Source organism: Medicago truncatula, chromosome 4, assembly GCF_003473485.1.
Source record: "Medicago truncatula cultivar Jemalong A17 chromosome 4, MtrunA17r5.0-ANR, whole genome shotgun sequence".
Lineage (NCBI taxonomy): Eukaryota > Viridiplantae > Streptophyta > Magnoliopsida > Fabales > Fabaceae > Medicago > Medicago truncatula.
The window spans coordinates 28,621,115-28,693,203 of record NC_053045.1 but is presented as its reverse complement, the minus strand read 5'-3'; the positions used below and the strand labels follow the sequence as shown (position 1 = coordinate 28,693,203).

General features: G+C 33.6%; 2 protein-coding genes and 1 non-coding gene across 3 annotated transcripts; 1 reads left to right on the top strand and 2 right to left on the bottom strand.

Annotated features, from left to right (window-relative positions):
* Nucleotides 1-11,436: 11,436 nt before the first annotated feature.
* LOC120580374 (small nucleolar RNA R71) lies at nucleotides 11,437-11,543 on the top strand. Its single transcript, XR_005646098.1, has one exon. It is a non-coding gene; the product is annotated as a small nucleolar RNA R71 (small nucleolar RNA).
* Nucleotides 11,544-24,647: 13,104 nt separating this feature from the next.
* Nucleotides 24,648-27,014, bottom strand: LOC25492345 (recQ-mediated genome instability protein 2). The gene is made up of 4 exons (XM_013600442.3): nucleotides 26,817-27,014; nucleotides 26,624-26,735; nucleotides 26,294-26,358; nucleotides 24,648-25,001 (listed from the first exon to the last, which is right to left on the bottom strand). Exons 1-4 carry the CDS (start codon nucleotides 26,934-26,936, stop codon nucleotides 24,888-24,890), a joined length of 411 nt encoding a protein of 136 aa, XP_013455896.1. The 5' UTR covers nucleotides 26,937-27,014; the 3' UTR covers nucleotides 24,648-24,887.
* Nucleotides 27,015-36,710: 9,696 nt separating this feature from the next.
* LOC25492343 (GDSL esterase/lipase At5g22810) lies at nucleotides 36,711-38,830 on the bottom strand. Its single transcript, XM_013600440.2, has 5 exons — nucleotides 38,587-38,830; nucleotides 38,212-38,342; nucleotides 37,841-38,074; nucleotides 37,029-37,284; nucleotides 36,711-36,922 (listed from the first exon to the last, which is right to left on the bottom strand). The coding sequence occupies exons 1-5, from the start codon at nucleotides 38,828-38,830 to the stop codon at nucleotides 36,711-36,713; spliced, it is 1,077 nt and encodes a 358-aa protein (XP_013455894.2).
* Nucleotides 38,831-72,089: the final 33,259 nt, after the last annotated feature.

Genomic DNA, 72,089 nt, shown 5'->3' with positions numbered 1-72,089 from the left:
GTCAGTCAAAAGTACCCTTTCTGTCAAATAAGTGAGTTTGCCGTTAGTGAGTGCACACGTGGAGGATCCGACGTGGCTCCATCGTGGCAAGTATATATGGCTCGAAATTTTTCAGAGATCCCAAAATTAGGGTTCATCCACTCTTTGTTCTTCCTCTCCTCTCTCTCTCTCTCTCTCTCTCTCTCTCTCTCTCTCTCTCTCTCTTCGAAATCATCATCATCCTTCGACATCCTCCTTCAATCTTCTTCTCTCGCCATTCAAAATCATCCTTATATTACTTCGAAATCGCCAGTTTTGTCCATCATTCTTTGACATCTAGTCAATTTCGAATCTGAAAAAATGTCCAAAGAAATGGGTCAATCAGCTGGGTCTGTTGGTTCTAGTCTCAGAAAGAGAGCAATCACGGAATGCAGGTGTGGAGAAGAATCAGTTGTTCGAACTGTCACAGATAGCTACAATCCAAACTGTGGGAAAAAGTTTTGGGGTTGCAGAAACTACAAAAATCAATTTGACAAGGGTTGTAGTTTCTTCAAGTTAGTTGATGAAGAGTTCACTGATGATAGGGATTTGAAAATTGCAAAGTTGGAGAAAAAGAATACAAAGTTGAAGAATGAATTGGGGAAGACAAGATTTTGGTTGAAGATGTCTCTGATTGTTGGTTTATTTTGGTTTGGTGTTTGCTTAGTGTTAGGAACAATATTGTTATGCAGAAATAGTGGCAACTGGAGTCATGTTTATTTGAAATAGGAAGATTGTTAGGCATGTAGTTTGAGATTGAAAGTTATGATCACTTATGTATTTTGATGTTGTAATATGAACTACATGAAATGAATGAAAGAAGTTGATTTGCCTTTACATGGTTGTTGTGTATTTTCATATGTTGAAATGTATGCTTTGTGTTGAAATGTTGCTGTCCGATTGATATAAAGTAAAGAAACTTGAAATTAAACAATTGAGAATGAAGGACTTGTAATATATCACAAACTAAGGTTTCATTCCATAATACCATATCGGACACTTTTGTTTGTCATTACATCAAAATAAGGTTAATAGGCAACACAACATAACACCAAAATAAAACCTAAATTGTTTCTTGCACTTAGGCAATACAACACAAAATATGCACTTAGGCATAATAGGTTAACAATATAACATCATAACAGTCACTTAATTGCACAACAACAATAAAACAAACTATTTATGGCTTGAAGCAGAACCCTTTGCTCTAGCTGAGACTTTCTTCTTTTTGATACTTGCATCTGGTTGTGTTGATGAAACAGGTTCCTTACCCTTCCTTCTCATGGCCTTTGTCTGGTTTGTTGTTCCTGAGCCTCTTGAAGTTCTTGCAGGTACAGTTGATGATGGAACAGATGCTGGTGGTGGTGGAGGAGGCTGCACAGAGGCTGCTGCATGAGCAGCTGGGTTTGATGAGCCTTCAGATGCTGTTGGAGGAGGCTACACAGTTGATGTTGCAAGAGCAGATGATGCTGGTAGTGGTGGAAGCTTGCAAGTGGACTTGTTATGTCCACTTTGTTTGCATCTGCTGCATTTCATACCCCATCTAGCCCTCTTCATTTGATTATGATCAAGTAATTCATTTGGATCCCTGGTCCTTTTCTTCTTTGGCCTGCTAGGTTGTCTTTTAATTGGTGGTGGCTGAAGATCTGCATATTCAGTTCTTTCCCATAAACATTGTCCATTTGCTGGGTAGATCACACTGTTGTAGCAAGCTGCATACATTTCCTTCTTGTAACAATCAGGAACATAGTCATCTATGTTCATGTCTTGGGACTTCATGCAGGAGATGGCATGACAACATGGCAATCCTGTCAATAGCCATCTCCTACAGACACATTCCCTCCTAAGTAGATTGACATGATACGTCTCTTTTGATTGACAAGATATGTGTCTGACTTCATAATCATGCTCAGTTGATCTCCTAGACAATGCAACAGAAAATATCATACCATATTCCATAATTTCAGCATAATGTGAAAATAATATACAAATTTGTAAAATGATGACATACCTAACCAGCCAGTTATTGGTGTATGCAGATTCTCTTTCAATTCTTTTCTTAATGTTGGGAAGCACCACACCCTCATACCTAGCAATCTTTTGTCTATTTGTTTCCCACCTCTCCATCAAGTATACTCTAATTTCCTCAAACATTGTCACCACTGGTTTTGCCCTAGCTATAACAATGGTAGAATTGAAGGCTTCTGACATGTTATTCACCAGAGTGTCACATAGTGGTCCACTAGTGAACTTAGACTTGCTCCAATGTCTTGCAGGGATTTTCATAAGATATTCATAAGCTCCTTCACTTATCTCTTTTATCTCTGCCATTGCATCATTGAATGCATTATCATAACTGGCTTTTGCTGCCTTCCACATCAATTCCTTCAACTTCTTTCCAGGATATTTCTTCCTAAAGTTGTTGTAAAGATGCCTCACACAGAATCTTTGGTCAACTCCAAGAAGTAGTTCATCCATAGCTGGTAAAAGTCCCTACAATGTATATATCCTCAAGTTAAATACAATGTAAAATAAATAAAAGAAATTTGATTCAACATAAATTATAACTTGAATTTACCTTTTGTTGATCACTTATAGAAGTGTAAGTCAAGCACAATCTAGGACCACCTAGATCAGCAATGAGTAGTTCCAAAAACCATTTCCATGATTCTTTTGTTTCCCCTTCAACCACAGCAAATGCTATTGGAAGCATTTGATCATTGGGGTCCCTTCCAATTGTAGCTTACCACCCAACCATGCTGAATTCATCATCCTGACCTTAAATGCTCTAGTGCAGCTATGTTTTCCCTTTATCCTCCTCAATTGCCATGTTTCTTCATTTGGTATCTTTACACAATATAGCTCCCAATTACAAGGTAATTTACATATAACCATCACCCTTGTCTTATCACTCTTCCTAAACTTTATAGGCCTGCCATCATGTACTGAATAAGTTCTAACACCTTCCTGAAAATCCTTCTTAGAAACAAAGTATGTACCTACCTCCCACACATAGTCTCTCATGTTCTCAGGAAGCTTGAAAGTGGGAAACTTAACTCTATTACCTCCATTTTCTTCTTCATCTTCAGACTGACTATCTAACACATCACTATTATACTCCTCCTCATCACTCAATCCCCTATCCCTCACAATGCTAGACTGACCAATTTCTTCCCCACCAATTTCATTTCTGTTAACTTCCCCAGCCAAGATCTCATCCTCAAACACAGGTTCAGTTGCCCTTTTTCTCTGTTTCTTTGGTCTTCCCCTTTTAATCTTTGCCTGACTACCACTTGTTGCTCCTTGAGTCACTTCACCTTCAGTTTGTGTGGCCTGAGTCACTTCATCTTCAACTTCATCATGAACAAGTTCTTCTGCTTCACCTAAGTTGTCTGCATCCCCAATCTCTTCATCTGGGTCATCAAAAGAAATGTCCAAAGCACTGTCCTCCCTTTCCTCTCCTTCCCAGATCTCCCCAACTTCATCCCCTAAGTTAATTTGCTCGAGACCATCCCACAAATCTTCCTCTATACCTGTGTTGGCTCCCTCCTCACCAATACTCTCAACAGCAGATGGCCCTTCACAATTTATGGCATTATTTATTCCCCCACCAACCTCAGTGGGGCCCACCTCATTTGTTTCATTCACTTTTGTAGTACCCTTATGAATTATATTATTCTCCTCAATTACCACACCATTGGTCCCACCAGCAGCCCCACCATCCATGTCACCTCCTACTTCACTCTCCATAGTTACCACATTACCCTCATCTCCCTTATTTTCTTCATTTTCCACCATAACATCATCACATCTCTCTTTATCACAAAAAACCTCAGAACTTCCCTCTCTATCAACCATAATCTCAGCACTTCCCTCTTTCTCCACCATAATCTCAGCACTTCCCTCTTTCTCCACCATATACTCAACACTTCCCTGATCTTCCACCATAGCCTCTCCCATTGCCATCTCACCATTAATACCTACTGGGTATTCAATCATAGGTAAATTCAGCCCTGCACCTCCCACATTTTGCCCTTCCTCCACTATTTCCTCCAACACAACACCAACATTTGGTACAGGGAAGTCATTTGCTTCATCTAAAGGATTCAGATTATGAATTTCTGGGGCACCTACACTGTGTATTACATAAAGGTGAACCCTACCATTCATTTCTGCTATAGCTTGCATCCTTCTATAACCCTTGTCACTCTTCAGCCTAATCAACTCATACAACATATAAGGGTCATAGTACCAAAGTTGACTAATCATGGGGTAACCTAGTCTCTTAATTGTTGCTATCAAAGAAAAGTAGCTCCAATAGTCTGGTTCACATTCTAACACAGTATGGGTGCCTTCATAGCCAGCATGGTGAAATTCATTAAAACCCCCCCCATGGTGTATAACCAGCGCAAATCTACCTTCCATCTGTTAGAAATAGCAAAATATCAACTTTACAAAATCCCAGCTAAACATTAAAACGACATTCAAACATGTTTAACAAAAACCCTAAAACCATATAAATATTTGATTAAATAAATGATTTTTATTCAAAACCAAACCCTAAACCAGAAAACAAACCCAGAAACCACCATCAAATCCCAGAAATCGAAACCCTAAACCGGAAATATGAAAAACCCTAACTATGCATTATAAACGACGGCGAAAACTTACCTCGTCGATCGGACCATCAAAATCGTCGTCCTCTGCAGCCATTTTCGTCTTCAACTTTCGCAAAAACCCTTCAATCCTTCAAGTGCTTCAATGGATCGTTCAAGTGCTCTCTCTCTCTCTAAAACCCTTTCAGTTTCTAAAACAGCTTGCGATTCTCTCTCTAAATCCAAGCTTACAACTTATATACGTGCCACGTCGGATCCTCCACGTGTGCACTCACTAACGGCAAACTCACTTATTTGACAGAAAGGGTACTTTTGACTGACGGACCAAAACCAAGAGGACTCAACTGTGAGTTTTACAACTTATGGGACCAAAATGTAAACTCATAATTATTTAGAGGACCAAAGGTCCAATTAAGCCAAAAAAAAAAAATATATATATATAACATGATCAATATTTTGATGGATGTCTTAGTTGCTTTGTTTTTCAAATGCATTGTGGTATTTGACATATTATGAGGATGTCGAGTCAACAACACACACACACACACACACACACACACATATATATATATATATATAAAATACCTAATCTAAATTTTAGTTACATTACATAAAAGAAATTTACGAAACATAAAGATTGCTAAAAAATTATCGAAAATTAAATTCTCATAAATATATTAAATTATTTTTCTTCAACATACTAATTTGAATGAGTTTATTAGTAGTTATCTTAATTTATTGGGAACGAATCTAAGACCTCCTTCTTCAAACTGCTACAACGTCCCTTAGCTCACCAACCGAGCTGCCTACACGGGACACCATTTTGAAAGGGACATTGTTGCTGTGGAGTTTTTATCGTTCTTTGTTAATTTTTGAGTTTATGGTATATTTAACTTCGGTTAGTGTTCATTGTATATATAAACATTGACATATATGTAGTAAAAATTGGAGTTAGTTATTTGAACAATATTCTTTACGAGGAGTTATCTCTCATCCTGTTATGGATGAGGTAGACTTCTAGGCGTGAAGGAGTAATCGTAATGTGCATTTCTTGGGAGTTTCTGCACATCACTATGGCAAGTCATGGTTATATCTCAAATCGTCTCTTCTTAGTGATTTGGAAGGGTCATATATGATCTGTAATTGTTTTGAAATGTTTCTCACAATGATTCATTGACAAAATGCCAATGTTTCCACCATGAAATGAGTATGATTAATACTTGTAATTTTGCAGCTGAATCTTCTACTAATGCATCAAGAGCTTGTGGCATGACTTCCAGTGACGAAGCTAACAATATTTTTATGAGATGGTTATATATAAAGAAAAATAAAATATTTTTTAAAAATTAATAGTAAATTTAACCAATAAGAAAAAAAAATCGCAATAACTACTACACATATAAAATATATTTTATAAAATACACTTACAACAACCATAACAGATTATAAAGAGTTATAATTTACTAATTACTTATTTTTTAGCTAAAAAACAAAGTGTTAATAAAACATTTGATTTTACAATAATAAATGGTTTATAAAGTACCGTTAAATCTCTTTGGGCCAATAGTGATAAAAAAAAAGGGAGTAAGTGATAGATTGTGGTCGTTGTTACATTTTCATTGTTAATCAAAGAAATATTTCTTTTGTGTTCACTCTCCGGTTCCTAGAGGAAGATATAAGATAATCCGGAGTTTGAAAAGTTAGTAAAGTCAAACAAAAAAATTATTCTATCTAAAATTAAATTTGGGGTAGCCAAACATATATTATTAGGGGTAGCTTAATACAAAAATATACCTACTCATTCAATAATTTTTTCTCTCTTTGGGATAGCCATTGCTAGGGGCGGATTTCTATTGAGACCCCTAGGTGCCATGGCACCCCCTAATAATATCTTTATTTTTATTTTTTATTTTTTTTTATTTTTATATAGAAAACTACTATGGTATCCCTGAGACACCTTTAGTTCACACTTGTTTTGTCTGAGTCTCTCTCTCGGTACCCCCTCTCCTCTCCCTCCTCACATATCAAAACGCGATTCTCACCTCTCACGGTCTCCCCACTGTTCACCTTCGGCGACGCGACTGATGAGATAAAACCGCAAGTGCACGGTCTTATCGAAGTAGTAAAATAAGAGTATCGTTCCGACAGGGAGTTATGAATTCAATTATCTTTTAACAATGATTAGAATTAAAGTATAGGAAGTAGAAAGTTGTATTTTTATATATTTAAAAGAAAATAATAATAAAAGATAAAAGCCTTGGGATTATTGGTTCATCCTAACGACAAGTCCTTCTCAAACCAAACTATTAAACTTATAACTTTATGTTAGACCTAATTTCTCAAGACAGTTTCTCTTTTGTTCCTCTAGCAACCAAGCCTATTTCACTGACTTGATTACTATTAGATTTTGGTTCCTCTAACAACCAAGCCTATTTCGCTGACTTGATTGTTATTAGTTCCCTTGAAGATCGAAACTATATGTCTCAAAGATTGCAAAGCCTATTTCGCTGACTTTGCAATCCTTGTCTAAATTCACTTGTTCGAATATCAAAGCTCCACTTTCGTTTTATGAATTGATATTTGAGATGATGGATAAACAATTATCAAACCCTCCACTTTCGTTTCCACAGTTTGATAATGGTTGATCCATGTTAAAGCGGTGAATTTAGATAAGGAATTAGGGTTACATAAGATTAAGGTTTAAAGCTCGGTTTGATTAGGATTATGTCATTAGACTTATCCAACAATCCCAAGACAAGAGAAGTCTACTCACTGACGTTCATCGTAGACAAGGAGAAGAAGAGAGAAAGCATAAAAGTAAATAACAATAAAGTAAATGAACTTTTATTAGAAAACAATTGTCACATATTGCATTCCAAGAAAAGATGAATATTTGTGATGGCTAGCTACTCTATTTATAGTACACATTCGACTTAAAATCTAAGCAAGTATATTCCAAGAATATTTCACGATAGATTGTGCACCAAAATAGAATAGCTCAGAATCCAAGCAAAAGCAGCAAAAGGTGTTCTGGAGGGTGGCACGGCCGTGCCAATCCTAGCACGGGCCGTGCCAAGCTTCTGACTTTGGGGGAGATATATTTTGTCTCCAAATCTTCGTATTTTCGTACCGAATCAACTCCAAATCCCTTTCTTTTGCTCCAAGACTCAATCAATCAAATATTCGTTCCTAAAATATAACAATATGCAATTGTAGTAAAATAGTTCAAGAAAGGAAATAATATTAATATAAAATAAACCTAAATCTAAATAAAACTAAACTAAATAACATATTAAAATAGATAATAAATGACTCATCAAACTCCCCCACACTTAAATCTTTGCTTGTCCTCAAGCAAAAGGCATAAACATGGTAGCACAAACAATTATATCAAATGACAATTCAATTAAAGCACATGTCTCCTCAAGGGCTTAAATCCCAAATGTACACTAATCACAAACTCAAGCATTTCTTGTAATTTTTATTCAACCCAACGATCAAGTTTCAAGTGAGTGTGTGTGTGAAGTCCAACCCTTTTCTTGCTCCTGTATAAGATAGGCATTATGAGGAAACATGGTCTAATCCTAGCACTAAACCAACCAAGAAAGATTCCTTCTATAATTCATATAAGAGAGATGGGAGTATTTGAGAATTTTTGTTCTTTGCCATTTGCACATTTTAAGTTCTTTATTTAAGGAACAACATCTTCACGTAGGAGGTCGGAGGGCCTACCCCCTTCCCCAATCTAGATTCAATGGTATCCCTTAAAACATCATCTTCACGTAGGAAGTCGGAGGGCCTACCCCCTTCCCCAATCTAGATTCAATGATGCGTTTTAAAGTTTTTCCTCAAGATAACAATCATCTTCACGTAGGAAGTCGGAGGGCCTACCTCCTTCCCCAATCTAGATTCAATGATGAGATCTTGGAATTTATTTGGCTTTTTGGCTTTTTATCAACTCCCTTATACTAACTTATACTACTGGCACTTTGAGAATCTTTAAAGGTTAATGCACCACTAAGATTAAAACGCGTTTCCTTAAAATACCTATTCATACATTTACTCAAGGGAAGCAACTTTGTGTTTTTCTCATTGGAGAATTTTATTCACTTTAAAACAAGATGTGGGTATATCAAGAAGACTTAAAATACAAGAGTTTGCTTTCATGTACAAGAATCAACCAAATAAGAGGAGACAATGAAAATTTTGTGTCATGATATTTTCGATAAAAATTAGCTACTTAACCATGCCTTTTACAATAGAACTATACAAAAGAATAAAGTTCAAGGGAGTTTGGAAACACTACGACTACTGACACTTTATTAGGCTCCCCCACACTTAGGAGAAGCATTGTCCTCAATGATTTAAAAGAAGAAGAAGAAAAAGAAGAAGATGATGAAGAAAGAAGAGAAGTAGAGTAAGAGTAGAGGAAGAGGAAAGCTCACAATTTTATTGAAGTCTAGAAGGTGGACCTTGGAGGTGAAGGTGTTGCATCATGTATCGGAACATTGGATTGTGTTATTCATTTATTTGATTGCCCCTTAGGACATCGTTTCTTAGCCCGATCATTTCAACACCTTGTCATTGTTGCTCGGTGAATATTCTTTGAACTTTGGTTTGCATCCATGCCCACCGTTCATCATTATAGTTTCCACCGGCTTTTTGTTCATGGTGCGAGTTTGCACTTACCGACGCTTCATCATCACCACCATCATCACCACCATCATCACCATCATTGTGTACCTGTGGGTTAGTGCCAACATAAACAAAGTTTTCTACCACCTCCGGATTAGTAATGTCCGAATTAGGTAGAATAATCAAGCAATTAGCATTATTGACTCTCCACTCATATAGGTAATTGTGAGAAGGGCCATGGATTCTAAAAAAAACATGGTAGTGAGGGTTTCTAAGTCTAGATAGTAGTTTCCCTCAATCCTATTTATCCCTTTGTTCACATTTACTGCCATTTTTTAACAATGAAAGTGATGATTACACTTACCACTATGTCATCTTTACATCCGGTTTCTTTTTAGCAATTGAAAAAGGATAATAAATCAAATAATAGCAAATGTTAACATGGTGGTTATAAAGCATAGCCCACAACAAAAATATCTCAACATTCCTCATCATTCCTACCTCTTTTCTACCCCATATGGTGCAAGCAATAACCGTGTAAAGGTACCTAAGCACAGGGTTGTGAATTTATTCAACAGCCTAATCAAATGCTCATCTATTTCTAGTCTATCCAAAGCATTAACATCTGGGTACCTGCAAGGAGAGATAGTTCTAGAGTTTAGAGAATTATACCTATTTCTTTGCTCGGAATCCTTGAATTGGATCCCATAATTGCGGGCTGTTGATTGCTTCTTGCTTGCACCTCTTCCGGAGGTTTCAATATCCTCACCTTTTGTTTTTGATGCCATTGACCTTAGCTTAGTTTGGGTGTGGGTGGATGATTGTTGGTGAAGTTTGGAGAGAATTATAGATGTTATTTGATATGGATACGGAAAAAAAATAAAAAAAATAAAAAAATAATTTTTTTTTTTTTGCTAATGGGTTGGCACGGGCCGTGCCAACATTCTGGAAAAAGAGGGAAGATTTTTTTTTTTTTTTTTTTTTGTCAATGGCTTCAAATTTCTTTCTCTTTTTCACATCATAGTTGGACAAATACCTACAAAGCAAAACAAAACAAAATAAAAGCAATAAAACTCATGGGTTGCCTCCCATGAAGCGCTCTTTTAGAGTCATTAGCTTGACGATTAGAAGGTTTCTCTACCCAATACCCAATCTTTCCCAAAGGGATAGTGGCATCAACCTGAGATTCTCTCCCAAATCACACATAGTTTTTTCAATGGTTTCACTCTCAATCACACAAGGGGTGGAAAAACTCTCAATCACTATGAGGTTAGGCTTAACAAGCCTTTGTGGGACATGGATTTTGAGTTTGTAAGGTGGTGAAACGATTGGCTTATCACTCTCTCCTATGACTTTCTCACCTTGTTGCTTTTCACTCTCTATCTCACCCTCAATTGTCTTAGTTTTCATAATGGGGTCCTCTAACTGCTTACCGTCCCTAAGTTGAATAGCATTTATAAGGCATTTGGGGTTGGCTTCAGTTTGACTTTGAAAGACATCGGGGGTTTGAGAGGAAGTAGCTACTTTTTGGGCTACTTGAGAGATTTGAGTTTCTAGTATTCTAATGTGAGTAGCAATGGAGTCCACTTTAGATGTAAGCTTAACAAAAGAGTCATTCAAAGATCCAGTTTGATTTTTAAGTTCTTGAAATTGCTTGGATTGCTCCATAGCATGTTTTTCTAGTAAAATTTCCAAACTGGATTTCTGAGAGACTCTTTCGTTGTTTGCACAAATGGGTGGTGTTGTTTGTTGTCCAAAGGTATAAAATTTTTGCTCGGGACTTTTAGCAACACTACCTAGTTGGCATTCAACATCAGTATGGTCAAATGTTCCACAAAATTCACAAGGTGGTGAGACAAGAGCAGGTGTGACGACACTTACAGTTAATTTATCAAATTTTTGAAGAAGTGTGTCCACCTTAGCAGATAGATGATCAAGGGTAGAAACTTGGCACATACCTGCCTCTTTTCTAGAGGGTGGAGGAGTACCTTCAGTGATAACTCTCTCACTTGTCCACTGATAGTGGTTTTGTGCCATGTTCTCGATCAAATCATATGCTCCTGTGTAAGTTTTATTCATCAAAGCTCCACCTGCAGCTGCATCAACATAAATTTTTGTGGTATACAAGAGACCATTATAAAAAGTGTGTATAATAAGCCAATTATCAAAACCATGATGGGGGCAAAGCCTAAGCATTTCTTTGAAACGCTCCCACGCATCGTAAAGAGATTCACCATCTTTTTGAGTGAATTGTGTGATTTGACTCCTCAATTGAGCAGTTTTACTATGGGGAAAGAATTGGGAAAGAAATGCCTTCCTCATTTGGTTCCATGAAGTGATAGAACCAATTTGCAATGAATGAAACCAAGCACTAGCTCTATCCCTCAAAGAGAAAGGAAAGAGGTGCAGCCTTACGGCCTCTTGGTTTGCCTTCAAAGTTCCACTGAGTCTTAAAAAAGTTGAAACATGAAAATTCGGATCCTCAGTGGGTGATCCGAAAAATTGATTTTGCTGCACCAGGTAAATAAGTGCAGGCTTTATTTTAAATTTAATATCCTCAACCGTTGGGTACACAATAGCATCGTACGGCTCATCTGAAGATGTGATTGCATACTCTTTGAGAGCACGTTTCTCAGCCATATCGTTATTACTGTGTGTTTCTTTGAGTCATCCCTGAAATCAAAGCGGTTAAAGATAGAAAATAAAAAATAATAAAAAAAATAAAAATATAATAAAATGAAATAAAATAAAATAAAATAAGGAGAAAGGGAGGGAGAGAGATTTTATATATAAATATATATTTTTATTTTTTTTATTTTTATATATTTTTTATATTTTTTTTATAGAGAGAGAGAGAGATAGAATATTTTATTTATATATATATATATATATATATATATATATATATATATATATAAAAAATAAAAAGATAAGAAAAGGAAATAAAAAATATATAAAAAAATAAAAAGGTAAGAAATATATATATATTATTATTATATATTTTTTTAGACTAACCACTATTAAAAAGTTAATCAAATTACAATAACTCCCCGGCAGCGGCGCCAAAAACTTGATGAGATAAAACCGCAAGTGCACGGTCTTATCGAAGTAGTAAAATAAGAGTATCGTTCCGACAGGGAGTTATGAATTCAATTATCTTTTAACAATGATTAGAATTAAAGTATAGGAAGTAGAAAGTTGTATTTTTATATATTTAAAAGAAAATAATAATAAAAGATAAAAGCCTTGGGATTATTGATTCATCCTAACGACAAGTCCTTCTCAAACCAAACTATTAAACTTATAACTTTATGTTAGACCTAATTTCTCAAGACAGTTTCTCTTTTGTTCCTCTAGCAACCAAGCCTATTTCGCTGACTTGATTACTATTAGATTTTGGTTCCTCTAACAACCAAGCCTATTTCGCTGACTTGATTGTTATTAGTTCCCTTGAAGATCGAAACTATATGTCTCAAAGATTGCAAAGCCTATTTCGCTGACTTTGCAATCCTTGTCTAAATTCACTTGTTCGAATATCAAAGCTCCACTTTCGTTTTATGAATTGATATTTGAGATGATGGATAAACAATTATCAAACCCTCCACTTTCGTTTCCACAGTTTGATAATGGTTGATCCATGTTAAAGCGGTGAATTTAGATAAGGAATTAGGGTTACATAAGATTAAGGTTTAAAGCTTGGTTTGATTAGGATTATGTCATTAGACTTATCCAACAATCCCAAGACAAGAGAAGTCTACTCACTGACGTTCATCGTAGACAAGGAGAAGAAGAGAGAAAGCATAAAAGTAAATAACAATAAAGTAAATGAACTTTTATTAGAAAACAATTGTCACATATTGCATTCCAAGAAAAGATGAATATTTGTGATGGCTAGCTACTCTATTTATAGTACACATTCGACTTAAAATCTAAGCAAGTATATTCCAAGAATATTCCACGATAGATTGTGCACCAAAATAGAATAGCTCAGAATCCAAGCAAAAGCAGCAAAAGGTGTTCTGGAGGGTGGCACGGCCGTGCCAATCCTAGCACGGGCCGTGCCAAGCTTCTGACTTTGGAGGAGATATATTTTGTCTCCAAATCTTCGTATTTTCGTACCGAATCAACTCCAAATCCCTTTCTTTTGCTCCAAGACTCAATCAATCAAATATTCGTTCCTAAAATATAACAATATGCAATTGTAGTAAAATAGTTCAAGAAAGGAAATAATATTAATATAAAATAAAACTAAACTAAATAACATATTAAAATAGATAATAAATGACCTATCAGCGACGGACGACGGCAACATAAGTGCATCACGGCAGCGATGTGGAGGCAGCAACAGCACAGTGCTCCTCTGAACTCTCATAGATGTCACTTCAGTTTGTTGTTTTCTTGATTTTCAGTTCAAGTTTGTTCTTCTCCCTGTCATTCTATATTTCATTCCTTTGATTTTGATTCCTTTCATTTCAGTTTGTTCTCTTAAAAGTTATAATTTCATTCCTTTGATTTGATTCCTTTCACTTCAGTTTGCTTGAACCCTAGAAATACAAAATTGGGGGAAACAAGATCCTTAATTTTCTATGTTGTTTGATTCAATTCTATTCTATTCCTATGTTGCTAATTCAATTCAATTCAATTTTTAGAACTTAGAACATAGTGGCTTAATTCATATTTTGAACAAGACATGATTATGTACTGATTATTACTCTTTGTTTTGTGTTCTTTGATAATGTGTTTTTTTTAATTACTTGCTCAAGTCATTGTTCATATTCACCATTTCTAGTTTAATTTTGTTACTTGTAATTTATGTGTGAATTGAGCATTTTGAAGGAGTATGGACAAAGTCAAACATAAGAAACTTGAAGCATTTTATAAAAGAATTTCCTGTCCTTGAGGAAGATGCAAATTGTATAGCTTCAACATCAAATCTTGAACAGAACCCTTCCGGTGATCAAACAGTTCAACCAGACGATCAGCCTTGTGTAACACCCCGTTTTCCCAACATAAAAATTTGTTAACATAAATCAGAGTAAACATCACAAACGGGATATCACATTTCACATAATCTAAAAATAGTTAAATAACAATTTAACTTCCAACAAAATATCTCAATCATCGCAGCGGAGTTAATTCAATAATCTTAAATTATCTTGGCACGTAGGCCCCATCATAATATCTCAAATAAATTCAGTTAACATCATAAAACATCATAAATGAACACGTAAAGGAAATGAAGCATGCATATCATAGACCCCATCCCGTTACGTATCAAAGCAACCTAGGACTCAGTGAGGCAAGGCCACTCACGACAGCACAACAGCAACCTACGCTCGATCACCTGCAAGTTACTCATACGAAGAGCAACATTTCCAAGGAGAAGGGGTGAGATTTCACAAATCAATAATATTAATCAATATAATTCAACAATCATAATTAACAACTTAAACATCTTCAACATAAGCATCTTAAAACATCATAGCATCATTGATAATAAAATATCAAGTAATCACTTCATTCAATCATCATAAATAACATAACAACTTAACATCTTTCATCATTTGACTCGACAATGCGACAATGCAACTTAGACCTCTTATATGTATGTGGTACCAATTCAGGGCATGAGCCCCCAACATTTTATTATTAATATACTTTCAGGGCATAAGCCCCCAACATTATTTTGAGCTAATGCTCCATCGTGGTGAGTACAAAGCTCCAGGACATGAGCCCCCAACAAATGTATGCTAATGCATGGACTCAATCATCTTAAAACATCTTAATCATCATCTCATATACATCCAATAATTTGGAGTTCAACATCATCTTAATCATCTTGTATAGACTCATGCAACTTAGTTAAATAACAATAGCAGCATAATCAGATCACAACAACAGCATAACTTCATAATATCAATTCATTTCAACAACATCTTGATCATTCAATAATATTTCAAGTAATGCAATTAATCATTAAATCACATTATAATGAACTTAACAGTTCATAACAGCTTCACAGATTGCAGTTAACATCGTATATAGGTCACATTACTACCTAAGGGTCCATCCCTAATCAATTCATGTGACACAGATCGCAACATTCTCATTTGCACTCAGTTCTGGAAGTGCTCGCGAGGCGAGAGCATCTGCTCGCCATGGCGAGTACAAGCCAGATTTCCAACTAAAGTTGTTCTAAGCTAAGCCAGGTTCAATCTCATTCTAGGTTGTCATTTAATCTTTAATACACATCTTAAGGTACTCAAAAACATCTAAGGTTCAACTCAAAGGTCAAAAATACAGAATTCGACATGCTCTCTGGTCATGCTCGCTATGGCGAGTAGGGTTATTCGCTGTGGCGAGCTACGACTTGTAACTCGCGAGGCGAAGGGAAATGGCTCACGTGGCGAGCGATGAACTTCATCACTCGCGAGGCGAGGATCATCGTTCGCGAGGGCGAGCGATGAACATAGGCTCGGGCAGAATGCAGTTTTTCACGAAAATTCAACATCTCGCATGGTTTAAAGCCTAATTTCGATTCCAGAATTCATCTTATTCATAATCTAAGGTCAAAGGACGTCTTAAGCATCAATCTAACAACCTAACATCATTGGATCATCAAAATCACCTATTAACCCTAATTTCATAAACTTTCTAATTCAATCCTAACTTGTTAATTTGATCATCAGAATTACATCAATTAATACTAGTGAATCATTAGTCTCACCCTTACCTTAATGTGCAGAAATCGCAGCTCTCTCTCTTGTCTTCTCCCTTCTAAAGCTTTTCTCCCTTTTTCTCCAAAAAAAGTCGTACGTGCAATTGTTTTTCTAAACTAGGTCTTTCCTTTATATACCTCCTCCTAATAACTTATCTTATCTCTCTTTCTCCCCAAAACTCTCTAAAATCTCAAAACAGCCCCTAACTAAATATTTTATTTTATTTTCAAATCTTATTTTATTAAACAACAAAATAAGTCTTATCTTCTCATAAAATCATCACAAGTCATCTAAATCATCTTACATCATCTAAATCGTCATAAATCACACATATTATATATATATATAATATAACTCGTCTAGACTCGATTAAATAATTAATTAGATAAAAGTGGGCGTTACACCTTGCAAGATTCAAAGAGCCTTGTAAGTCTTTGCTAATTTGTTTAAGCATTTTATTTAGCTGCTCCGGTTGGTTGGTCGGGTTCCAAACTTGTATCATGGAGCATATGTAGCAGTCTGGTGCGATTGTTTTTCTATTCTACACGTGGCAAGCATCTGAGTAGGCTGGTTTTGATCCTCTAAGTTTATGATAGGTTATCTCTCTAGTTGGTATATAGTATATTTGGAGCTTTAGTCTCGTGTTTGAGCTATTGCGGTGATATTTTTTGGATGAAATTGTATATAACTTTTATAAATTTCAATTATAATAGGCTTAAATGCTCTTTTGGTCCCTTAACTATTTAATTGGTATCGCTTTGGTCCCTTAACTAAAAAAAAGATTGTTTGAGGATTTTAAGTTTTTTTTTTAGTCTCGTTTTGGTGCCTTCTGTTAGGTTTCCGTTAGTTTTAATAAAAAACGTTAAGTGTGGACACGTGTTACCTTGTCATTGGCTTTGAGATTTTTTTTTAAATATAAATATTTTATTTTTTTGTAAAAAATCCCAAGAACCAATGACAAGGTGATACGTGTTAACTCTGGGACATGTGTCACTTTGTCATTGGCTTTGGGATTTTTTTAAAAAAAAATATTTAAAAAATATATATATTTTAAAAAAAATAATAACTTTTTTTGTAAAAAAAAAAAACAGAGCCAATAACAAGGTGACACGTGTCCAGGAGTTAACTTTTTTTAAAACCCTAACGGAAACCTAACAGAAGGGACCAAAACGAGACTAAAAAAAAACTTAAAATCCTCAAAAATCTTTTTTTAGTTAAAGGACCAAAGCGATACCAATTAAATAGTTAAGGGACCAAAAGAACATTTAAGCCATTATAATATTTAGTTTATATTTACCGTACCCCCAATATTTTCGCCAAGATCCGCCACTGGCCATAGCTACCCCTTGTATATGAAAGCAATCACCCCTGGTTCATATGTTTGGAGGCACCTAAGTTCATAATGAATTATGTATTGAGGAATTGAAAATAAAAAAGAGGAAGATGGAAGGGAAATATTTCATATATATTATAGGGTTAATAGTCCTTTACCCTCCTGCAATATAGGTCATTTTTGGTTTTCCCTCATTTTTGTTTTGGAAAACCCCCTAGGCTAGCTGACTGTGTATTTTCGCTGATGTGGCATGATGAGTCACCATTTTCTGATGACGTGGCGCGCTGAATGTATAATTTTTATTTTTTATTGTGTACGCGTGACATTTGTGATTTTTTTTTTTTTAAAATAATTTAAAATTTTAAAAAAACGAAAAAAATCTAAAAAAAATTTAAAATAAAAAATTATGAAAAAAATCTGATAAAATATCAGAAAAATTAAAAAAAATCTGGAAAAAACTAATATGTATCGAAATTTTCAAAAAAATTATAAAAAAAATCTTAATTAAGTTCCTGAAAAATTCTAAAAAAGATCAAATTCCTGATAAAAATTTCGAAATTTTTATAAAAAGTGTTATTTTTATAATAAGAAAATTTATTTAGAAATTCTAAAAACTTCTTATTTTTTATAAGAAATTTTTATAAAAAGTGTTATTTTTATAATAAGAAAATTTATTTTGAAATTTTTTAAAAAAAAGTTCAAATTTTTTTTTCAGGAACTTAGTTAAGATTTTTTTTTTTTTTATAATTTTTTCGAAAAATTTCGATACATATTGTTTTTTTTTTATTTTTTCATTACTTTTCATTTTATGAGATTTTTTTTCCATAATTTTTTATTTTTTCAGCATTTTTATCAATTTTTTTAGATATTTTTTCGTTTTTCTTAAACTTTTTAATTATTTTTAAAAAAAAAAAATCACAAATTCCACGTGTACACAATAAAAAATAATAAAAATTATACAGTCAGCGTGCCGCATCAGCGAAAATGCACAGTCAGCTGCCCTATGGGGGTTTTTCAAAACAAAAAATTTTTACAGGGGGGAAAACCAAAAGTGACCTATATTGCAGGGGGTAAAGGCCTATTAATCCTATATTATAATAGTGAAGTAAATGGTAAACTTCGAGAAATGGTGTGTAGTTTGTGATCGCATTGCAAATTGCTCATGCAAAATGATTCGGGCTCAAGGAATACCTTGTAGTTGTAGGTAAACATGTTGTGTTGTAAAGGGAAAGGAGAGAGAAAATGGGAAATTAGGAGGTGTTAGGAGAGAATATAATTAAGAGATAATTAGATAAAAATAAAATTATGTAGAAAAATGAAGAAAACTTTTGCTAGAGAGGTTTCTGATCTAATCTAGTGATTGAGATTAAGTGGTTAATGAACCCACCTAAAAAGAAAATGGTTTGGAAAAATCTAAATTTAATATTTAGATAGTACAATTCTTAGCTAGACTCTATTTATATTCTAACCAAATACATAATAACTAGGACTCATTTTTCATAAGAATTGGAGGGTAACACAAAATTTCCCTATCCCAATTATCTTTATCTAACGCTGGAGAAACACGCAATTAGAGAATCCATTTTCTTTCTCATTTGATACTTGCTTGTTTTTTTCTTCTTCAAGGAATTGATACTTGCTTTGTTAATAATTACTCTCTTCATCTCATTTTAATTGTTACTTTAATATTTTTATGTCTCTAAATAATTATCATTTTAGAATATCAATGTTGTATTTATCATTTTTCCATTAATATACTATTATTTATTGAATTTCAATTCACTTAACTACTTCATTATCTACAATTAATAATGGTGTTTTAGTAAATTATACTAACTTTAGCAATGAAATCAACTCAACTAATCATTTTTTTAAGAATCACAGAACACAACTCTAAAACGACTATTAAAATCAGACGGATGGAGTAGTTTCTTTGTTATTAATTAGTTATGCATAAATTGATATGGTTTCATGACTTTGATTTTGATTATTAATTTATTATAATTTAGAACCTGATTCGAGCTGAGATTCTTATAGATTAGTCTAAACAACCAATTCGATGAGTCGATTAGCCAAAATCTAATTTAAGCATTAAGTAATATTAGCTCAAATCACATACTTCAATTATTACCTTTATTTAAAATTTTATTTTCTTAAAAAAAAAAAACTCAAACATGGTTCACACACAAACTATATCTATATATAGGTAGCATATATAGTCCTTATATTTAGACATATTATACAAGTTATCATAACAACCATTCATGCATAATATAGATAAAAAATAATAATGCATAGCTTGCAATATCAATGTTGATGCATCGGGCCATGCTGGTTGTAGATGTTGTGAAGTGTGAATGGAAACTCCATGAATCGATATAAATTTCATGTTTTGCTGTAGCTATGCCAACTTTTACTGTATTTGGGAGAACATGTTTCAAATTAACGACTCCACTAAATTTGCGAAAAGAGAGAAATTCATCCTCAAGAACGGTCAATGTTTTCGTCGACGATTCATATCGTATCCCCACTGAAATCAATGATCCACTGTTCCTTGTGAGAGGCACAATTTTCAGCCAATTTCTAGAGTTTACATCGATTCCAGTATGTGAATACGTTGGATCCTCTTGTTGAAAATTTTCACCAACAAGAAAGAAGACGAGTTTACCAGGCCGATCAATATATTTTTCTTTGTCCATTACGACGAAAGAGAAGGTGGTGTTAAAGTTTGCAATGTTACCGGTGTTTTTATTCCAAATAGGAATTGGTGTCGAATACAAGACCCAACCTACATCCGTATTAGGGTTTGCAGAGTTAGTCAGTGACAATAATCCATCGGGTAAAATCTGGGCACTCCCATAGAGGGTAAAGTTATCAGTGGCTTGGCTGAAGTTTTTGACATCAAAGGAATAATAATTTGTGTCAAGCAATTGGGAATTCCCTTCTGTTGCTTGCAAGAGAAAGAACATTGTGAAAACTAAAAAAAGAACAGAAAATAGAGTTTGAGTTGGAAGATATGAGCTAGAGAAAGCCATGGTATTGAAGTTTTGATATTGAATTGTGAATGAATGTTTGTAATTTGTCACATCTATGTACTTATATAAACGCACTTGGGGCTATTTTTTTAGAATAATTTTAGTGCGAGGGCATGATGCTTAAGATAATTAAAATTTAAATAATTTTTTTTTCTTTTTGGTCAGGTAGTCTAGTGGCTAGAATTCACCTTTTTTAAGGTGAATAAGTGGGATGTCCGGAGTTCGAACCCCGGCCCCTGCATATAACAATGCATGTCCCTGCCAACTGAGCTATGCTCACAGAGACAAATTAAATAACTTTTTATTAATACCAAACCGAACCACATACATAAATGTTAATACTCAGTAATCTATTAGTTTTTTTTAATAATACTCATTAGTATTTTATTTGTTCCAAAAATTATTATTTGAATAGAAAATAAATATGTTTCAAACATAATCGTTTATTTTCATCCATAATTGTTATTTTTTAGTATATTATATGTCATATTTTTTAGTATATTATATGTCATATTTTCATCCATATAATCGTTTATTTTCATCCATACTTATATCATATGTTATATATTTCAAACATGATTTATAGTAATATTTTTTTTGTTCATAAATTTGTAATTTGGATATTCAAAAACCGAACCAAACTAAACTGCATGAAATTAGATCGAATCAAATTATTTTCTTTTAGTAGTCATCCAAATCAAACATTGAGTATTCAATTTTTTTAATTAAATGATTTTTTACCTCATAGTCAGTTCAAACTGTATCGTGAACATCCTTAATTATAGTAATTGATGTTTTCAACTTTTAGTATTTTGCAATATAATATATAATTTATTAAACACTAAAATACATTTTAAACAAGATCCGAATTGGGGGTAACGTACAACATTTATTCATTATAAAAAAATAATAGTATAAGTCATAGATAGAACCCAAATCGTTTGCTATAACTGCTTCATGCAGTAGGCGATCTATAGTCGTTGAAATGTGATCCAATAACTCCGATTCAAGTACTGTAATTTAACTAATTTCACATAGATTTAATCTTAGTCGTTCACTCGTGTCCGGGAGGTTGATAACAATTATACGTCATGCAATAATTGGATAAAATCTGTTTCCGTCGGAGATATAAGAGAAATGCTAAAAAAATGTTTTTAGGGGATTAAGAAGATCAAAATAAAAATATTATATTGAAAAATGGTTTAAAGTGATGAATTTAGCATAACCCTAATATATAATTTTTAATGCAAGCTGTCATTTGTATTTGTATATGTGACTTGTTTCACTCTATTGATACTTGTTCAAACACTGAAAGTGTAATACATTTTAATTTTAATTTTTTTTAAATAAGTGACGTTTTCAATTCTCAATATAATATATATTTTTTGTTTTAAAAAAATTGTTCGCTCTAATTGACATTGCATGCATCATTCCCAATTTTATATTATCTATTTTAGAGGAATGTTGATACACTTAAGGTAGTTTAGTAAAACTATTATTTGTTCTCTTTCATTTATTTACATTTATCTTCTCTATATAAAATGTTTTAGTAGGTCATTCATTATGGAGCAGAGGGACTAATTTTCTCATATCATTTCAAGAAATTGTTAATTTTTACCCATCACATTTGTAATACAAGTTTGCTTCTATTTTTCTTAATTGTTCAAATTGATTCTGTAATATACACGATGTCTGAAAAATAATCATGTAAAATACATAACACATATTCTAACCCTTAATTTGATGTTCTACTTATTTTTGGGGAGAATGAAGTGTTCCCATTGATACTATAAAATACAAGAGATTGGCTGGTAAAGTGATTCACTTTTCACACACTAGACGTGACATTGGCTTCTCAGTAGTGTAGTAAGTCGGTTAATCCCAGAAGAGACCTATTCTTTAATAAGACATGAAAAGAATGACTCCATGTTCAGTCAGAGACATCTCTAATTGGAGTTCAGAATATGGCTAAGTTAAAGATTAAAGATTAATCGATTTGTAATAAATTTGATACCTGGGAGAATCGAACTTGAGACCTTGATGAGAAACACACTCCCGGATCTCAAGCCAATACCATCAGATCAACCCAAGTGGGTTGTAATAAATTGGTAATTGATTAATGATTAAGTCAGAATTTGAAATGTAGGCATGTTAGTTTTAATCAATTAGAAATGATACATATTAATGGACTAGATAGCATTAATAATGCAAGTGACCGTATGCATGGTTGTACACCACCGCTCTCATTCCTTGCCCTTGCCACAGCCTCCTCCACACCATCGTCTGAGTCTTCCCCTCAATGCAAGACGTTTGTATTATGAAGTGAATGAATTGCGTTATTGAATTCACTGAATCAGTGTTTACAGTATGTATTTACTGCTACGAGCTTACCTATAGCTGATCAATCTAATTACTATGCTAATCTATACTATTAGCTAGTTACTTGAGGAGCAAGTAAACTAAGTCAAATAGCTTGTTGAGTTCTTCATTCTCATTATGCAATAGTCTGCTCAAGCCCTGTCTAACAAGGATGATCTTCCTTCACTCAATTACAGGTTCTTACGATCGAAGGGAACATTTTATCGATCAAAATAAAAGAAGAGGGATACATGAGTGGTATTGAAGGAACTAAATAATCTGCAGGAAAGACTTTGCCTTCCCAAGGGAGGCAAGCGGATGAAGACTACAAACTTATGTGTATCAAGCTCGCTCTGCTATGGAAACCGATTGGCGTCTGGAACATCACGCCTTTGGGCAAGGGTTTCTTCGAGTTATCCTTTGCCTGGAGTGTGGACAGTTGGTGGCTTAGTGCGTGGAATCTCAATCCGAGACTTCTCCGTCTTTCTTTCTAAGTTGGGATATGCGTTTATGATTTTCCGCCTGAATATTGGAGACTGAGAATCTTTTTGAGATTGCTGCATGATTGCTCATTACTATCCATGAATCTACTAGAAACAAAACTTATAGTTACTTTGCTAGGGTTTAGTGGATGTTGATTTGTCTAGAAAATATTTAAGTTATCTCTTGGTGGTGCGTGAAAACTTTGAATCTTTTGTGTGTACTGAATATGAATCATTTCCTTCCTTTTGTACCAAGTGTGTTGGTCAATTAATACATCAGTGCAAGAATGGGAGTGAAGTACGTGAGTCTGATGTGTTTAAGCAAACAACCAAGCCAGAAAATTATGACAAATTTGTTCCTGAGGAAACGTCGTCTGCAAGTACTCCATACGCCTCGGCAAAAACCTGTTATTGATCTTAAAAATATGGATGAATAAACTTACAATGAAAGCAAGAGCCAATATCATATTGAAAACCATGATAATATTGAGAATCATGACAATATTGAGAAAGATTGTGTTGAGAGTGTTGAGGTGGTTGAACATTCTCTCATGAATTATGACTCTGATAATGTGAGCAGATTGGTAATCATTTTTTTGTGCTCAAAAAAATTACTATTGAGAGTTTCTTCCTTAGCATAATTGCTTGAAAAACAAAAATTACTATTGAGAGCTGATAGCCGAATACTCGGTTAACTTTTAAGTTGGACAATAAATTGGCAACTTTCAAGAGCTGAATTATATACTACTAAGCATTAAACTATTGGTACTTTTTTTTGTTAGTCATAAACTAACTTTTCCTAGATTACACTTTTCTCTTCCATAAATAGTATACTTGGGTGGTTTGCGTTGTTCATTTTGAATGAGTTGAATCTCTGCATCTGACTTTATCGTTGTGGACTTTCACACCATTTTTTGTTAAGTTTTTGAGTGAATGGTACATATAACTTCGGTTAGTGTTCATTGTATGTATAAAAACATTCACATATTGTACATTTTTCCTTGATTTGAATTCCTGCTTTGTCAAAGTAGAAAAAGTTGTAAGAAAAGTATTTAGAGTTCGGTTATGTCAAACAATATTCAGTGCTTGTTTTATAAAGCTAGCTGAAGATGACTTTTAACTCGTACTTTAGAAGCACATCCGGAAAACAACACAGCTTTTTTCATCTAGATTTGTATTTCCAGAATCATTCAAATGTGTATTTTCAAAATCATGCGTGACTATTAAGATACATGCATTGTGTAAAGTTGCTCTCTCATGAAATAAATAAATAGAGAAGTGAACGTGTGATCGATATACTTCTATATACTAACAAGGTTGAAATAAGAGCTTGTCAAAGCATAGCAGTTGAAGCCTTTTTGACAAGGTACCAAGCTTAACCATTTCTATATCCTTCATGTTACAACAAGAATGACAATATATGATGAATCTTCAGGAATATTTCTCTCCTCTTTTCTTATGCAACCCCCTTTTGATAAGTTATTGCATATCAGTATAATTCATAAACGTTGTAGTGATGAATGATGACTTTACAATGCACTTTGTTAATGTATATCACAGAATATGGAAATAGAGATGCGAATACCAATTCAATCTTTAAACAATTATGTGTTTGTGGCCAAAAGAAACAAAGTTTCTAGATGTCAGATGCTAATCTCGAATACACATTCTCTGTCTTATTGTGTACCCTATTATATAAAGTTTTCAACAAGAGGCTGATAGAACAGTTTGTATGCCTCCATAACTTCAAGATACCACATTGCTTCTCGGTCGGGGGATGATGAAAGATCAACAATCTTGTGAACCTGTCACAACATCAATATCAATATTAATATTATTATTATTACGGGATCCATTATTATTGCTCAACATAACAAGTTTAGTTAGGTGGCTTCAATATTATGCAGACTCGGGTTGTTGAAGAGAACTACATAACAAGCTGAAGAAAGAAAAAACATAAACATGAACAGGATTTTCCCGCAAGATCAATTCTAATAACACTCCCTTTTCAACACTTAATCAATGGGCAAAACACTTTGAGGACCACACCAAATAGCACGTGCAAATTTATTCTGTGAGAAGTGAGACCAACTTTGAATTTCTCCTAATAACATGTTTCTATTTCCAAAAAACCAGTTCCCATTCATTACCAAAAGTTCAGTATGTTTTGCAGGTCATGTTAATTCTATGTTAAACAAACCTAGTGAAGAACAAATTCAACTTATAATATCATGGTATGGTGCTGTATGCTGCTTCTGGCCTCATGACATTACTCATATTGACTGATAAATGGATAGAAGCTCGAGCTCAACTAAAAGCACGATGAGTGAAACTATATTGTTGGAGAGGCAGACACAATTTGCGAACTCTGCAATCAATCGTCTGTATTCTTGTGTACATTTACTTGTCTGTTTGCTTTAAAGTCAAATTTGTTGTTCTAACAAGCATATTGCCAGAATTCCCCAACAGCATAGAGCTTGGGAAGCTCGGACCCGGTCAAGATCCAAACAACAAGGAGCACTCCGCTACTAGTCTAGTCATTTTTTTTTATTAGTTGCGACGTGAACAGGCGTTTACTTATGAAATTCGTTGAGTAGGCTTGCTTGAGTTGCCATAATAGATAAAGATCCAATTGATATAAGATTTTCTATATTTACAACTCTTACATGACATCATTTTACTGCACTGAACATTCTCAATTAGATAAATAAATACAACGAAAACAACAACCATATTTTATCCCACTAAGCAGAGCTGGTTACATGAATCAAATTACGCCATAACGTTCGATCATAAACCATATTCTGATCCAGTTCATTAATCCCTAGATCTTTCTAAATATTTTCTTAGTTTTTCTAGGACTACCTCTACCTCCTCCACTTGATATACTCTCCTTACCACAGAATCTACAGCTCTTCTCTCTACATGCCCAAACCATAAAATTCTAGTTTCCACCATCTTTTCAACTTTCTCTCTAATGTTGTCATTTTTAATCTACACCTATTTTATTCTCATGCAACATTTTGAGATTAATTTTGTAATTAACTCATTTTAAGACTAACTCAATCTCAATTGTCAAACAAGTGAATACACTTACTTTGATCACAGAAGGTTCTCCCGTCGCACGTGTAGCATACCCTCCAACTACCATCACATACATCCCTACCAATAAACCAAGTAAATAATCAACACAAAAATGTTTTATGAACACCTGATTAATCACATGCAAAATTTTGTGGTTAATTCAATTGAGTAAACAGTTAATTTATATCAAATTGTAGTTAAATCAACCACAATTTTACCCACGAACTAAATTAACAATCTACGCGAGTGAATTAACCATAATTTTGAATGTGATTAATCAGATTTTTCAACATTCAATGGAATCACACACAATGTAAGCAGAACAAAAATTCTTTGATTTTACCAGCTTTGAATTGACGTTGACGGAACTCGCCAGAAAGAGAGAGTTCGATGATGCCGGTTCCATCGTCGAGAAGAAGAGGTCCGCTGCCGTCGTTGGAGGACACCAGAACGCCCTACGGTTAAGACATTTTACAAAAAAGAAAAAGAAAATACTGAAAGTGAAAACGACGGCGTTTTGGAATAAGGAATGAAACCTGTAACCAAGCGCGTTGAAAGAGAATGCCACCGAGAGTGAAGCTATGTTGTGAAGGAACTTCACGAGCGAGTTTCAGTTGTGAGCAAAATAGCTTCAACGCTGCCAAACTATAATCCATTTCACTATCGCTCTCCTTTTCATTAACACTCTCCTAAATAGTGATTCTTTATGCTCAATAATTATCAAGTTAGTTTTTCAAGTTTCCAAAGTTTTAATTAGATTTTTTAACTTCACAACATTATCAAGGTAACTTCACATCCTTATTATATTTAGGATCATATCTTGATATTCTATTTTTTAAATTATTCAATTTATGTTTCTTTAATTCACAACAAAATTAATACAAAATTCATAAGTTTTTCAACCAAATATTTTTCTTTTGTGAAGATTTTTCAACCAAATGGTATTTCTATAGTTTTATATATTTAACTAAATTTTAAGGATGACCCAACTTATTGAGCATAAAGAAGAAAGATGTGAATTGCATAGCTAACATAAGAATAATAATCAATATTGTTTTAAAACAATGGATAGATAATTCTAGAAAACCAAATTCTCAAATGGAGAGACTTTAATATTGATAAATACAAATATTTTTTTGAACCAAACTATTTCAATTATATCATACTAAATTAATGAAAGTAAACTATATTTTGACTGGCGAACTTTATGGTTAGAATATATAAGGGAGAGGTTGCAGCAGGAATCAAATGATCCATCAAAATCTTATTTGTAGCCTCTGTGGGATGAAAACTATTCCAGAATACATATTTTGATGCATCGACGCAAGTTCCTATGCTTGTTAAATTGCATAATATAGCAACCTCTAGCAAGCCTGTTCCAACAAAAGCCTTCCTTGCTTCAAACAACCCTGCATGTATTAATTCCACATGTAGAAATAAACAAATTAACAAACTCTGTTGTTCATAAGCAGTAAATAATATGACTTAATAGGTTTAGCGTTATTGGATTTTGTAGCATAATCAGAAGGTCTGATGATAAGTTCATAGAGAGGTTGGTAGATGTCAATGATGACCAATTTGACGTTAGACAACATTTTTATCAGGTTTTTTGTCGTGAAGTTAAGTTTTTTGTTGAAATCTAAACCTACATCATTTATTCTTTCTACACATTTATTTGTATGATACCCAAACACAGTGATGATTGCAGGCATACAACCTATTGGAAAAAAATTTGATTTAACAGCAGTGTGTAGGTTGTTGTTGTTTTTGCCAACATCCACAATCGAGTCTCCGAATATGAAAAACGCTGGAACTAGAGGTTCTCCATTGGTTATATAGATCATCAAAATAGCAAAAAAATGAAATAAAAAACAAAGTCAACAAAGAACTTAAGTATTCCATATTTCTTATGTCCTTGCATGTGAAAGAATTTTTTTGCATGCTATACACAAGACAAAGAGATGAAATGAGAACTGTTAGTTTAACATTATTGTCACCCTTTTATAGCAGTGGTATCCATGACCTGCCTAGACTCTAGTTCCAAGATTTTATTATATTAAAAGTATATATTGAATTAAGGGTGGAAAAAACTAATTTAATTTTAGATTTTGTGTTTTTAGATTTGTCTGTACTATATAGATTTGAATGGACAAAATTAAAAGAAATAACAAACAATATTTTGTTATCCTTCAAAAAAAAAAAAACAATATTTTGTTTAAATACAATAATCTCAATTAATTCATTAATTTGATATATTTGCTAAAAAATTGTTTGTACTATTATCTAATTAGAGCTTTATTGTCATTTCATTTCCCTCTTCTTTATCTTTTGCTCAAATAAACCAATCATTTATAGAGCTTCGCATTGCTTATTTTTTGTGTTTCTCAATTTTACGTTATGTTTCTTCCATACTTTTGCTCGTATTGAATGCTAATTTACTGCCGTTTTTTGTAATATTCGAAACGTATGTTTTGACTCTTTAATTTTTGCCTCTAAGAAATCTTCATTGATTCTTTTCATTTTACCACGAAATGAAGTTTTTAGTTTTGAATATTTTTAAAGTGATATTTAAGTTGTCTATGAAGAAATTAGGTAATTTAACTAATAACAAGTGAATATTAGGCATACAAATTTGTAAGTGGTATCCACAAACTAATTTTACTCCATTTAAAACTTTACTAATGTAGCTTAATTTGTGTTAGGTGTTGAGTAAAATATTCACAATTTTTCGATTACAATGCATCAATGTCATTGATTGATGTCAACTTACATGAATTGCATGCCTTATTTACTCCTCGGGTGGTTGCAACACTTTGATACATCCATCATAGTTTTACTCCTCAGGCGAAGACATTAAGGGGCAAGAGATGTTATGGTCCCCCACCTTAAAAATTTGTCTTATTCAATTTAAATTTAAATACTGTATAAATATAAAATAAATGTTAACATGTGCTATATGGACACATATTAAGGAGTTAAACATAAAAATATTCATTTTAAAAGTCGTGCATTTAGCTTTTTAAAGGTTGATTCCTTAAAAAAAATACTTATAAAAATACTTTTAAAAGGGAATCCAGTAAGTGTAGCGGATATGAGGATGTTGCGCTGGATGAGCGCTAAGACAATACATGATAGAATTGAGAATGACACCACTAGGGAGAGAGTGGAGATAACACTTATAGTAGAAAAGTTGGTAGAAAATAGGATTAGATGGTTTGTGCATGTAGAGAGAAGACCTGTAGATGCCGTTGTAAGAAGAGTATATAAGATGGAGGAGAGTCAGGTCAAAAGAGGTAGAAGAAGACCTTGAAAACTATAAGAGAAACCATTAGAAAGTCAGGTCAATGAGTTGGATTCAAATATGATTTATGATAGAACATTATGACGTAATTTGATTCATGTAACTGAACCCACTTAGTGGGATAAGAGTTAATTGTTGTTGTTATATTAACTATTGATTTGCAAATAATACTCTTAATTATTTAATATATAGAGAAAAATATATAAAATGAGATAATAAAATATATAAAATGAGTAAAATGAGATAATAAGTGATTAAAGATGTTAGAGAAAAAGAGAAGCAAAGTTATATCATGTAATTTTACTGCCTCTCCGTCTCTAACTGAAATATCATGTAAAAAAAAAAAAAAGACCTAAATATAAGACACTATAAAATTTTAAATGCATTTTTCTTCAAAAAATAAAATAAACTTTTAGATGTATTTATTAATTTTTTAAATATATCATTTATTAATACTACCAAAAGAGTAATTATACATTGAATATAAAATAAAAAAGTGAACATTCAATCTAACTCATTGATCTCTAAATCCTTTCAATCTGTCATTGCAAATATAAATCATTTGACTTTTGATCATAATTAGTTTTTTTGCTGAGGTTAGTTGTCATTAGCGACGTAGTACCCATGTGGCAAGTGATGATTGGACAAGATGGTTGGCTTAAATATGTCTTTCGTCCTTGTAATTATAGGTCATTCGAATTTTCGTCCCTGAAGTTATTAATAAGATGTAGTTAGGACAATTTTTCAAATTATTAATAGTTGCAGTGGCAAATTGGAAGAATTAGCAACTTCAAAAACGAAAATTCAAATGACCTATATTTGAAGGGACGAAAGACCTATGTATGCCTTAAATATAACGATGGTATTAACTTAAATGTAACAATCTCTTACCTCCCTCACAATATTTAAATCTCACAATATTTAAGCCTCCCATTCAATGCATTCACGATATTAAATCTCACAAACAAGCTTAAGACACCCGTGATTTCAAAAATTTACCCCAATGCATGCCTCCCTACAAGCTTGCAACGTGGGAGGACCCAATGCATGTTCAACTTCAAAAACCAACAGATCACATAAAAACTTGTATCACATAAAAACTTAAATATAATACCTGAATACCTAATGCATTGTACCGCCTGAGTATTAAATCCGAATACGATAGATCCTTAAGACACCCATGATTTCAAATAAATTTGAACATTCAAGGTTACTCATATTTCAAACTTCTGACATATTGCTATGTTGAGTTGCATAGATATGCTAGACACTTCAGTCTGCCACTCTCTCTATTAAAACAGACTTTGCGTTACGTGTTCTAATTTGACTTTTACTCAATGTAACAACCTCAGCCTGATATTAATGCTCTTAAAGAAGTTTTGCAACAAGATAGGTAAATATAAGACACGCAGTACAAAACATGTAAGCGTTCACGCAGCATTCATCTCTTGGCTCCCCAATGCATGTCCACCTGAGTAATTCCATAATGCATTGATATTTAAGCAGAATTGAAATTGAATATGACATATTTTTGGGACCATAACATCTCTTGGTTGAGGAAGTGTTGCAATCACTTGAGTAAATAAAGGCATGTAGTATAAAACATGTAAGTTGGCACTAAAGCATTCACGCAGGAGTAATTCCTCTTAGTAACTTTTCAAATTATATATATTATAGATAAGTACGATTGTGTCAATAGGTACAAATACAATTGCATGTTACTTTTAAACAAAATATCTTGCTGCACTTATGACATTTGTTAAGAAGAGCAAATGGTCACTTTTCCTAACTCTACACTTTGCTGTCACAAAGGTTTCTAATTCAAGATTAAATAGAAAGAAGTCTCTACACTACACTTTGGTTATCACTTTAGTCCCCGATATTAAATAATTATGTTAAGTGATGATGTGACATAGGTTATGCAATGACATGACATATGAGGTGTCACAGGGACTAAAATGAAAGTAAAAAATGGTCACTTTGGTCCCTGAACCAAAAATTAATATTCCCAAATTGAATCTCAAATTCCTAAATCGCAAATCTCTAAATGTCATCTAATTCTCTCTTTTGTTCAAAATCAATCTTCCATTAAACACCAACTTACTGTTATAGGTCCCTAACTGTGCATACTTATTATCAGTTGGGTCTCTAACATGTTTATTGTCAAGGACCTAACTGAGAGTACATTTTTACTGTAGAAGACCTAACAGATAGTAAGTATGCACAGTTAGTCAATTTTCTTCCTGAAATTGTAAGTTTCATCAATTACCCCCCCTGAAATTAACAAAACTTCAATTACCCCCCAGAAATTTCACAACGTTAGTCAATTTACCCCCTCCGTCAAATTTTTATGTTAGTGAACATGATGTTTTGCAAATACCCCCCTGAAGTTTTGCACTTATGTGCAAAATGCCCCCCAAACTTAAAAATTTATATTATTTTTTTCTTAAAAACAAACGATTAATAGTTAAATATTAAAGTTAACTATTAATTTTGGAGTTTGAAAAAACTACATACATATATACATCAAAATAGGGAAAAATGTGTATTTTTAAAGTGACAATAATGATTATTTCTAATAGACAAATTATTATTTTTAGAGGTTTATAAACAAATTAATAATCAGATTTAAATTTATAATTTCTCCTTCACCATCTTAGTCTTTTAACTCCTTCAACTCCTTCAACAATTTGCTCAAACCATTTAAATTACACAACCCCTAATATTAATCCACAAATCATCCCATTATTGTCACTTTAAAAAATATATATTTTCCCCATTTTAGAGCCTATTTTGATGTATATATGCATGTAGTTTTCCCAAATTCCAAAATTAATAGTTAGTTTTAATATTTAACTATTAATTGTTTGTTTTTAAGAAAAAAATAATATAAATTTTTAAGTTTGGGGTGCATTTTGCACATAAGTGCAAAACTTCATGGGGGTATTTGCAAAACGTCATGTTCACTAACAGAAAAATTTGACGGAGGGGGTAAATTGACTAACGTTGTGAAATTTCAAGGGGGTGATTGAAGTTTTGTTAATTTCAGAGGAGTAATTGATGAAACTTACAATTTCAGGGGGGAAATTGACTATTTACTCGATAATAAAATAACGATTTATATAGTTTATTTTACAAGAGTCTTCTAGTATAATATTAGTTAGTTATGGGTAGTTATTGTGTAATTTGTATTCTTGTTATGGAGTTGCAATGCTATTTAAATTCAAAATATGCAATGTTATATCTTGTGTAAGAAAACTGAGTCTTAATCGGTAAATACTTGCTAAAAATAAAATAAAATCTGTAAATACAATAATAATTATATAAACTATATTTTTACTTATATATCCTTATTTATTAAACTCCTAACAACTCAATATAACTATATAAGTACACCCTCCGGTCACAAATATAAACAAAAATCCATGTTTTAGATTCATTCAATAAATGATATATGTGGTCTTTATTGTAGACAATATACATCATTTATTGAATGTATCTAAAACATGAATTTTTGCTTATATTTGTGACCGGATGGTGTAGTTGTTTAAGATTTGTACACGACTTTTAAAGAAATGTTTAATTTTGTTGATTTCAATTGTATAATTAATATCATCTACTAAAATTCCCATGTTCTCAAAACATGCATACTAAAATTTTCTCAAAAACGTAGTAGCGGATAATTAGCATACATCTTCAAATAGTCATGTCATAAGCATCATAAATACATCGTCAAATAAATTTCCAATCTCAACATATGAGTAAAATCTCAGCAACATAGTCAACATCAAAATAAAAGAAAGTCTGACATCCTAAATCAGAGCCCTATACTAAGACCCCAAAAGTGGTAGACGAGGTAGCTCCAAAGCTAGCCTCCAGCAACTCACAAAGCAAAGATAAGCTAATCATGCACGCTGTCTACACCATATTTGAATATAGTAAGGCAGTCAACCAAACGACCACTGGGGGTTAGTCCACAATTCACAATCAAGATATAATCAAGCATAATCATTCAAGGATTCATGCATAACACATATACATACTCTACATTCCTAGAATACTACCATCACATATATATTATCCCCAGTTCAACATCAATCATGTTATCATACTTCTATCATAACACATCAAGCATATTCATACCTTAAATCATCATCAAAATTCATCACTTAATAACATCAAACAATATAAGAACTACTCACCTCACTCCTCATTTAGCATAATTAACTCAACAAATACAATTCATCTTTTCGAAATTATAAGCAAGAAGTCATCTTCACCAAAAAGATCATCAAATCACATTCATATAAGTCACAATTCATTATTGTCACCAAAGTAAACATCGTCAATTAAAATCACCAAGTGTTCAAGTATAACAAAACATTATCAAGTACACAATTCACCAAGTTCACCGATGCATATAAATCATCATGCACATATTCAACTAATTCACATGATTCACCAAGTACATAAGAAATTATGACTCATGTCAAATCATGCAATGCGCCTATACACGACTTCTATATGCATGTCGTACCAATCATCACCAATCACATCAACAAATAATTTACCAAATCACAATATCGACTAATTCACCAATTCACATCATCAATGGTTCACCAAATCAAAACATCAAATATGAGACATTTACTTAGACTCTTATGCATGCAATGTTCTAAACTCTTCTTTAGATGCATGCGGTACCAAATCATCACCAACGGCTATATGAATACAAAGTGTCCGATCAACAGCTATATGGATGTAAAATATCAAATCAACGGCTATGTGGATGTATAATATCCAATCAACGGCTATATGAATACAAAGTATTCGATCAACGGCTATATGGATGTAAAATATTCAATCAACGGCTATATGAATACAAAGTATTCAATCAATGGATATATGGATGTAAAATATCCAATCAACGGCTAGGTGGATGTACAATACCCAATGAACGGCTATATGAATACGAAGGATTTGATTAACGACTATATGGATGTAAAATATCCAATCAACGGCTATGTGGATGTACAATATCCAATCAACGGCTATATGAATACAAAGTATTCGGTCAACGACAATATGGATATAAACATCCGACACGACATATGATGCATGGACATATGACTCAATCAACCATGCATATGTTCACGAAGATTCAACGGCTATATACATATATATACATGCTTTCATCACCAATCACATCAAATTAGCATGTATGAATTCACCATCAACAATCAATATTTAGCATGTTCACTAATCAACCTCAACAACATCATCACTATCAAAATACCATTTAATAATCATCACTACAAAACAATGACATCACCTATTTTATCATAATTCAAGTAAAAGAAGTATATATCATATCATGATAAACATCATGTTCAACACCTATCAACCATCAATTCATCCTTATTAAATCATATTATCTTATTCACAAAGAGACTTGCAGGTTATCTGGTCATAAAAATCATTTTTGACAAGATTCGTCTATTTCGGTAAAAATTCATATTTTTCGGTTAGCTCTAAAGAAACGAGGGGGACCAACTCATTTACCTCAACTATGCATATACAATAATCATATTTGTGTGCAGTTGCATATACATGTGTGTCTCACCTGCCAATTGCGATTAAAATGCCAATTCGACAATTCTGGGCTCAAAACAAAGTTAACTCAACATAAATGAAAACCAATTCATTATCAAAAGAACCTAAGTTAGAACCACAATTCCATAGGTTAAATACTCTTAAACATCATAATTGAACTCCTATAACTCAAGTTTTGAGGTTTGGCATCAAACCATAAGTTTGGGGTTGACTTACAAATAATTATGCTGAATTTTCGTAAAATTTCACCAAGACCTACTTGAAGTATTTTCATCATAACTCAAAATCTAAAAATTATTTTCATGTCAAACCAAAGCCATTAGAAAGCTAATACATGTATCTAAAACTTTCATGTTTATACCAAAGGCCAATTCAAAACAGAAAAGGCTAAACAATATTATGAATGATGATGGGAGGAAATTTTTAAATTTCAAATGAATGGTTGATGATTATGATAAGAGTTTAGGAACATTTAATGCATTGGAAATGAGGGAAAAAATTAGGGCAAAATTAGGATTGGGGTTAGCTAGAGGGGTTAAGTATTAATAATAAGAGATAAGAGATACACAACCTAGTGCAAACTTTAACATGAAAAATAATGTGTGATTTAATTTGCATGGAAACATGAAGAGCTATGCTGGAAAAAGAGTCACAATTGCTTATAATAAGAGTTTATGAGCATTTAATGTGTTGGAAAGGGAGGGAAAAATTAGGGTTGAGGTTAGCTAGAGGGGTTAAGTTTTAACAATAAGACATTTGTTTGTTGGATTTTTTTAATTTAAGCATTTTGTTCAATTATATTATAATTTCTATTTAATTTTCTTATGCAAAAGTCTTAATGCTCTCATTAGACCTAAGGTTGGTGCCTGAACCTAGAAATAGAGCAAACACTTTTCCAAACGTTACATATTGAATTTTATTCTTTTTCCCTTGGTAAGATAGAAGGGATAAGATTGCCTGTTTGCAGAACTACCACAACAAGAGAGAGCATGTTATGAACTTATAAGATTCATATACGACTTTGGAGCTTTTAGATGACAATTTAAGAATCCCAATTCTTTTATGTTTAAATTACCTTTGAGAGAGTATGCCCCTACTCTAGTATTTTGTACATTGACCTACTATACCCTGTAGGATTGACGACCATGAACCCATTAATGTTGCGTATAATTAACCTTAGAGTGATCAGCACATAAAACTTCACAGGTAGAGAGATATACCATCCCACAAACTCACCACTTAAATATAACCACTGTCTTATAACTGAATGTTGACTTGTCTTTAATCCAACAAGGAAATAGAGGAGGTTCGATGAATTATAAGTGCTGCTAAAATTCGGCAATCAAACTTGATTACTAACTCACTACTGTTTTGTGCAATCAAATCAATGAACACTGAATTATTTTATTTAATATTTAACTGTTGGGATAACGGGGTGTTACATATTAGACCAAAACCTCCTTATCAGTTAACAAACCAAAAGCTCATTCCTTATCTATTTTGTACAAAATGACTTCTAGCGAACTGTCTGGTTAGAATATAAAAGTGAGGTTGCAGTAGGAATCAAATGATCCATCAAAATCTTATTTGTAGCTTCTGTGGTATGAAAACTATCCCAGAATACATATTTTGATGCATCCGCACATGTTCCTATGCTTATTTTATTGCATAATATAGCAACCTCTAGCAAGCCTGTCCCACAACAAGCCTTCCTTGCTTCAAACAATCCTGCATGTATTAATTTCACACATAGAAATAAACAAATCAACAAACTCTGTTGTTTATAAGCAAAAATAATATAACTCAATAGGTTTAGCGTAATTGGATTTTGTACCATAATCAGAAGGTCTGATAATAAGTTCATATAGAGGTTGGTAGATGTCAAAGATGACCAATTTGACACCAGGAAGCTTTTTTATTAGGTTTTCGGTAGTCAAGTTAAGTTTTTTGTTGAAATATATGGCTACATTGTTTATTGTTTCTACACATTTGTTTGAATGATAGCCAAACTTCGTGATGATAAAAGGCATACAACCTATTGGAGGTAACGTTGTTACACCAATCTTCCTTGCTCCTAGTGCATATAAATTCTGTCACATGTAAAGAAATTTAAATTAAAATCAAATATATATATATATATATATATATAAACACAAACACACATACCCATTAACACACATATATGTTCGATGAGGATGATATTTTAATGGAGGAATTTTTCTTACTTTTTTCATATTTCTAATATTTAACGTTATATTGATAAGGATGTTTAACTCAAAAGTTTAAAAAATATATTATCCACTATTATAAATTAGTAGTGCTATAACATGGTATAATTTGACTAAATCGTCATTGTTCCATGATATTCGATTTAGTACAAGCTATTGTTAAATAGTGGTGCTATAACATTGCTGCATTGCATACTTTAAATAAACTGTTATTATCCACGATTAATAACATGAATGTTATCTTCTCTCCAAATTCATATATACCTAGAGGATATGACTAATTAGCCGGAGAGAGATTTTAAGTCTCCCATCCAAAAAGTTAGGATTAAAATAATCTCTCTTTCTCATTACATCCCCTTCTAACCAATAATAATTTAAATGTTTTCTAAGGAAAGATACAATGTTGAGAGGGACGTGCCTGAATGAAATTATAGTACTCTTCAATAAGAACGTCTGAGAATTGGTAAGGTGTATAGAGGTTCTGGAGGATTGGATTTATGAAGTAGTTTTGTGCAAAATCACCAGACCCATCAACAAGAAGATATGCTGCACCAGAAATAATTGATGTTGCATTTTCTTTCCCTACTAGTTTTACCAATTCTTCCTGGCAATCCTTGTAGAACTCCAGTTGATTCATTAATGGGATTACATGCTACACACATGAAACACATAAAAAAAAGTTTTTTTCCCGATAAATAACAAGAATTGCTAATTAATATATTAATTTCATGGTAGAGAGAGATAGAGAGAGAGAGAGAGAGAGAGGAGGGAGAGGAATTGTTTATTTACATATTGTATTGATGTGGAATCATGGTAACCAGAACCAGATGAGGCAAAGTTGGCACCATTCAAGATGTTGCTTCCTTTGGTATTTAAGTTTAGGTAAGCTGGTTGATAAGATGTAAATCCAGCAAATTCGGCTGCAATAAATTAACATATATAGATCAAATATTAGTTCTTGTAAAAACAAAAAAAAAAAATCAAGTACTAGACAAAAAAATTAGGAAAATTATAGCAAACTTTATAGTGTAGTCGCCTGGAGACCGCTAAACTATCTTAATCTTACTAGCATGCAATAGGCTGATAATTTAATGTCGACTGCAAAAATTTATTTTGAAATAAAATAAATTGACAATGTAGATTTTGAAGGGGGAGAAAAATCACAAGCATAATCTACAGCAAGTTTTCCATTAGACATTCTTCCGGTTGGATTTTTAGTCACAAAGTCTCTTCCATACGGAAAGAAGTCTGCTTTTACAACAGTATGTAGGTTGTTGTTGTTTCCCACATCTACAATGGAGTCTCCGAATATGAAAAGTGCTGGAACTACAGGTTCTCCATTTGTTATATAGAACACCACAGTAGCAAAAAGAAAACATAAAGTCATCAAAGAACTTAAATAGTCCATATTTCTTAAATCGTTCTATATGAAAATTTTTGTTTTTATGCAATACTGAAGATGGAGAGATGGAATGAGAATTGGTTATTTTACATTATTGTCACCCTTTTATATAGTAGATGGAATGACATGCCCAGGCTCTGGTTCCAAGATTTTATTATATTCAAAGTCTATACTGAATTAATGGCTGGAAAAAACTATTTTAATTTTATATTTTGTGATGTAAGATTTGTCTATTCTATATAAATTTGAATGGACTAAATTAAAAGAAATTACAAACAGTATTTTTTTTAATGCAATAATCTCAATTAAAAACCACACTGCATTACCCTCTGCATTACCACCCTCTTTGGAAAAATCAATGAACATACTATGATTTTACCGCGAAATGAAGTTTTAGTTTTGAATATTTTTAAAGTGAGATCTAAGTTGCCTAAGAAGAAATTGGGTAATTTAAACAATAACTGATGAAAACTAGGCATATAAATTTGCAAGTGGTATCCACAAACTAATTTTACTGCATTTGAAACTTTACTAATGCAACTAATTTGTGTTAGGTGTTCAGTAAATATTCACAATTTTTTCTATTACATTGCATCAATGTCATTGATTGATGTCAACTTACCTGGATTGCATGCCTTATTTACTCCTTCGAAGGTTGCAACACTTTGATAAATCATTCATAATTTTACTCCTTAGGCGAAGACATTAAGGAGCAAGAGATGTTATGGTCCCCCACCTTAAAAATTTATCTTATTTAATTTAAATTTATTATATAAATATAAAATAAATGTTAACATGTGCTATATGGACAAATATTCAGGAGTTAAACATAAAAATATTTATTTAAAAAGTCGTGCATTTAACTTTTTAAAGGTTGATCCCTTAAAAAAAATACTTTTAAAAATACTTTTTAAAGGTGAATCAAGTGTATCAGATATGAGGATGTTGTGCTGGATGAATAGTAAGACTAGACGGAATTAGATTGAGAATGACACCATTAGGGAGAGAGTGGGGGTAGCACTTATAGTAGAAAAGTTGGTAGAAAATAAGATTAGATGGTTTGGGCATGTAGAGAGAAGACTCATAGATGTCGTGTAAGAAGAGTATATCAGATGGAGGAGAGTCAAGTAGAGGTAGAGGAAGACCTAAGAAAACTATAAGAGACCCCATTAGAAAGGATTTAGAGGTCAATGAGTTGGATTCAAATATGGTTATGATAGAACACAATGACGTAATTTGATTCATATATTCGACCCTTTTTAGTGGGATAAGACTTGATTGTTGTTGTATTAACTATTGAGTTGCAAATAATACTCTTAATTATTTAATATATAGATATAAAAATATATTAAATGAGATAATCAGTGATTAAGGATGTTGTCGAAAAAGAGAAGCAATATTATCAAAAGTGATAAATATTTTTTTTCACACATTTTATGTCATGTAATTTTACTGCCATCTCCGTCTCTATCTGGAATATCTTGTAAAAAAAAAAAATTTGAGCTAAATATAAGACACTAAATTTTTAAATGCATTTTTCTTTAAAAAACTACTTACAAACCCGTGCTTCGCATGGGTTGAATAACATATTTTTTTAAAATTTAGTTTCGAAGGAGAAATCTTATAAATTACGGAAAATTGTTGTCCTTTATAAATATGAAAATCAAAGCTGCATAAACCAAAATTTTGCAACACTGAGCCTAAAACACTACATAAAAAAATAACATAACAACTATTATAATATCTTATTCCTTAAAATTAACCCGAACGTAAAATTTTGCCCAAGATTTAACCTAACTTCTTTGCTTAATTTTACTGTATTAACTCTATTTAATTTAATCAAAATGTTAAAGTTAATTGTTAGGGAAATCAAAATAAACAAATCGCTTCTAATTTTTCTCCTTAATTTTACTAAACAAATTATATTAACCCTAGATTTAACCTAATTTTTTCGTGTGACTTTACTATATTAACCCTAGATTTAATTTATGCAAAATGTCATATCTTATCTCTTATTTTTAAATGTTAACCCGTGACACAATATTAACCCTAGATTTAACCTAATTTTTTCGTGTGAGTTTACTATATTAACCCTAGATTTAATTTATGCAAAATGTCATCTCTTATTTCTAAATGTTAACCCGTGATACAATATTAACCTTAGATTTAACCTATGTTTTCGCGTGACTTTACTATATTAACCCTAGATTTAATTTATGCAAAATGTCATCTCTAATTTTTCCCTCCACACTTTTGCATTTAATGTTTATCTAAAGTAAAATAAAAGTATGTTCCCAATTATATGCTGTTTTTTTGGAAAGGAATAACTGTTAACCCGTCTAGCTATACTTAACTTAATCTCTTACTTATAAATGTTAATCCGTCTTGCTATACTTAACCTATTTTATTTGATTTCTTAAAGTTAATCCGGATGCAAAATTTTGCCCTAAAATTAACCTAACTTCTTTGCTTAATTTTACTGTATTAACCCTATTTAATTTAATCAAAATGTTAACGTTAATGGTTAGGGAAATCAAAAGAAACAAATCGCTTCTAATTTTTCTCCTTAATTTTACTAAACAAATTATATTAACCCTAGATTTAATTTATGCAAAATGTCATCCCTTATTTATAACGTTAACCCGTGACGCAATATTAACCCTAGATTTAACCTAATTTTTTCGTGTGACTTTACTATATTAACCCTAGATTTAATTTATGCAAAATGTCATCTCTTATTTCTAAATGTTAACCCGTGATGCAATATTAACCCTATATTTAACCTATTTTTTCGCGTGACTTTACTATATTAACCCTAGATTTAATTTATGCAAAATGTCATCTCTAATTTTAACCTAATTTTTCCCTCCACACTTTTGCATTTAATGTTTATCTAAAGTAAAATAAAAGTATGTTCCCAATTATATGCTGTTTTTTTGGAAAGGAATAACCGTTAACTCGTCTAGCTATACTTAACTTAATCTCTTACTTAGAAATGTTAACCCGTCTTGCTATACTTAACCTATTTTATTTTATTTCTTAAAGTTAACCCGAGCGCAAAATTTTGCCCTAGAATTAACCTAACTTCTTTGTTTAATTTTACTGTATTAACCCTATTTTATTAACCATGTTTAATTTGATCAAAATGTTAACGTTAATTGTTAGGGAAATGAAAATAAACAAATCGCTCCTAATTTTTCTCTTTAATTTTACTAAACAAATTATATTAACCCTAGATTTAATTTATGCAAAATGACATCTCTTATTTCTAAATGTTAACTCGTGACGCAATATTAACCCTAGATTTAACCTAATTTTTTCGTGTGACTTTACTATATTAACCCTAGATTTGATTTATGCAAAATGTCATCTCTTATTTCTAAATGTTAACCGGTGATGCAATATTAATCCTAGATTTAACCTATTTGTTCTAATAGTACTTTTTTTAGTAAGTACTTAATTGATATTGTGTTTGACCTAACTTCTCCTTAAAAATGTAGAGAAGTTTGAAAAATGTCGGGTCAAACGATACCTTAATCTTCCACAACGGCAATGTAGAAGCAACTGAATTTGGGAGAAAAAATTGAAAAAGTTAAAAATATAAAAATTGGAAAATAATTAAAAGTTGTTAAAAATATAAAAATTAGAAAATAATTAAAAAAAATTGGTTAGGGGCAAAAATGGAAATTCATAGGCCATTGTTAAAAAAAAATATAATATTAAAAAATAAAGAAAAGGTTCTCGGCGTAAGTTGAAAAGAGGTGTTTGTGAAATAAATCGTCGAGAAGTAGTTTTTTAAAGTAACATTCAACATCTTCTGGTCAAAGCTCATTCCATTCAATTTTATGCGTTAAAAAAAGTACTTTTTTTAGTAAGTACTTAATTGATATTGTGTTTGACCTAACTTCTCCTTAAAAATGTAGAGAAGTTTGAAAAATGTCGGGTCAAATGATACCTTAATCTCGCACAACGGCAATGTAGAAACAACTGAATTTGGGATAAAAAATTGAAAAAGTTAAAAATATAAAAATTGGAAAATAATTAAAAGTTATTAAAAATATAAAAATTAGAAGATAATTAAAAAAAATTGGTTAGGGGCAAAAATGGAAATTCATATGCCATTGTTAAAAAAAAAACTCAACCAATAAGTGGATTACCAAATTGCCCCTTATAGAGGCAAAATGGTGAATTCAAGGGACATTTCTTTTCTTATTAGTATATAGATTAAATAAACTTTTAAATGTATTTATTATTCTTTTTTCAAATATATCATCATTTATAAATACATTGAATATAAAATAAAATGAAAAGTTAACATTGAATATATTTATATACAAATAAGTATTAATTTTCCGATTTTTTTATTTTTTTTTATAAACTCCTCCTCAGGTCTTTATTACTCTACATATTCTAAGCATCGAAGTGTTATATGAAATTTTATGGACAAAACCTTATTTAATAATTGGCAGCAATGGCAACTGTGGGGAGAAGTTATTATGCATAAATCAGCACCCTGTATAAACACTTCACAAAACTATTTGATAATTATTTTGGTTTCTCATAGAAGACTATCAAAACCATTAAATCATAATTATGGTTTCACTAATAGTTTCAGTGTATAACATCTTAATCATTATTTAAAACCATGTAACAATAATAATTTTATTAAAAATCATTACACAATTATCTTGGTTTCACATACAAGACTATCAAAACCATTAAACCATACTTATGGTTTCAGTAATCCATACCCTGAAGTTTGTTTCAATTCAGCAACAACCCTTTCTGCAAATCAAGTGTATCGTATGACGATGATGGAAAATGAAAATTGATGTGGTGTGTTGTTGCTGTTGAGTGTTCCTCATTTGATGTGTTCGTGTCGGTGTCGTCGTGGACACTGGATTAATTTTGTGTAAATTGTTTGTACTCATGTTTGAGTTCCTGAAAGTGTTGTTCATCCTCTAACGTTTGTTTTTGAGATTTAGAGAGTGGTGGATTTAGTTGGTTTTGTCGATTGATTTTTCGATTGTGTTTTTGGATTTGTTTCTTGCGGAGAGTGTGAATGAAATCCATTCACACTCGATTGATTTAGAATGTGTTTTTGAATTTGTCTTTGGATTTCTCGATTGCAAATGGATTTGTGGTGTGTTGTTGCATTGAAATCCATTAAAGGAGGAACTGTTGTCACAATTAAATCCATGAGTACAAACAATTTACACAAAATGAAAATCCGGCATCGTGCCGGAGAAGATGAAGAAACGGAATTGTGGTTTCGCTTGGGGGTGTATGACAAAATGGGTTGGGGTGTACAAAGCAATTATGTTGGACTACCGGTTAATGGGCTGGGATTTATGCAGGGTGCATAAGGATGCCTTATGCATGATAACCGCACCCGCAGCAGTGTACTCGTGCGTATTCTCTCTCTCAGATGCATCAAGTGAAAGTTACCCCACATTAAGAGCTTGGGCAATTACCTCCACATTGAAATCCATTGAAGGAGGAACTGTTGTCACAATTAAATCCATGAGTACAAACAATTTACACAAAATGAAAATCCGGTATCGTGTCGGAGAAGATGAAGAAACGGAATTGTGGTTTCGCTTGGGGGTGTATGACAAAATGGGTTGGGGTGTACGAAGCAATTATGTTGGACTACCGGTTAATGGGTTGGGATTTATGCAAGGTGCATAAGGATGCCTTATGCATGATAACCGCACCCACAACAATGTACTCGTGCGTATTCTCTCTCTCGGATGCATCAAGTGAAAGTTACTCCACATTAAGAGCTTGGGCAATTACCTCCACATTGAAATCCATTGAAGGAGGAACTGTTGTCACAATTAAATCCATGAGTACAAACAATTTACACAAAATGAAAATCCGGTATCGTGCCGGAGAAGATGAAGAAACGGAATTGTGGTTTCGCTTGGGGTGTATGACAAAATGGGTTGGGGTGTACGAACCAATTATGTTGGACTACCGGTTAATGGGCTGAGATTTATGCAAGGTGTATAAGGATGCCTTATGCATGATAACCGCACCCGCAACAGTGTACTCGTGCGTATTCTCTCTCGGATGCATCAAGTGAAAGTTACTCCACATTAAGAGCTTGGGCAATTACCTTAACATCCACATTAAGACATTGCATTATTAATGCTTGAAAGAGACTATAGAATTATTAATGTTAAAAAGAGACTATAGAAAGAATTGAATTACGTCAATGCCTTTATAACCCTCTTATAAATTTTGTACTGCGTACATTACTTACTCAGATGGTTGGCAAGATGCAATACTAAAGAAGTTAAATCTAACAATCATTTTAACTACTCCCTTCGTCTCAAAAAACGTTACCATTGAAATGTGTCACTTCTGTCTGCCACTCACTCCTTATTATGACGAAAAACAGAAAAAAAGAAATCAAGACAATAAGTACAATTGTTTCATGCAGGAGTAATTCATTTTAGTATAGATAAGTGCAATTATGGATGTTTTGTGGTGCAGTTTAGATCGATTTTGAGGTAAAATATCATTTGATCTAAAATAAAAATCACATGCGATTTGGTTCAGTGAGGATGTTTATTTTAAAATATCCGAACCGATTCGATCCAAATATATGCCGTGTAATCTGGATCTGTTTTTGGATATCCAAGATGCAAAATATATAATTTTGTATTTCCTTTTTTTTTAAATATAGTATTTTATTACTGTTAATGTTACACAAATATGGTAAAATAATTGATTTGATGCAAAATATATTATAAAATTAAAATTACAGTTTGAAAATTATCGATTCTTTTTGAAACACATGAAATAATAATAATAATATAGATTAAATTACTGCAATATATAAGATTAAAAGTTAACAAGCAACATAATAATGCAATATATAATACTAATAAAAGAATAAATAAGTATTAATATTTGCTTTTGTTGTTCGGTTTGGTTTGGTTTTGAAAAAGTGATCTGAAATCCGATCCGATCCTAGCAATTCTTACAAAACAACATTCAAGCGCATCCAAAAATATTTGGTTTTTTGCGGTTTAGTTTTTTTGGATCGGTTTACGGTTTTATTTTGGATCAGTTAGGATTTGAACACCGCTAAGTACAATTGTGTCAATAAGTACAATGGCATGTTACTATTAAACAAAGGATCTTGCTAACAAATGCACTTATGACATTTGTTAAGAATTTAAAAATAGAAATAATTGATAACTTTTGTGAAGAATTTTTGTTCGTAAAATTTATGCTTTAAACTTTTGTCTTATGCATATGAGGGGGTGGCCTCTCTCCCCTAGGAAAGAGAGGGTCAACACCAAACAAAAAATTAACCTAAAGTTTTACATGATTGTTTTTCAAATGTACATTAAACGAAACAATGTCGGAAATTTGTGATAGATCCATGATAATAATAAAAGGGTCTTGTTAACGAGTGCCCCTGTGGAGCATTCCTAATGAAGAAATTATTATTTAAAAAAAGTAAAGACTTCAATTTCCAATATAATAAATACATAAACTTTCATAAAATATTACTATTTTGGATGCTTAAAGAGTGTTCCAGGATCACTTGTTAACATTTCCCATAATAAAATAAGGATTTAGATAGTTTATTTTACGAGGAGTCTTTTAGTATAATATTAGTTAGTTATGGTTGAAAAGTATTATTCATATTCAAATTGAAAAGTATCAAGAGTTTCAACTTCAGAAACTAACCACCTAAACTTGCAAAGATCAAATAAAAACTTAAATATAATACCTGAATAGTGAATACCCAATGCATGTCAACGCCTGAATATTAAATAGGACAGGTTTGGTTGAGGAAGTGTTGCATTCAGCTATTGAAAAACAATTGAACATTGAAGGTTACTCATATATCAAACTTCTGACAGATTTGCTATGTTTGAGTTGCATAGATATGCTAGACATTTCAGTCTGCCACTCTTTCTATTAAAATCTAAAACAGTCTTTGCATGTTGCAATCATGTAGTAAGTTGTAAGTGTGGGCACCTAAAGCATTCACCTCTTGGCTCCCCCAATGCATGTCCACCTGAGTAATTCCTTTTAGTCTCTTTCAAAGCATAGATAACGGCTCAACATAGATTTTTGGTTTCCTTGTAGATTTTGGGTTAATAAAACAAGCTTAAATCTACTAGAAAAAAAAGGAGACCGAAAAATATTTACAAAGTTATTGTGCCAAAAATAACGCACCACTCAACACCAAAGATTATAACCGAACACCCATACAATAACTTTATAACAAATCATGTGTATCAATATTATATTTTTTTTTCCTAATAAATATTGTTTGGAATTTACTAGTGTGAACATATTAGAAAAAAAAGTTGTATTATTTGAACAACCATTTGATTTACATGTTCATTTGTTGTCTCATCTAAGTTTCTTCTCTTGTTAGTTATCAATACCATCGACATAAATACACGAAGGTGTGTGGTTGAGGAAATGTTTCTAACCATATGAGGAAATTAGGCACGCACTACCAAAATTTGTAAGAGGGCTATTAAGGCATTGACTTAATTAAAAAAATTTCTCTAGTCTCTTCCAAGCATTAATAATTCTCTGGCCTCTTTCAAGCATTAACAATACTCTCTCCATCCCGTAATAGATGATTTATTTAAAAATGTGTAATTTTGACATAACTTACTTTGACCATATTTTTCTACTAATATACAAAAATAAATAATATCATATAATATGTCGTTAAATTTGTCTCGATGAGTATTTTCAGAATATCAAATTTTCATAATTTTTTCTAATATATTATTCAGGATATTTAAGCTTAAAATTATGCATTGATATGCATAATAGAATCAACTATGTCATGTATTATGGAACGGAGGGAATACTAAATTATAAAATGGGTATTGATACAAGGAAAGACATGAAAAATAAATTGCTTTCCTCTTAAAAAAGTCAAAACAACTGTTTTAAACACTTTTCAAAAACTCTTTTTTAGTTTTCAAAAACTTGAAAATTAAAATTTTTTTTGCTAAACTATTTTAAAAATTTACAGTTTTGGAAACTGTTTTGAATTTTTTAGTTTTGAGGACTAAAACTAAAACATATAAAAGAATAACTATTACGAGAAAAAGACTTGTATATTTTAAAAACTGAAAACAAAAACTATTTCAAACGCTCTTATGTGATCTTATGTCTGCCCTTTTTCTTTCACAAATTACTTTCCTCTTGAAAAACTAAAAACAATAAATGCCTGCCTTTCTACTTTCACAAGTTACTTTCCTCTTAAAAGACTAAAAACAATAAATGCATGCCTTTCTTCTTTCATTTTTCAGCCTATATATATGAATGGTGTGTACGCACCAACAAACACATCAAGAATTAGAGAAGCTCTCTTCCCCCTTAAAATCCTAGCCAACCTGGTCATATTCATCTCCAAAGGTATGTATTCTTCTTCATTTTTACATAATCAGTTCATGCTTTAAAACATAAAATCCCAAATTTTATTTGAAACCCTAACCTTTTCCATTAAGTTCTAATCCAATAAAATACTATTCTTTGGTATGGATACAATTTTTGTGTAGTTTAAATTTTTACCTCACTCGGTTAACAGATCCAAACTGCATGAAGTTAAAACTGTTAGCAGATTATTTTTATTAAATCTAAAATTTCAATCTCAAAATTTGGAACATTCTATCATAATTGGATGATCAGATACTTGTGTTTTTTTTCAAGTCCAAATTCATTCTGAAAAATACCTGTGTTTTTTTTCTAATGTACCTACATTTCCCATTTATTACTTCTAAAAAATTTAGTTATTGTTCCCACTCTAAGTAACTCTATTATAAAAAATAAAATAAAAACTATTAGAAGATCCCTATTCTAATATGATAAAAGGTTCAATTTCATAACTTAAAATTCAATTCTTTTGCATTGCAGGAGCCGTTGCAAAATGAATGAGGCCTTTATCACAGACATTGGAAAAGAACTTTCAGCGAGCTTGTTGTTATTTCCAACATCTACAATCGAGTCTAAGATGAGCAATGCATAAACCAGAGGTTCTCCTTTGTTCATTTTCTTAGACTGATTGTTGATGTTGGCAAAAATAACAAGTTACCTACTCTTGTTAAAGCAAACTTCTTTCCCTAAGAAAGAGATCGTGTGAATCACTATCCAACTAGAAGATTCTTTAATGGAAAGCTTACAATTGACTTTGCATATATGTTTTAGTTTTATATACTCATTTAACTACTCATTTACTGTCAGACAGGGAAAGAAATGTTGTTGATGATGATATAGTGAACAAGATAGCTTCGAAGTTCCAAGATGGCGTAAAAGCTTTTTCAGAGAGTCCCATCATTGGAGGGATATATAAATGCATGAAAATTGTAACATTTCTCGATCTGCAGACAGGGGAAACTGGCTTGATCCTAGGGCAACAAATCCATATTAAGCAGGCTTCTTCCTTTCAAGTTTAGGATCTATGGATATATAATAATGGCTCATTTTTCCGTCTTAGTCCTTAACAATGTTTTGAAATAAATAGCAAATCGCAGAACAATATTGATTTGTTCAAATTCCGCTATGTTATAGAGCTATATCACCGTGATATCTCTGATATAGCGGTAGCGGTATCAAAGTATTATAGATTACCGTATACAATGGGAATTGATAATTGTTTAAGGGTTCAGAAATATTATAGAGCTATATCACTATAATGTCGTTAACTATTCCTCTAATGAATCCTCTTAATCGATTGTATACTTTCAATGTTTCAATTATACCTTCCATTCTCTTATCATATGTTTTTATGTCTGACAAACGAGGATGGATCCATTCTACCTATTAACTTCTTGTATTTTGCTCAATTAATCGATACCAATAACATTAAGACATCCCACTATGTATGTGATTGTAAACCTGGCGTTATATTTAGCAACTAGCATCTACAAATGGATTTATTTCAAATCCTTTATATAAAAAGTCTTTGTCTAGCACTTTCTAAATATCAAATAATCAATTTCGGAATTTAACGTTTGAAGAGCATCAAGTGCAAAATAAACTAAAGATATAGTGAAACAAGGATTATATATAACCATATATATGTCAAATGCATCTAAAGGTGCTTTAAGTTTTTCATTTTTTCCAAAGTGATCCTTTAAGTTTCAAAAATCCAAACAAGTCATTTTAGTTTTTGAATCGTTTCAAATAAGTCCTAATGTTGATAGCATAGTTGGTAATTGCTTCCTTGAACTCATCTTTGGTACCAAATCTGGCTGAAATTCACTAAGCCACTTCATGCTCAATCCCTTAGGCTTTGTTTGGGAGTTTGGAGGGGAAGAGATGGGAGGGCTTTGGGGGGTTGGCAATATATAGAAAAATGGACAAAAAAATTCACATTTTTTGAAATAACAGTTTTTTAGAGAATGATAAACTAATACTTATGATTAATATACTTTTAATTTTAAGAATATTATAACAACATAGATTTGATTTTAAAAATTCATATAAACCCTCCATAACCCCCCCCCCCCCCCCCCCCAAAAAAAAAAAAAAAAAATCCTTCCCAATACAATTTTTGAGTTCCCCCAAATATGGGGGATTTTTTTATTATGAGTAAAAAATTATCCTCCAAAGCCTTATCCTCCAAATGTCTTCTATTTCTTCCACTTGCTCCTTCCTTTTTTCCAAAACCCTCCCCTCCAAACTCTCAAACAAAGCCTTATAGAATTGACATTTCTTCATCTCGAAAGAAATTCCAACTCATCCTTTTTGTCACTAATGCTACCATAACTTACTAAGCAAAGTGATACTTGTTTGGTGAATCATTTCTCTGCAAAATCCCTAAAGCGTCTACGTCCACTCGCTACCAATTCTTTTCAGGCTCACCTAGCGAGTTGGCCTTTATGTGAAACTTCTAAAATTGAACTTGGATCCCTTCGATCTCACGTTTAACTTTACAAAATGTATGGAAATAGGTCAACGTAGATATAATGGCTCTCGAAGACTAGTTTAATGATATTGACCGTAATTATGAAAATTTTCCTTATATTACTTGTAAAAGCAAGTCAATAAGTGCCAATAAAATAGTGTAAATGTAAGTACTTTTGACACTTATCAACTCTCCCCAACTTCTAACTTAGTTTCCCCGCAAACAAAAGTCCCACAAAAATCTTTTAAAAAAAGTTCAACAATGATGTGTGTGTATCAGGGTTTGTAATCAATCAAAAATTTCAAATGTTTCATACGTACATGATTTAATGTTATATAAACTCAAGATCGTAGTTTATTATTGTTCATGATTTTGAACTTGGATATGCAAAGATGTAACAATGATTCATTGATAGTTTCTGGACTTTAAAAATTCAATTCTTTTGCATTGCAGGAGCCGTTACAAAATGAATGAGGCCTTTATTAGAGATATTGGAAAAGAAATTTGAGTGAGCTTGTTGTTATTTCCAACATCTACAATCGAGTCTAAGATGAGCAATGCATGAACCATAGGTTCTCCTTTGTTCATTTTCTTAGACTGATTGTTGATGTTGGCAAAAACAACAAGTTACCTACTCTTGTTAAAGCAAACTTCTTTTCCTATGAAAGAGATCGTGTGAATCACTATCCAACTAGAAGATTCTTTAATGGAAAGCTTACAATTGACTTTGCATATGTTTTACATTTCTATACTCATTTAACTACTCATTTACTGTCAGACAGGGAAAGAAATGTTGTTGCTGATGATGTAGTGAACAAGATAGCTCCAAAGTTCCAAGATGGCGTAAAAGCTTTTTCAGAGAGTCCCATCATTGGAGGGATATAAATGCATGAAAATTGTAACACTTCTCGATCTGCAGATAGGGGAAACAGGCTTGATCCTAGGGCAACAAATCCATATTTCTTTTTAGGTTTATAATAATGACTCATTCTTCCGTCTTACTCCTTAACAATATTGTGAAATAAATAGCAAATCGCGGAACAATACTGATTTGTTCAAATTTCGATAAGTTATATATCACTGTGATATCTTTGTATATAGCAGTATCAAAGTATTATAGATTACCGTATTCAATGTGAATTAGTAATTGTTTAACGGTTCATAAATATTATAGAGCTATATCACTATAATGTCGTTAACTATTCCTCTAATGAATCCTCTTAATTGATTGTATACTTTCAATGTTTCAGCTATACCTTCTCCAATCTCTTATCATATGTTTTTATGTCTGACAAACGAGGATGGATCCATTCTACTTATTAACTTCTTGTATCTCTCTCAATTACTCGATATCAATAACATTAATACACCCCACTATGTATGTGATTGTAAACTTGGCGTTGTATTTAGCAACTAGCATCTACAAATGGATTTATTTCCGATCCTTTATACAAAAAGTTTATGTCTAGCACTTTCTAAATATCAAATAATCAATTTCGAAATTGAACATTTGAAGAGCATCAATTGCAAAAATAAACTACTGATATAGTGAAACAAGGATTATATATAACCATATATAGGTCAAATGCATCTAAAGGTCCTTTTAAGTTTTTTCGTTTTTCCCAAAGTGGTCCTTTTAGTTTCAAAAGTCTCAAACAAGTCCTTTAAGTTTCAAAAGTCTGAAATAAATCCTTTTAGTTTTTGAATCGTTTCAAACAAGTCCTAATGTTAATAGCATAGTTGGTAATTGCTTCCTTGAACTCATCTTTGGTACCAAATCTGGCTGAAATTCACTAAGCCACTTCATGTTCAATCCCTTATAGTGTGTTTGGATGGGGGAATGTTTTGAGGGAATGTAATGTTTTGAGGGAATTCAACTACTTTGAGGTGAGTTCAAACAATAGAATTCACCCTGAAGTAGTTGAATTCCCTCAAAACATTATTTTCCCTCAAAATATTCCCCCATCCAAACACACTCTTAGACTTTGTTTGAGAGTTTGGAGGGGAAGGGAGGGGAGGGCTTTGGGGGTTGGAAATATATAGAAAAATGGACAAAAAAATTCACATTTTTTGAAAGAACAATTTTTTAGAGAATGATAAACTAATACTTATGATTAATATACTTTTAATTTTAAGAATATTATAACAACATAGATTGGATTTGAAAAATTTATATAAACCCTCCATAACCCCTCAAAACCCTCCCCCAATACAATTTTTGAGTTCCCCCAAAATGAGGGGTTTTTTTTTATTATGAGTAAAAAATTAACCTCCAAAGCCTTCTTCTCCCAATGTTTTCTATTTCTTCCACTTGCTCCTTCTTTTTTTCTAAAACCCTCCCTTCCCCTCCCCTCCCCTCCCCTCCAAACTCTCAAACAAAGCCATATAGAATTGACATTTCTTCATCTCGAAAGAAATTCCAACTCATCCTTTTTGTCACTAATGCTACCATAACTTACTAAGCAAAGTGATACTTGTTTGGTGAATCATTTCTCTGCAAAATCCCTAAAGCGACTACCTCCACTCGCTACCAATTCTTTTCAAGCTCACCTAGCGAATTGACCTTTATGTGAAACTTCCAAAATTGGACTTGGATCGCTTTGATCTCACTTTTAACTTTACAAAATGTATGGAAATAGGTCAACGTAGATATAATGGCTCTCAAAGGCTAGTTTAATGATATTGACTGTAATTATGAGAATTTTCCTTATATTACTTGTAAAACAAGTCAATAAGTGCCGATAAAATAGTGTAAACGTAAGTACTTTTGACACTTATCAACTCTCCCCAACTTCTAACTTAGTTTCCCCTCAAACAAAAGTCCCACAAAAATCTTTTTAAAAAAGTTCAACAATGATGTGTGTGTGTATCAGGGTTTGTAATCAATCAAGAATTTCAAATGTTTCATACGTACATGATTTAATGTTATATAAACTCAAGATTGTAGTTTATTATTGTTCATGATTTTGAACTTGAATATCAAAAAGAGACTAGAAAGAATGGAATTACGTCAATGCCTTTATAGCCCTCTTACAAATTTTGTACTGTGTGCCTAATTTAGTCAGATGGTTGGCAACGTTTCCTCAACCACACCTTGTATTCATATCGATGGTACTCGACTACTCGTATCTATAATAAGAGAATAGGCTTTGAGATGCTATACTAAATTAAAAAGGTTAAATGTGAAAAATTAAATATATTAACGATCGTATTAACTTTTACTCCTAATTTTACTTAATGTAACAACCTCTTACCTCCCTCACAAATCTGCAACGTGGGAGGACTCCATTCAATATGAGGAAGTGTTGCATTCACCTATTGATATTAATCTCACAAACTTGTAACGTGGGAGGACTCAATGCATAGCACCCAATGCATGTTCAACTTCAGATCACATAAAAACTTGGCAAAGATCACATAAAAACTTAAATATAATACCTGAATACCTAATGCATTGCACCGCCTGAGTATTAAATCCGAATACGATAGATCCTTAAGACACCCATGATTTCAAATAAATTTGAACATTGAAGGTTACTCATATTTCAAACTTCTGACATATTGCTATGTTTAAGTTGCGTGTTCTAATTTACTTTTACTTAATGTAACAACCTCAACCTGATATTAATGCTCTTAAAGAAGTTTTGCAACAAGATAGGTAAATATAAGACACGCAGTACAAAACATGTAAGCGTTCACGCAGCATTCATCTCTTGGCTCCCCAATGCATGTCCACCTGAGTAATTCCATAATGCATTGATATTTAAGCAGAATTGAAATTGAATATGACAGATTTTTGGGAACTGTCATACCCCAAATTTTGACCTAAGGTCCCACTGACACACGTCTCCGAACTCGGACCAGACTCACATTTCAGTGAAAAATTCGGCAGGGAGGTATTTTAAAATACCTCATAAAATTCCGAATCGGGCCCTCTTCTCTCAGTCTTTAATTTTTTTATTTTCATCTTTTAATTTAGAACTCTAATTTTAATTTTAGTCCAATTTAGATTAAATTTCTTTTACTCCCATTTTAAATTTTCCTTTTTATCCTTTTTTAAAAAAAACCGAAAATATAGACATTATCCTTTTATTATTAATTTTTTCTTTTTAATTAAAGTCCCAAAAATGTCCATGAGTCCCAAGAACAGTCCAGGTTCATGCGTAACAAATCACAAACCATCATCCTCATCCTCATCCAGTCTGTTACGCGCCTATCTCCGTCTCAATCTCCTAAAATCTGCAATTTTTGTAACAAATCCTTGTCCCCAAACAGCACTATAAATACATAACCTGCATAACAAAGAGGAGGACAAGAAAAAACAGAGAACAAAAAAAAACAGAGAAAGGCATCGCACGCAACAGAAGAAGAAAAACAGAGAAGCCACACACAACGGCAAGCAACAAACACATCCCATAGAAAAGCAGAACCGGCACGGCAACACACACGCACCAGTCCAAACCGCAACACCAACACACGCACACGCACCAGTCCACGCCACAACACACGCACGCGCACAGAAACGGAAATACGGCCGCGGGCAACACAACACAGCACATACACGCACACACAGAGGCGCACAAACCGTCACAACAGCGACAATCACATCACAGAACCGGCCACAAGAAAGCCGAATCCATTTCTTAAACAAAAGGTATAAATTTCTTTCTTTTTTAGATCTAGGCGTTTGGGTAAAGGTTTTGGGAATTTAAAGGCTAGAAGTGAACAGAGGGAGAGAAGTAGAAGAGAAAGAGCGAAAAAAAATAAAAAAAAAAAAGGAGCTTTTTAGCTCCGGCGCGGCGGCGCAGCCGCGATGGCTCGCCGGCCACCGCGCCGGAATCCTCCCGGCCACCTCACCCCCGCCGGAGAAGAAGAAGTAGGAAGAGAGAGAAGAGAGAGTTTAGGAGATTTAGGGAAGAAGAGAGAGAAGGAGGGGAAGGAAATGAAGGAATTTAGGGTTTACAACCCTTATATACTCTTCAAACCGGGTCGCCCATGACCCATGACCCGCGACCCGGTTCGTTTACTTAAAGCCCAATTCTTTTTTTGCTTTCTGCACACCCCTGCTTACTACTGCACCCCACCTTGTGTTTGGACCCTTTTTATTTTTTTTTCCTTTTCGTATTTATTTATTTAATTTTTTTTAGCATTTTTATTTTTTGCAGACCTTAGAATGTAAATAGGTTTTTTTATGTAATAGTCATAGATTTTATATTTCTAACTTAGGGTAGCCGCGTTTTTATTCTTTATGCTCCGTTAGTTTATATTCTAATTCATTTATTCAAAAACAACAAAAACATGCAAATAACCAAAAATCACAAAAACATTTTTCATAATAAACCTTGATCCAAATCAAGTGACCGCATTTTTATTTTATCAAATATCAATCCATTTAATCATACTTCGAGTTACCTCTTTTTTTTAATAAAAAACACAAACAAATTCTTATTTGCCACTTGGCTTTTATTTTTAAAACCTTTTTCAAAAACTAATAAAAAACACAAAACCAATCAAACGTCGTTTTCTACCCCGAACTACGAGGTTTTGATCCCTCACGGGTACGTAGGCAGAGGACCATGTCCTTTCAAACAATAAAAAAATGTAGATAAATTAGGTCTCACTTTATTTTCTTTTTCATCACATTACTTCTTTCTTTTCAAAAGCAAGCAAGTTATAGCACATTAAATTAAATAAAACCAAGAGGTTCCCGTAGAGTACTACGGACATAGAGGGTGCTAATACCTTCCCTTTATGTAACTAACCCCCGAACCCTAAATCTTTTCAAATAGGGGTAGTTTGAACTTTTTTCCCCTTTTCTTAATAAAATTAAATGTTCAGTCGTGAAATAATTAGTGAGTCAAAAGCTAATCAAATAGCCTTGATCTCCAAAAAATGACGCGACAGAAATGGCGACTTCACTGGGGACCCCCTAAGAGGGTTGAGCCTAACTTGGCTTTATTTAATTCTTTGTGCTATAACTTGCTTAAAACAAAAACAAAAAAATAAAGATGGAAATAATTGTATATATCTTTTATCTTCTCTCTTTCTTCCTTTCTTTTTAAACATGAGTGGTGAGATAAGTCCTACACCCGGGCTTGAGAGAAACATAAGATAGGACGGTGGTATAACCAAAGTGCCTTTCCGAGAGTCAAGTCTCGTGTTTGGGTTCATGTGGTACAACCCCACTCAATGGAGGGATCTTGGAAGTAATTTTATGTTGACATGAGTAGTCGTGTTGGCATTGTATTTTCAAGTGACTGTCGAAGTTGAGGACCTTTAGTTACCTTAAATCCATCTTGGCCTTTTAGGACGTAGTGCGGTGGCTAATCAAGAGTAGTCTTGAATTAGTTGATACGCGATACTACACTCAAACGAAACTTTCATACGAATCTTATTGGATCAAGAGTAGTCTTGTAACCCGATAATATTCGGAAGTGGTTAATGACTTTGGGAACTTGGTAGAACCCATGATACAGGTACAAATGAAACCATAGTCCTTACCAAATGGCATTGTTACCCTAAGCTCCAACATTGTGGACTTAACCTCACCATGCATGATCATGCATACATGCATTCATCCATAAAAAAACTTTTTTTCATCAAAATGTCGAAGGACTTAGATAAGTTTTCGTAAACATCAAAGATATGGTCCTTGTAAGAAGGAACACCAAGAAATACAACTTCAAAAAATCTTAACTAAGTTTTAGCTTTTGTTAAGAACTTTTTTTCCTTGGTTTCGTTCTTACTTTTGAAAAAGGAACCAATAGCAATATCTTCACAAATTTCAAATAAAACAATGTTCCTTATCAAGTTCACAATTACTTTGACAAGTCCTTCAAAAAAAAACGTGTCTATTTTTTGCATAAGCATATCATACATCATTTTGCATTCAAGTCTGAGTCTTACACTGTGTCTTTTCTGCTAGAGGTCAATTCATCTCAAAAGAGTCATGGCGTCCTCGTCTGAAACCCACTCGCATTTACAACACTCGAACAATCATGAGGAAAAGATGGAGTTTCTCGAACAAGAAAATCATTTGCTCCGTGAGGAAGTGGCAGCCATGCGAACTAAGATAGATGAAATGACTGAATTGATGAAAGCATTGACGGCTGCACATAATCAGCCACCACCTCCTCCCCCTATCAGCACTCAGGCCGAAGCAATTGTCTCTATTGCCCCTGAATGGGCGATACCTGTCAGTACTTCCCCAAATTCTAGGCCAGAGGATCGTCCTTGGAGTGTCCCTATTTGTCTCAGTGAAGTATTCCGCCCTATTGCTTCTGAAACTCGGATGCCTACTCATCAATATGCAGCTCATGTTCCTCCGCTTCCTGTAAGAGCTCCTCCAGTTGTCATGACTTATTCAACACCTATGATGCATACCATTCCACAAAATGAAGAACCCATCTTCCATTCAGGGAACATGGAGCCCGATGATAGAGTGAATGACTTGCGGGAGAAATATGATGAAATGCATCGAGAAGTGAGGGCTCTCCTCGGGAAAGAAAAATTTGGAAAGACCGCTTATGATCTCTGTTTGGTGCCGAATGTCCAGATACCTCACAAGTTCAAGATTCCAGATTTTGAGAAGTATAAAGGGAACTCCTGCCCTGAGGAACATCTGAAAATGTATGTAAGAAGGATGTATGCATATGCTCGGGACGATCAGGTCCTAATTTTCTACTTCCAAGAAAGCTTGACTGGCCCCGCCTCAAAATGGTACACGAATCTAGACAAAGCAAAAATCCAAACTTTTCGGGATCTATGTGAAGCTTTTGTGGAACAATACAGTTATAATGTGGATATGGCTCCAGACCGAAGCGATCTTCAGGCAATGACTCAGGGAGACAAGGAAACATTCAAGGAGTATGCCCAGCGATGGAGGGATACCGCTGCCCAAGTCATCCCGCGTGTAGAAGAGAAAGAAATGACCAAGATCTTCTTAAAAACTCTCAATCAGTTCTACTACAAGAAGATGGTCGGAAGTACGCCCAAGAATTTTGCTGAGATGGTTGGTATGGGTGTACAGTTGGAAGAAGGGATCCGAGAAGGACGATTGGTCAATGAAAGTGTCCCCGCAGGCAGTTCAAAAAAGAAAGACCAAGAAGTGAATATGGCGAAAGGTCATCCTCGACGACAGGCTCATCCGCAATTAAATCCACCACATCAGGCTCAGAAAACACCGCAGTATGATCCGATTCCTATGAAATATGCGGAGCTGCTTCCTTCATTGCTTGAAAGAAACCTTGTCCAGACCAGACCACCTCCGCCGATACCTAAGAAATTACCGGCTAGGTGGAGACCTGACCTCTTTTGTGCCTTCCATCAAGGGGCACAAGGTCATGACGTTGAGCATTGTTTCTCCTTGAAGATTGAAGTCCAGAAACTGATTGACGATGATGTTTTGCCTTTCAAGAATTTGAATCCGAGCGTGTAACTGCAATTGGGTTGATGTTTATGTCTTCTTCTGCTACTTGATTTGTTTCCAGTGATATGTTTGTTTTTTTTACTACCTTTTCAAAAAAACATCCTTTCGTCCCGCCCGAGAAGAAAGTGAACTGGTGTAGGGCTTTTTGCTTTAAGAAATTGTCACCATTAATAAAAAGGTCGTTTTGATCCCGATTTTGCTTTTATTTTGTGCTTTTTCTTGGAAAATGGTAATACAAAAAACCAAAAAAATCTTTCTTTAATCATTCTCAAATATCTGCATAATCATAACTTATACTTACTTGTCAAAATCAATAATCAAATCATGCATTAATAAACCCGTTGAACACAATAACCATGTACTCTCTATCAACTTTGAGTTCCTTGTATCTGAAGCTGAAGAAGAGGAAAGTGAAGAGGCTCCCGATGAGATCTCTCACATGCTGGGGCATCATAAGCCGTCAAAGCTACAAAAAAATCATGAAGATAGTTCAGAGGATGGCAATCGCTTACAAAGACTAGCTCGAGGTGCTATCATTTTCTTTGCTCAGATATCCTGCTTCAATACACATTTCAACAGGGGCATCCCCCCTCCTTCCCTCAAGTATACAACATGAAGGTCGTGCTTCTCGTGGAGGTCGAAGTCCCAACAATAGGAGTTCTGCTGAAATCCAAGCTTGAACGAACTTAAAATCTCAAGAGGTCGAAACAAACTTCTAACAATAAGGTTCGTCCCCGTGACTTTCAAGAAGAAGACTTTGTGCCCAAAAAGGTACTACATTTCCAACTAGACTCCAGGGGCAAGTGGATGCCTAACCATGAAGGCTCATGTGCAGGGACTTTTACAACTATGGATGGTGACAAACTTGCACTTCCTATGAATGCCGGTGCAGTCAAGAAATACTCTGTCAAACATAAAAGCTCGATAAGTCGCAAACCTGAAAAGGCGGCTTATGCAAAAATAAGCGTCTCGGTGGACTGAAAACCCAAAAGGGCGGTCCAGGCAAAAGTTAGAGACATGAACAAAAATGATTATCCTGATAGATCGAAAACCCGAAAGGGCGATCTATGCAAAAGTTAAGGATCAAAAGACAAAGTAAATGCATTCGGTCAGGAACAATCCACTTGGGGCGTCCAGCTATCAAAAGACCTCCGACTCGAAGCATCTGCAGATCAAAGACTCGGAACAGGGGCATTCAAAGTTGTTAGGGAGAATAATGGTTACTGTGTTCAATGTACCCTCCCCATTACATTTACCATTTTTCCAAAATTTTCAAAAAAATCCGTGGAGCCATGCCCTTGGCAGGTCACCACTCAATTCATCAAACTTGAGCCTGTGCCCATTTATTTGGAACTCTCATTTATTCTATTTGCATAATTTCTTCTTAAAGCAAAAAATTTCAAAATACAAAACTTTTTTTACATCTTTTGAAAGGTGTGAACAACAAACACATTCTCTTTGAACTCGTGAGTAGATGGAGCATACATCGGCATCCGTCTCGAGAACGTTTATATTCTGAAAGAGAAACATGGCTAAGCATTGTGGAGAGGACCTCTGTCTTGAGCAAAATGCTGTCACAGTCCAAAAATAAAAATACAAAAAAATATAAATGCAAAAAAATCAAAGCTCGCTAAGTCGAAAACCTGAAAAGGCGACTTAGGCAATAGAGAGCGTCCCGATGGACTGAAAACCCGAAAGGGCGGTCCAGGCAAAAATTAGGGGCAAAACAAAAAATATTCCCGGTGGACTGAAAACCCGAAAAGGCAGTCCAGGCAAAAATTAGGGATTTTTCAATAAAACAAAAGGCATGACTGCTGAAGCATACCAATGGAAGGACACTCTGTGCCGGTTTACAAATGGCGACTTCTTCCAGACTTCTTTCATCAACAATGGGCTCACCCCCCAAGAGGCATCGGTGGCTACCTAGTGCCAGGTTCTTACACCATCAACGGCTCGATTTGTTCACAATAGTATCATCTCCAAAGATGTTTGCCGAGTGTTTGTACTGCGATGTTAGTCCACCTCCCATCTTATCTGTCTTGTCTCGGTTCATCGAGTCATCTGGCATATACGGTCTATACAGTCATGCATTCGCACATTCATACATTCAAATCCATACAGTCATACAATCATGCATTTCATCAATCTTCTCACATATTCATACGTTTATACGTACATAACATATGCACAACATCAATTCACACATAATTGCATCAATCATCCAGAATTTCGTTTTGGTCGTGTCTCTTCAGTTCGGTCTTAACTTATCGTTTTGTGAACCCGCAAGTTTCTAACAAATGAACGTCTTGTTTTACTTTCTTTATCAAAAGTGTCATCCCCAGCGTAGCTGTTCCAGAGATGTCACCAATCAAACATTTCAAGTGGCAAGTCCCAACCAACGGACAACTTGCATCTCACTTTTACCTTATTTCAAGTGGCAAGTCCCAACCAACGAACAGCTTGCATTTATCTCTTTACCTTATAACAAGTCACCAAGTCCACCAGCGGATGCTTGAGTTCACCCTTTTATCTCGTTTCAAACTATCAAAGTCCACCAACGGACCGCTTGAGGTTACCCTTTTATCTTGTTTTTTCCATTTGTCTTCGTACGACTATCTTATGGATAGTAGACAACGTCTGGTTTCGTCTTACCTTTTTACGACTACCATACGAGTAGTAGGTAATCTATGTCATTTGTCTTCCTACGACTATCTTACGGATAGTAGACAATGTCTTGTTTCGTCTTACCTTCATACGACTACCATACGGGTAGTAGGTAATCTATGTCATTTGTCTTCATACGACTATGTTACGGATAGTAGACAATGTCTTTTGTGTCTTACCTTCATACGACTATCTTACGGGTGGTAGGTAATCTCATTTATTCGTCTTTATACGGCTATCTTACAGATAGTGGACAATGTTTTCTTTCATCTTGCCTTCATACAACTATCATACGGGTAGTAAGGTAATACAACTCTTGTCTTCTTACATCTACCATACAGATAGTAGACAACCTTTTTCCCCCCAGTAAAACTACAATATTCCCCTAGCAGAGTCGGATCCCTTTCTCAAAGAATTTGGATATCCATTGTCATTTCTCATTCGAGTCAAATTATCTTGCATTCATCACATCAACGCTTCCATGCACTCATACAACCACAAACTCATAACAATCATGCATTTACTGATAATCATGCATTCGTGCGTACACAACATGTGCACGACATCAATTCATACATAAACTCATCAATCGATTCGGTCATGTCACTTCGGTTCAGTCTTAGTTTACCATGGCGTCAAGCCGCAAGTTTCTACGAGTAAAGCGTCTTCCATTTCAAATTTCAAAGGTGTCATGCGCGGTGAAAAACCGTGCTAGGTCATGTCACTAATCAACGTCAATTTCAACTTTAGTTTCGAAGTGTCATCCCCGGCGGAAAGCCGTACTAGTCATGGCGCTAGTTAATCTCGATGTCAACTTCAACTTTAGGTATCATCCCCAGCATAGCTGTTCCAGAGATGTCACCAATCCAACTTTTCGAGCAACTAGTTCCAACAAACGAAAAACTCATGTCAATCTTTTATCTTTATGCCCAGCGACCGATTCCAACAAACGAATAGCCTATGTTTTTTCTTTCGAGCAACTAGTTCCAACAAACGAACAACTCGTGCCAATCTTTTATCTTTATGACCAGCGACCAGTTCCAACTAACGAACAGCCTGCAACAAGTGGCCAATTTCAACCAACAAATAACTTGTATCCTTCTATTATTTCATTTTCAAAACCAAGTCCACAAATGGACATTGGAGTCCGAACCATTGCACTTTGTTTCGAGATATTGAGACGATGAGGAACAACCATTTTCCCCAGTGAAACCAGATTCCCCAGTAAAAGTCGGATCCCTTTCTTCGAAGAATTTGGGTATCCCAGTGTCTTTTCATTCCAGTCGAGCCGTCTTTGTCATCATGCATTCATAATTAAATCATGAGCATTGATAAACATCTTAGGTCAAAATTGGTGCACTTTTTGTATTTAAGTCTCTTCGGCTCGTCGAGTCAAAGATTTTACCTTCGAATCTCTGAGCGAAGAAACTTAAATAGGGGCATCTGTCATACCCCAAATTTTGACCTAAGGTCCCACTGACACACGTCTCCGAACTCGGACCAGACTCACATTTCAGTGAAAAATTCGGCAGGGAGGTATTTTAAAATACCTCATAAAATTCCGAATCGGGCCCTCTTCTCTCAGTCTTTAATTTTTTTATTTTCATCTTTTAATTTAGAACTCTAATTTTAATTTTAGTCCAATTTAGATTAAATTTCTTTTACTCCCATTTTAAATTTTCCTTTTTATCCTTTTTTAAAAAAAACCGAAAATATAGACATTATCCTTTTATTATTAATTTTTTCTTTTTAATTAAAGTCCCAAAAATGTCCATGAGTCCCAAGAACAGTCCAGGTTCATGCGTAACAAATCACAAACCATCATCCTCATCCTCATCCAGTCTGTTACGCGCCTATCTCCGTCTCAATCTCCTAAAATCTGCAATTTTTGTAACAAATCCTTGTCCCCAAACAGCACTATAAATACATAACCTGCATAACAAAGAGGAGGACAAGAAAAAACAGAGAACAAAAAAAAACAGAGAAAGGCATCGCACGCAACAGAAGAAGAAAAACAGAGAAGCCACACACAACGGCAAGCAACAAACACATCCCATAGAAAAGCAGAACCGGCACGGCAACACACACGCACCAGTCCAAACCGCAACACCAACACACGCACACGCACCAGTCCACGCCACAACACACGCACGCGCACAGAAACGGAAATACGGCCGCGGGCAACACAACACAGCACATACACGCACACACAGAGGCGCACAAACCGTCACAACAGCGACAATCACATCACAGAACCGGCCACAAGAAAGCCGAATCCATTTCTTAAACAAAAGGTATAAATTTCTTTCTTTTTTTAGATCTAGGCGTTTGGGTAAAGGTTTTGGGAATTTAAAGGCTAGAAGTGAACAGAGGGAGAGAAGTAGAAGAGAAAGAGCGAAAAAAAATAAAAAAAAAAGGAGCTTTTTAGCTCCGGCCACCGCGCCGGAATCCTCCCGGCCACCTCACCCCCCGCCGGAGAAGAAGAAGTAGGAAGAGAGAGAAGAGAGAGTTTAGGAGATTTAGGGAAGAAGAGAGAGAAGGAGGGGAAGGAAATGAAGGAATTTAGGGTTTACAACCCTTATATACTCTTCAAACCGGGTCGCCCATGACCCATGACCCGCGACCCGGTTCGTTTACTTAAAGCCCAATTCTTTTTTTGCTTTCTGCACACCCCTGCTTACTACTGCACCCCACCTTGTGTTTGGACCCTTTTTATTTTTTTTTCCTTTTCGTATTTATTTATTTATTTTTTTTAGCATTTTTATTTTTTGCAGACCTTAGAATGTAAATAGGTTTTTTTATGTAATAGTCATAGATTTTATATTTCTAACTTAGGGTAGCCGCGTTTTTATTCTTTATGCTCCGTTAGTTTATATTCTAATTCATTTATTCAAAAACAACAAAAACATGCAAATAACCAAAAATCACAAAAACATTTTTCATAATAAACCTTGATCCAAATCAAGTGACCGCATTTTTATTTTATCAAATATCAATCCATTTAATCATACTTCGAGTTACCTCTTTTTTTTAATAAAAAACACAAACAAATTCTTATTTGCCACTTGGCTTTTATTTTTAAAACCTTTTTCAAAAACTAATAAAAAACACAAAACCAATCAAACGTCGTTTTCTACCCCGAACTACGAGGTTTTGATCCCTCACGGGTACGTAGGCAGAGGACCATGTCCTTTCAAACAATAAAAAAATGTAGATAAATTAGGTCTCACTTTATTTTCTTTTTCATCACATTACTTCTTTCTTTTCAAAAGCAAGCAAGTTATAGCACATTAAATTAAATAAAACCAAGAGGTTCCCGTAGAGTACTACGGACATAGAGGGTGCTAATACCTTCCCTTTATGTAACTAACCCCCGAACCCTAAATCTTTTCAAATAGGGGTAGTTTGAACTTTTTTCCCCTTTTCTTAATAAAATTAAATGTTCAGTCGTGAAATAATTAGTGAGTCAAAAGCTAATCAAATAGCCTTGATCTCCAAAAAATGACGCGACAGGAACCATGGCATCTCTTGGTTAAGGAAGTGTTGCAATCACTCGAGTAAATAAAGGCATGTAGTATAAAACATGTAAGTTGGCACTAAAGCATTCACGCAAGAGTAATTCCTTTTAGTAACTTTCAAAGTATACATAAGTACAATTGTGTCAATTGGTACAAATACAATTGCATGTTACTTTTAAACAAAATATCTTGCTGCACTTATGACATTTGTTAAGAAGAGCATTTTAGTCCTTGACTCTGCACTTCGCTATCATAGAGGTCCATGATTCAGAATTAAATATAAAGAAATCGATGACACTGTACTTCCGTTATCACTTTAGTACCCGGTGTAAAATAGTTATATTAAGTGATGATGTGACATAGGTTTTACAATGACATGACATATGAGGTGACACATGGAAAGTGAAAGTAAAAAATGGTCACTTTGGTCCCTGAACCAAAAATCAATATCCCCAAATATAATCTCAAATTCCTAAATCCCTAAATCTCAAATCCCTAAATGTCATATAATTATCTCTTTTGTTCAAAATCAATCTTCAATTAAACACCAACTTACTGTTAGGTCCCTGTGCATACTTACTATCAGTTAGGTCTCTGACATGTTTACTGTCAGGGACCTAACATATAGTAAGCATGCACAGTCAGAGACCTATGAGTAAGACGGTGTTTAATGGAAGATTGATTTTGAACAAAAGAGAGAATTAGATGACATTTAAGGAATTAGGGATTTGAGATTTAATTTGAGGATATTGATTTTTGGTTCAGGGATCAAAGTGACCACTTTTTACTTTCACTTTAGTCTATGTGACACCTCATGTCATGTCATCGTAAAATATGTGTCGCATCATCACATAACATAATTATTTAACGCCAGAGACTAAAGTGATAACGGAAGTGTAGAGTCAGGGACTTCTTTGTATTTAATTCTGAGTCAGAGACATTTGTCACAACGAGGTGCAAAGTGAGTGACTAAAGTGACAATTTTCCCTAGTTAAGAATTTTAAAATAGAAATAATTGATAACTTTCATTGAGATATTTTTATTTTTTATTTTTTATGTTTTAATGCGTTGAATGGATAAATTCTAAGGTAAAATTTCTACTTTAAACTTCTGTCCTTTTTATATGAGGGTGTGGCCCCTCTTCTCTAAAAAAGAGAGGGTTAACACCAAACAAAGAATTAACCTAAAATTTTAGGTGACTGTTTTCCAAATGTACATTAAACGAAACAATGTCGGAAATTTGTTCCTCCGGTCCTACTTATAAGAAACATTTGACTTTTTTGATTTATTGCATAAAATATGTACTCCCTCTGGTCCTTATTGTTGGAACAAAATGTGTTTCACAATGAACCTTAATGAGTTTTGATGATAACAAGGTATTAAAAATTGTCAATTGGTTATTGCTAATAATTGTTCAAGTGTACAGGACCAAAGGCTAGTCAAGTAATTTCAATAGGTCTTGGAAGAACAATGGAGAGCAAAGGAATTCGAAGCATCTGAAGAAAACTGCATCTGAAGCTAAAGTGCTTCTGAAGCTGAAGTGCCTCTGAAGTGATGACGTCATCAGAAGCAAAAGGTCATCAGAAGCAAGGTTTTCATCAGAAGCGATATCATCACCAGAAGCTACAATTGATTTGTAAATTCAAACTGAAGATCCAAAGTAGTTGTTTCTCATTTCAACCTCGTCTAAGAAGAACGAAGAATTGAAAGGGAGGTATCAACGGTCATTTGGATAGCACTGAGTATTTGTCCTTCATTAACAGAGTTGACAAAGTACAAGTGTACAACCACTACCTCCACTACTCTGTTTTGTCCACGCTACAAGACAAGACAACAGCTATGCCTGTAGAATTTGTGCCTTCAAGATGGGAATGAATTTGAAGCTAATTCTTCAAAGGACTACACCCAAATCAGGCAAAGGATTACTGGTGAATGATCAAAGGATTTCAACGACTCTTTAGACGTGCTAATCATCTCAACGTCTCTTTCACGCCTCTATATAAAGGAGTGAAGACTTGAAGATTGTAGATAGAGATATACAAGTTAAATAGCGCCAAAACTCTGTCAATTTGATTCTACAAAGCACACTGAATTTCTGCACTGATTTGATACATCTTAGAAATTCAAAAGTCTAGAGTCTTTATCGTATTGTATTGTGAACACCACTGATTGTATATCAAGTGTTCAAGTCAAACTTATTTCATTGTATTTTTGTTTGATCAGAAGACTCTTGCCTGCGTGCTTGAGCATTAGAAGACTCTTGCTTAGTGCTTGAGCATTGGAAGACTCTTGCGTGTGTGCTTGAACATTTTTGAGAAGTCTCATACTTAGAGAGTATTGAGCATTTGTAATCTTTGTGATTATAGTGAAATCTCCTTGGAAGTGCAAGGGGGACTGGACTACTTCCGTGTTGTGGAAGGAACCAGGATAACTGCTTGTGTCTTGCTTTTCTTTTCTCTGCTTTGATCTTTTCCGCTGCATATCTGATTCTGATCATTACATCAGAAGCATTCCCAAACTGCTTCTGAAGTGTTATCAGAAGAAGTATTTTTTAGAGAGAAAAAGAAAACACAATTCAACCCCCCCCCCCCCCCCCCCCCTTTTTGTGTTTTTCTCACCTTCACTTATTATAAGAAACAATTGACTTTTTAGGTTCATTGTGTAAGTGATGTATCTAGTCTATATTTATAACGAGATGCATTAAGTATTCAATGAATCAAAAAAGTCAATTGTTTCTTATAATAAGGACCGGAGGGAGTATAAGCCTATATTCTAGACAAAATACATCAATTACTCAATAAATGTAAAAAGTCAAATTTTTCTTATATATAAGACCGGAGGGAATATTAGTTAGTTATGGGTAGTTATTGCATAATTTGTATTCTTGTTATGGAATTGCAATGCTATTTAAATTCAAAATAGGCCTAATTGCACTTTTGGCCCTCTATCTCTCCAAAAGTTGTGATTTTGACCCCTAACTAATTAAAATATAAAACAGCCCCCTATGTATTGAATCTTTTGCAGTTTTGACCCCCATACCACTTTTGACTTAGTCTTCGCTGAAATAGCACCTACAATGATCGACACGTAGCACCTTACTTAAGGGATGTGGGTGTTTTAGATAAAAAAAAATAACATTATGTACTGGGTGTTTGATTTCACTTCTAAATACCTTAGAAGAGCCAAAATCAATTTTAACTCTATAAAGTAATGTTTGACATTTTTTTAAATCAAATTTATAGAATTGATTCTAACTCTATAAAGTAATGTTTGACATTGTTTTTAGTGAGTCGGGAAGCATTCGGGAAATTATTTATTGGGATACAAAGCATTTCCGTTTGTAGAATTGATTCTAACACGAAAATTCATAACTTAACTCTTTTTTACATGAATTATTAAAGACAAATCACTTTATACTACAACTCTCTTTTAGTCGGAAACAATTTTACAAAATCAGTTCACCAAAAATCAATTTTTATCAAAGCAGTATCAAACAAACATACACTAAAACTGATCTACTTTTTGATTTTAAAGTCGATTCTAACAAACAAATTTATAATTCAACTCACTTGCTATATGGATGTGTCCAAACACATATCACTTTATCTACAACTCACTTTTAATCGGAATCTATTTTACGAAATCAATTCACTCAAAATCAATTATTTTTAAAGAAGAAGAATCAAGAAATAAAGCAATATATTTCAAATCTGTGTGAAATGTTCAATTGAATTGTTTATTGTTGAAGAGAAGGAGTACTCACGTCAATTGTTAAATCTATAACAATATATAAAGGTAATACCTAATTTTTTTGGTCTAGATTTTTCATTATTTCACTTAGGGAGGCTTCTATTTTATTGTCGCTTTTTAACGGATTTAAATTCGTCCTTGCTATCAACCACTCAGAATGTGTTATTTTTTCAGCAAGCCATGTCATCAAGGTCAATACATTTTATCTCTTCTATCAGTCAAATACCTTTTTCTATTTCTTTTTCGGTTATTCAAGTATATTCCTACTTTTTTTATTCTATAATTAAATCTTTTTATTATTACATGGTCGATTAAGTTTTTTTTTGAAAGAACTGGTCATGAAAGAAGGACGTATTGTAGGGTTTGGAGGGAACCAACAAAGAAAGATTGTTGCATCATGAACTATTGTTAACTCTACTATCTCTATAATAATGTTTGGTTTGTTGATGGTGAAGCACATAACTTTAGGCTCCGTATGTTTTTGATGATGTTCTAGTTTAGTCTTTTGATGATTATACATTTAATTGTCTTTTTAAGGAATAGCCTTGCAATCGAAGGGCTTGGGGGTTCTTTCTAATTGTTCTTGCAATCGAAGGGGATTTGTTTATTGGACATAGCATCGAAGACTTGAGTGAAGAGTTTGAAGGGTAGAACGGGTAATCAAGAGTTCAAAGATTCAAGGAGCACTAAATTCAAAGGTTATTTGAAGTTTGGGGGAGTGTTTACATAGGGGTTCAAGAACTAGGAATAGTTTCAAGGAACTCTTGTAATCACATTTGTATTCAACTTTGTTTATACTGGTGGATGACCTTGGTGAAGGTGTACTTCATCAAGAAGATTAGACGTAGCTCTAGCAAGGATAAAAAAGTGAACTACTATAAAAATATCGGAGTTATCTCTCTTCCTTATCCTCTTTACTTTTGATTATTGCATATGCTAATTGATTAATTATTAGGATAGAAACTTGTGTTGATCTAAGTTGCTTTTGATGAAAATTAAGCTAATTCCTTGAATTAGGTTTTAGTACTTAGTTTGGATCAATAGGTTTCAATTTATTCAAATTCATCAATAACACATGCATTGTGAATTTATTTTGATAGCTTGTTATATTTTTATATAGGTTTGGTTTGAAATTGTTTAAGATCTGCAAATTGTTCAAGAACTATTAACTTTTGATTGTAATACGATTTGTATTGTGAATCTCTCAATTCTACATTGAATCCTATTATCACATAGCTTTATCTTCTTGTTAATTGTTGTGATTGCTCAAGTGAATTTTCAATAAGTCAATTTGATTGAAATCGTTTTTAATTAAAACTCCGAAAAGCTTTTCAAAAGCGTTATTCACCCCCCTTTAGATCCCTACCTTATTAGCCATATTGACCAACAAGTGGTTTTATAGAGCTTGGTCTCTTCTTAACGGCTAACTACTAGAAGAGTTGATTCATATGGAAAATAAGGATCCTAAGGGGGCGTATAATAGAGCACCTATTTTCGACGGAGAAAATTACGACTATTGGAAAGAATGCATGAGCGTTCATATCCAATCGGTGGACGTGGATGTGTGGGACGCTGTGGTCAACGGACGGTTTCAACCGCAAGTTGTTGCCAACAGTGTAGCACAAGAAAGGCCAAAAGCCGATTGGAGCGATGATGAGAAAAAGAAGGCCCAATATGATTTGAGGGCACGAAATATTCTCATCTCCTCTCTTGGAGTAAATGAGTATCATTCTGTCTCACATTTTAAGACCTATAAAGCTATGTGGAGTGCATTGAAAACCTTTCATGAGGAAACCGATGATGTTAAAGAATAAAAAATTAATACACTTGTGCAACAATATGAGCTTTTTCACATGGAGGATGGTGAATCCATATCCTCCATGCAAATGAGATTCACTCATATTATCAAAAAATGGCAAAATCTTGGTAAGGACATTTCAAACCAAGATTGCACTAATAAAATTTTGAGATGTATGACAAAGGAATGGCAGCCCAAGGTTGTCGCTATCAAGGAATTGCAAAATCTCAATGTCCTTAGTATAATCACACTCTTTGATAAACTAAAGGAATATAAGCATGAGATCAATCGCTTCAAATCTAATGAGGATGAAGGCAAGTTGAAAGACAATAAACTGGTTGTACTAAAAGTCTCTTCGTCCAAGGCAAGCTCGTCTATCATTGGTGAGCATGACTCCGAAGGAGAATCACCTAATGAAGAAGACATGGTTCTTTTTGTGTAACGGTTCAATCGCTATATCAAAAGGTCACAAACAAAAGGAGAAACTAGCAAAGATGAAAATGGTCTAAGTTGCTTTGGATACGGAAAGATTGGACATCTAAGAAGCGAATGTCGCGATTTGATCAAGTCAAAAGGAAAAGCAAGTTCATCCGATAAGTCAAGAGGAAGAAGAGCTTACATAGCATGGGAAGAGGATGAAGTCTCATCTACAAAAAGTGACTCCGAAAGTGACGAAATTGGTCATCTATGCTTCATGGGACAAAAAGAAAACAATTGAGGTTAGTAATCCGCATTCCAAGTTTAATCCATCCTATGATAGGACAAGTTGTGGAGCTTGTCCTAAATTACAATTAGAGATTGTCTCTCTAAAAAGTAAGATAGAACAAGTTTCGAGTGCTTCCATAAATTTTGCAAATCGATTTACAAAAGCTTCAAACCTTAAAAACTCACCAAAAAGAAAGTTCAAAAACAAGAATCGAAAGAGCAAAATTCATGAGCAGAAATTAATGTGTAACTATTGTAGAGAAATTGGGCACACCACTGTTGGAATAAGCCCTAATAGCCAATCTATATTGATTGAGTTTGGTTTTGTATCATGATATTGATATAAATATATATTGTGAATATATAATAACAAGGCATTTCTTTATTGATTTTGTTTTGTTTCAAAATAATAAAGTCCCTAGAATAGTTAGTCCGTTTAATGGAACATTAAGTATAACTTAACTGTGAGACCCCATTAAACATAAGGAAACTATTCT

Bases quoted from the DNA above. Each gene is read 5' to 3' on its own strand.
- LOC25492345 (XM_013600442.3), bottom strand. From the start codon at position 26,936: ATGGATTATAGTTTGGCAGCGTTGAAGCTATTTTGCTCACAACTGAAA. The intron at 26,736-26,816 runs GTTTCATTCCTT...TCTTAACCGTAG, and splicing joins TTCAACGCGCTTGGTTACAG to GGCGTTCTGGTGTCCTCCAA. The intron at 25,002-26,293 runs GTAAGTGTATTC...ATGTTGTGACAG, and splicing joins GAGAACCTTCTGTGATCAAA to GTTCACAAGATTGTTGATCT.
- LOC25492343 (XM_013600440.2), bottom strand. From the start codon at position 38,830: ATGGACTATTTAAGTTCTTTGATGACTTTATGTTTTCTTTTTGCTACT. The intron at 38,343-38,586 runs GTGATTTTTCTC...AATTTATTGCAG, and splicing joins ACTTGCTGTAGATTATGCTT to CCGAATTTGCTGGATTTACA. The intron at 36,923-37,028 runs GTACAAAATCCA...TAATACATGCAG, and splicing joins TATCAGACCTTCTGATTATG to GATTGTTTGAAGCAAGGAAG.